Source organism: Lygodium microphyllum, chromosome 17, assembly GCF_053477565.2.
Source record: "Lygodium microphyllum isolate KBCC chromosome 17, Lygodium_microphyllum_v1.1.10, whole genome shotgun sequence".
Taxonomy (NCBI): domain Eukaryota; kingdom Viridiplantae; phylum Streptophyta; class Polypodiopsida; order Schizaeales; family Lygodiaceae; genus Lygodium; species Lygodium microphyllum.
Genome location: NC_141151.1, coordinates 132,780,520 through 132,852,608, shown reverse-complemented (window position 1 = coordinate 132,852,608; position 72,089 = coordinate 132,780,520). Strand labels below are relative to the sequence as shown.

General features: G+C 40.6%; 1 protein-coding gene, 1 long non-coding RNA gene and 1 pseudogene across 2 annotated transcripts; all 3 read left to right on the top strand.

Annotated features, from left to right (window-relative positions):
- The first annotated feature begins 47,747 nt into the window (after positions 1-47,747).
- On the top strand, positions 47,748-49,099 carry LOC148022373 (uncharacterized). Its single transcript, XR_015694325.1, has 3 exons — positions 47,748-48,115; positions 48,226-48,413; positions 48,994-49,099. It is a non-coding gene; the product is annotated as an uncharacterized LOC148022373 (long non-coding RNA).
- Positions 49,100-65,460: 16,361 nt separating this feature from the next.
- On the top strand, positions 65,461-65,951 carry LOC148022372 (uncharacterized; annotated as a pseudogene).
- Positions 65,952-66,490: 539 nt separating this feature from the next.
- LOC148022371 (potassium transporter 11-like) lies at positions 66,491-70,411 on the top strand. Its single transcript, XM_087696851.1, has 9 exons — positions 66,491-66,505; positions 67,035-67,260; positions 67,342-67,587; positions 68,072-68,122; positions 68,214-68,474; positions 68,552-68,604; positions 68,799-68,913; positions 69,044-69,298; positions 69,384-70,411. The coding sequence occupies exons 1-9, from the start codon at positions 66,491-66,493 to the stop codon at positions 70,409-70,411; spliced, it is 2,250 nt and encodes a 749-aa protein (XP_087552977.1).
- Positions 70,412-72,089: the final 1,678 nt, after the last annotated feature.

Genomic DNA, 72,089 nt, shown 5'->3' with positions numbered 1-72,089 from the left:
ACACACAATGCCTCCTATAGCTCAAATAAGTAAAACCCAAATTCGAGTAGAGCATCACTCAAACACTCATGAAGTTCAAAAAACACCAACACTTTGCACAAAGTTCAAAACAAACTTTGAAGACAAATCCAACATCATGGAAATTTCATACCTTAATAACCTTGGGCCGTCACTCGACGCTTCGACATTTGAATTCTCTGACTTCACAACTAGCACGACAAGAGTTCACACCCCTGCATGCGACTCTCCTCTCACCTCTCTCACAAAATACAATTGGAATTGAGGAAGAAGGCCCTTTGCTCTTCTCTTCCTCTCCTTGTATAGTTTTCACAAGTACTCTCACATAAGTTAGGCTTTTTGCTTTTCTAAAAAGCCTTAGGCTTTTTTATACTTTTGGCTTTCCATGGGAAGGCTTCTCAATGAGCTTAATTGTTTCTTCAAAAAAAACAAGACAACACACAATGCCTCCTATAGCTCAAATAAGTAAAACCCAAATTCGAGTAGAGCATCACTCAAACACTCATGAAGTTCAAAAAACACCAACACTTTGCACAAAGTTCAAAACAAACTTTGAAGACAAATCCAACATCATGGAAATTTCATACCTTAATAACCTTGGGCCGTCACTCGACGCTTCGACATTTGAATTCTCTGACTTCACAACTAGCACGACAAGAGTTCACACCCCTGCATGCGACTCTCCTCTCACCTCTCTCACAAAATACAATTGGAATTGAGGAAGAAGGCCCTTTGCTCTTCTCTTCCTCTCCTTGTATAGTTTTCACAAGTACTCTCACATAAGTTAGGCTTTTTGCTTTTCTAAAAAGCCTTAGGCTTTTTTATACTTTTGGCTTTCCATGGGAAGGCTTCTCAATGAGCTTAATTGTTTCTTCAAAAAAAACAAGACAACACACAATGCCTCCTATAGCTCAAATAAGTAAAACCCAAATTCGAGTAGAGCATCACTCAAACACTCATGAAGTTCAAAAAACACCAACACTTTGCACAAAGTTCAAAACAAACTTTGAAGACAAATCCAACATCATGGAAATTTCATACCTTAATAACCTTGGGCCGTCACTCGACGCTTCGACATTTGAATTCTCTGACTTCACAACTAGCACGACAAGAGTTCACACCCCTGCATGCGACTCTCCTCTCACCTCTCTCACAAAATACAATTGGAATTGAGGAAGAAGGCCCTTTGCTCTTCTCTTCCTCTCCTTGTATAGTTTTCACAAGTACTCTCACATAAGTTAGGCTTTTTGCTTTTCTAAAAAGCCTTAGGCTTTTTTATACTTTTGGCTTTCCATGGGAAGGCTTCTCAATGAGCTTAATTGTTTCTTCAAAAAAAACAAGACAACACACAATGCCTCCTATAGCTCAAATAAGTAAAACCCAAATTCGAGTAGAGCATCACTCAAACACTCATGAAGTTCAAAAAACACCAACACTTTGCACAAAGTTCAAAACAAACTTTGAAGACAAATCCAACATCATGGAAATTTCATACCTTAATAACCTTGGGCCGTCACTCGACGCTTCGACATTTGAATTCTCTGACTTCACAACTAGCACGACAAGAGTTCACACCCCTGCATGCGACTCTCCTCTCACCTCTCTCACAAAATACAATTGGAATTGAGGAAGAAGGCCCTTTGCTCTTCTCTTCCTCTCCTTGTATAGTTTTCACAAGTACTCTCACATAAGTTAGGCTTTTTGCTTTTCTAAAAAGCCTTAGGCTTTTTTATACTTTTGGCTTTCCATGGGAAGGCTTCTCAATGAGCTTAATTGTTTCTTCAAAAAAAACAAGACAACACACAATGCCTCCTATAGCTCAAATAAGTAAAACCCAAATTCGAGTAGAGCATCACTCAAACACTCATGAAGTTCAAAAAACACCAACACTTTGCACAAAGTTCAAAACAAACTTTGAAGACAAATCCAACATCATGGAAATTTCATACCTTAATAACCTTGGGCCGTCACTCGACGCTTCGACATTTGAATTCTCTGACTTCACAACTAGCACGACAAGAGTTCACACCCCTGCATGCGACTCTCCTCTCACCTCTCTCACAAAATACAATTGGAATTGAGGAAGAAGGCCCTTTGCTCTTCTCTTCCTCTCCTTGTATAGTTTTCACAAGTACTCTCACATAAGTTAGGCTTTTTGCTTTTCTAAAAAGCCTTAGGCTTTTTTATACTTTTGGCTTTCCATGGGAAGGCTTCTCAATGAGCTTAATTGTTTCTTCAAAAAAAACAAGACAACACACAATGCCTCCTATAGCTCAAATAAGTAAAACCCAAATTCGAGTAGAGCATCACTCAAACACTCATGAAGTTCAAAAAACACCAACACTTTGCACAAAGTTCAAAACAAACTTTGAAGACAAATCCAACATCATGGAAATTTCATACCTTAATAACCTTGGGCCGTCACTCGACGCTTCGACATTTGAATTCTCTGACTTCACAACTAGCACGACAAGAGTTCACACCCCTGCATGCGACTCTCCTCTCACCTCTCTCACAAAATACAATTGGAATTGAGGAAGAAGGCCCTTTGCTCTTCTCTTCCTCTCCTTGTATAGTTTTCACAAGTACTCTCACATAAGTTAGGCTTTTTGCTTTTCTAAAAAGCCTTAGGCTTTTTTATACTTTTGGCTTTCCATGGGAAGGCTTCTCAATGAGCTTAATTGTTTCTTCAAAAAAAACAAGACAACACACAATGCCTCCTATAGCTCAAATAAGTAAAACCCAAATTCGAGTAGAGCATCACTCAAACACTCATGAAGTTCAAAAAACACCAACACTTTGCACAAAGTTCAAAACAAACTTTGAAGACAAATCCAACATCATGGAAATTTCATACCTTAATAACCTTGGGCCGTCACTCGACGCTTCGACATTTGAATTCTCTGACTTCACAACTAGCACGACAAGAGTTCACACCCCTGCATGCGACTCTCCTCTCACCTCTCTCACAAAATACAATTGGAATTGAGGAAGAAGGCCCTTTGCTCTTCTCTTCCTCTCCTTGTATAGTTTTCACAAGTACTCTCACATAAGTTAGGCTTTTTGCTTTTCTAAAAAGCCTTAGGCTTTTTTATACTTTTGGCTTTCCATGGGAAGGCTTCTCAATGAGCTTAATTGTTTCTTCAAAAAAAACAAGACAACACACAATGCCTCCTATAGCTCAAATAAGTAAAACCCAAATTCGAGTAGAGCATCACTCAAACACTCATGAAGTTCAAAAAACACCAACACTTTGCACAAAGTTCAAAACAAACTTTGAAGACAAATCCAACATCATGGAAATTTCATACCTTAATAACCTTGGGCCGTCACTCGACGCTTCGACATTTGAATTCTCTGACTTCACAACTAGCACGACAAGAGTTCACACCCCTGCATGCGACTCTCCTCTCACCTCTCTCACAAAATACAATTGGAATTGAGGAAGAAGGCCCTTTGCTCTTCTCTTCCTCTCCTTGTATAGTTTTCACAAGTACTCTCACATAAGTTAGGCTTTTTGCTTTTCTAAAAAGCCTTAGGCTTTTTTATACTTTTGGCTTTCCATGGGAAGGCTTCTCAATGAGCTTAATTGTTTCTTCAAAAAAAACAAGACAACACACAATGCCTCCTATAGCTCAAATAAGTAAAACCCAAATTCGAGTAGAGCATCACTCAAACACTCATGAAGTTCAAAAAACACCAACACTTTGCACAAAGTTCAAAACAAACTTTGAAGACAAATCCAACATCATGGAAATTTCATACCTTAATAACCTTGGGCCGTCACTCGACGCTTCGACATTTGAATTCTCTGACTTCACAACTAGCACGACAAGAGTTCACACCCCTGCATGCGACTCTCCTCTCACCTCTCTCACAAAATACAATTGGAATTGAGGAAGAAGGCCCTTTGCTCTTCTCTTCCTCTCCTTGTATAGTTTTCACAAGTACTCTCACATAAGTTAGGCTTTTTGCTTTTCTAAAAAGCCTTAGGCTTTTTTATACTTTTGGCTTTCCATGGGAAGGCTTCTCAATGAGCTTAATTGTTTCTTCAAAAAAAACAAGACAACACACAATGCCTCCTATAGCTCAAATAAGTAAAACCCAAATTCGAGTAGAGCATCACTCAAACACTCATGAAGTTCAAAAAACACCAACACTTTGCACAAAGTTCAAAACAAACTTTGAAGACAAATCCAACATCATGGAAATTTCATACCTTAATAACCTTGGGCCGTCACTCGACGCTTCGACATTTGAATTCTCTGACTTCACAACTAGCACGACAAGAGTTCACACCCCTGCATGCGACTCTCCTCTCACCTCTCTCACAAAATACAATTGGAATTGAGGAAGAAGGCCCTTTGCTCTTCTCTTCCTCTCCTTGTATAGTTTTCACAAGTACTCTCACATAAGTTAGGCTTTTTGCTTTTCTAAAAAGCCTTAGGCTTTTTTATACTTTTGGCTTTCCATGGGAAGGCTTCTCAATGAGCTTAATTGTTTCTTCAAAAAAAACAAGACAACACACAATGCCTCCTATAGCTCAAATAAGTAAAACCCAAATTCGAGTAGAGCATCACTCAAACACTCATGAAGTTCAAAAAACACCAACACTTTGCACAAAGTTCAAAACAAACTTTGAAGACAAATCCAACATCATGGAAATTTCATACCTTAATAACCTTGGGCCGTCACTCGACGCTTCGACATTTGAATTCTCTGACTTCACAACTAGCACGACAAGAGTTCACACCCCTGCATGCGACTCTCCTCTCACCTCTCTCACAAAATACAATTGGAATTGAGGAAGAAGGCCCTTTGCTCTTCTCTTCCTCTCCTTGTATAGTTTTCACAAGTACTCTCACATAAGTTAGGCTTTTTGCTTTTCTAAAAAGCCTTAGGCTTTTTTATACTTTTGGCTTTCCATGGGAAGGCTTCTCAATGAGCTTAATTGTTTCTTCAAAAAAAACAAGACAACACACAATGCCTCCTATAGCTCAAATAAGTAAAACCCAAATTCGAGTAGAGCATCACTCAAACACTCATGAAGTTCAAAAAACACCAACACTTTGCACAAAGTTCAAAACAAACTTTGAAGACAAATCCAACATCATGGAAATTTCATACCTTAATAACCTTGGGCCGTCACTCGACGCTTCGACATTTGAATTCTCTGACTTCACAACTAGCACGACAAGAGTTCACACCCCTGCATGCGACTCTCCTCTCACCTCTCTCACAAAATACAATTGGAATTGAGGAAGAAGGCCCTTTGCTCTTCTCTTCCTCTCCTTGTATAGTTTTCACAAGTACTCTCACATAAGTTAGGCTTTTTGCTTTTCTAAAAAGCCTTAGGCTTTTTTATACTTTTGGCTTTCCATGGGAAGGCTTCTCAATGAGCTTAATTGTTTCTTCAAAAAAAACAAGACAACACACAATGCCTCCTATAGCTCAAATAAGTAAAACCCAAATTCGAGTAGAGCATCACTCAAACACTCATGAAGTTCAAAAAACACCAACACTTTGCACAAAGTTCAAAACAAACTTTGAAGACAAATCCAACATCATGGAAATTTCATACCTTAATAACCTTGGGCCGTCACTCGACGCTTCGACATTTGAATTCTCTGACTTCACAACTAGCACGACAAGAGTTCACACCCCTGCATGCGACTCTCCTCTCACCTCTCTCACAAAATACAATTGGAATTGAGGAAGAAGGCCCTTTGCTCTTCTCTTCCTCTCCTTGTATAGTTTTCACAAGTACTCTCACATAAGTTAGGCTTTTTGCTTTTCTAAAAAGCCTTAGGCTTTTTTATACTTTTGGCTTTCCATGGGAAGGCTTCTCAATGAGCTTAATTGTTTCTTCAAAAAAAACAAGACAACACACAATGCCTCCTATAGCTCAAATAAGTAAAACCCAAATTCGAGTAGAGCATCACTCAAACACTCATGAAGTTCAAAAAACACCAACACTTTGCACAAAGTTCAAAACAAACTTTGAAGACAAATCCAACATCATGGAAATTTCATACCTTAATAACCTTGGGCCGTCACTCGACGCTTCGACATTTGAATTCTCTGACTTCACAACTAGCACGACAAGAGTTCACACCCCTGCATGCGACTCTCCTCTCACCTCTCTCACAAAATACAATTGGAATTGAGGAAGAAGGCCCTTTGCTCTTCTCTTCCTCTCCTTGTATAGTTTTCACAAGTACTCTCACATAAGTTAGGCTTTTTGCTTTTCTAAAAAGCCTTAGGCTTTTTTATACTTTTGGCTTTCCATGGGAAGGCTTCTCAATGAGCTTAATTGTTTCTTCAAAAAAAACAAGACAACACACAATGCCTCCTATAGCTCAAATAAGTAAAACCCAAATTCGAGTAGAGCATCACTCAAACACTCATGAAGTTCAAAAAACACCAACACTTTGCACAAAGTTCAAAACAAACTTTGAAGACAAATCCAACATCATGGAAATTTCATACCTTAATAACCTTGGGCCGTCACTCGACGCTTCGACATTTGAATTCTCTGACTTCACAACTAGCACGACAAGAGTTCACACCCCTGCATGCGACTCTCCTCTCACCTCTCTCACAAAATACAATTGGAATTGAGGAAGAAGGCCCTTTGCTCTTCTCTTCCTCTCCTTGTATAGTTTTCACAAGTACTCTCACATAAGTTAGGCTTTTTGCTTTTCTAAAAAGCCTTAGGCTTTTTTATACTTTTGGCTTTCCATGGGAAGGCTTCTCAATGAGCTTAATTGTTTCTTCAAAAAAAACAAGACAACACACAATGCCTCCTATAGCTCAAATAAGTAAAACCCAAATTCGAGTAGAGCATCACTCAAACACTCATGAAGTTCAAAAAACACCAACACTTTGCACAAAGTTCAAAACAAACTTTGAAGACAAATCCAACATCATGGAAATTTCATACCTTAATAACCTTGGGCCGTCACTCGACGCTTCGACATTTGAATTCTCTGACTTCACAACTAGCACGACAAGAGTTCACACCCCTGCATGCGACTCTCCTCTCACCTCTCTCACAAAATACAATTGGAATTGAGGAAGAAGGCCCTTTGCTCTTCTCTTCCTCTCCTTGTATAGTTTTCACAAGTACTCTCACATAAGTTAGGCTTTTTGCTTTTCTAAAAAGCCTTAGGCTTTTTTATACTTTTGGCTTTCCATGGGAAGGCTTCTCAATGAGCTTAATTGTTTCTTCAAAAAAAACAAGACAACACACAATGCCTCCTATAGCTCAAATAAGTAAAACCCAAATTCGAGTAGAGCATCACTCAAACACTCATGAAGTTCAAAAAACACCAACACTTTGCACAAAGTTCAAAACAAACTTTGAAGACAAATCCAACATCATGGAAATTTCATACCTTAATAACCTTGGGCCGTCACTCGACGCTTCGACATTTGAATTCTCTGACTTCACAACTAGCACGACAAGAGTTCACACCCCTGCATGCGACTCTCCTCTCACCTCTCTCACAAAATACAATTGGAATTGAGGAAGAAGGCCCTTTGCTCTTCTCTTCCTCTCCTTGTATAGTTTTCACAAGTACTCTCACATAAGTTAGGCTTTTTGCTTTTCTAAAAAGCCTTAGGCTTTTTTATACTTTTGGCTTTCCATGGGAAGGCTTCTCAATGAGCTTAATTGTTTCTTCAAAAAAAACAAGACAACACACAATGCCTCCTATAGCTCAAATAAGTAAAACCCAAATTCGAGTAGAGCATCACTCAAACACTCATGAAGTTCAAAAAACACCAACACTTTGCACAAAGTTCAAAACAAACTTTGAAGACAAATCCAACATCATGGAAATTTCATACCTTAATAACCTTGGGCCGTCACTCGACGCTTCGACATTTGAATTCTCTGACTTCACAACTAGCACGACAAGAGTTCACACCCCTGCATGCGACTCTCCTCTCACCTCTCTCACAAAATACAATTGGAATTGAGGAAGAAGGCCCTTTGCTCTTCTCTTCCTCTCCTTGTATAGTTTTCACAAGTACTCTCACATAAGTTAGGCTTTTTGCTTTTCTAAAAAGCCTTAGGCTTTTTTATACTTTTGGCTTTCCATGGGAAGGCTTCTCAATGAGCTTAATTGTTTCTTCAAAAAAAACAAGACAACACACAATGCCTCCTATAGCTCAAATAAGTAAAACCCAAATTCGAGTAGAGCATCACTCAAACACTCATGAAGTTCAAAAAACACCAACACTTTGCACAAAGTTCAAAACAAACTTTGAAGACAAATCCAACATCATGGAAATTTCATACCTTAATAACCTTGGGCCGTCACTCGACGCTTCGACATTTGAATTCTCTGACTTCACAACTAGCACGACAAGAGTTCACACCCCTGCATGCGACTCTCCTCTCACCTCTCTCACAAAATACAATTGGAATTGAGGAAGAAGGCCCTTTGCTCTTCTCTTCCTCTCCTTGTATAGTTTTCACAAGTACTCTCACATAAGTTAGGCTTTTTGCTTTTCTAAAAAGCCTTAGGCTTTTTTATACTTTTGGCTTTCCATGGGAAGGCTTCTCAATGAGCTTAATTGTTTCTTCAAAAAAAACAAGACAACACACAATGCCTCCTATAGCTCAAATAAGTAAAACCCAAATTCGAGTAGAGCATCACTCAAACACTCATGAAGTTCAAAAAACACCAACACTTTGCACAAAGTTCAAAACAAACTTTGAAGACAAATCCAACATCATGGAAATTTCATACCTTAATAACCTTGGGCCGTCACTCGACGCTTCGACATTTGAATTCTCTGACTTCACAACTAGCACGACAAGAGTTCACACCCCTGCATGCGACTCTCCTCTCACCTCTCTCACAAAATACAATTGGAATTGAGGAAGAAGGCCCTTTGCTCTTCTCTTCCTCTCCTTGTATAGTTTTCACAAGTACTCTCACATAAGTTAGGCTTTTTGCTTTTCTAAAAAGCCTTAGGCTTTTTTATACTTTTGGCTTTCCATGGGAAGGCTTCTCAATGAGCTTAATTGTTTCTTCAAAAAAAACAAGACAACACACAATGCCTCCTATAGCTCAAATAAGTAAAACCCAAATTCGAGTAGAGCATCACTCAAACACTCATGAAGTTCAAAAAACACCAACACTTTGCACAAAGTTCAAAACAAACTTTGAAGACAAATCCAACATCATGGAAATTTCATACCTTAATAACCTTGGGCCGTCACTCGACGCTTCGACATTTGAATTCTCTGACTTCACAACTAGCACGACAAGAGTTCACACCCCTGCATGCGACTCTCCTCTCACCTCTCTCACAAAATACAATTGGAATTGAGGAAGAAGGCCCTTTGCTCTTCTCTTCCTCTCCTTGTATAGTTTTCACAAGTACTCTCACATAAGTTAGGCTTTTTGCTTTTCTAAAAAGCCTTAGGCTTTTTTATACTTTTGGCTTTCCATGGGAAGGCTTCTCAATGAGCTTAATTGTTTCTTCAAAAAAAACAAGACAACACACAATGCCTCCTATAGCTCAAATAAGTAAAACCCAAATTCGAGTAGAGCATCACTCAAACACTCATGAAGTTCAAAAAACACCAACACTTTGCACAAAGTTCAAAACAAACTTTGAAGACAAATCCAACATCATGGAAATTTCATACCTTAATAACCTTGGGCCGTCACTCGACGCTTCGACATTTGAATTCTCTGACTTCACAACTAGCACGACAAGAGTTCACACCCCTGCATGCGACTCTCCTCTCACCTCTCTCACAAAATACAATTGGAATTGAGGAAGAAGGCCCTTTGCTCTTCTCTTCCTCTCCTTGTATAGTTTTCACAAGTACTCTCACATAAGTTAGGCTTTTTGCTTTTCTAAAAAGCCTTAGGCTTTTTTATACTTTTGGCTTTCCATGGGAAGGCTTCTCAATGAGCTTAATTGTTTCTTCAAAAAAAACAAGACAACACACAATGCCTCCTATAGCTCAAATAAGTAAAACCCAAATTCGAGTAGAGCATCACTCAAACACTCATGAAGTTCAAAAAACACCAACACTTTGCACAAAGTTCAAAACAAACTTTGAAGACAAATCCAACATCATGGAAATTTCATACCTTAATAACCTTGGGCCGTCACTCGACGCTTCGACATTTGAATTCTCTGACTTCACAACTAGCACGACAAGAGTTCACACCCCTGCATGCGACTCTCCTCTCACCTCTCTCACAAAATACAATTGGAATTGAGGAAGAAGGCCCTTTGCTCTTCTCTTCCTCTCCTTGTATAGTTTTCACAAGTACTCTCACATAAGTTAGGCTTTTTGCTTTTCTAAAAAGCCTTAGGCTTTTTTATACTTTTGGCTTTCCATGGGAAGGCTTCTCAATGAGCTTAATTGTTTCTTCAAAAAAAACAAGACAACACACAATGCCTCCTATAGCTCAAATAAGTAAAACCCAAATTCGAGTAGAGCATCACTCAAACACTCATGAAGTTCAAAAAACACCAACACTTTGCACAAAGTTCAAAACAAACTTTGAAGACAAATCCAACATCATGGAAATTTCATACCTTAATAACCTTGGGCCGTCACTCGACGCTTCGACATTTGAATTCTCTGACTTCACAACTAGCACGACAAGAGTTCACACCCCTGCATGCGACTCTCCTCTCACCTCTCTCACAAAATACAATTGGAATTGAGGAAGAAGGCCCTTTGCTCTTCTCTTCCTCTCCTTGTATAGTTTTCACAAGTACTCTCACATAAGTTAGGCTTTTTGCTTTTCTAAAAAGCCTTAGGCTTTTTTATACTTTTGGCTTTCCATGGGAAGGCTTCTCAATGAGCTTAATTGTTTCTTCAAAAAAAACAAGACAACACACAATGCCTCCTATAGCTCAAATAAGTAAAACCCAAATTCGAGTAGAGCATCACTCAAACACTCATGAAGTTCAAAAAACACCAACACTTTGCACAAAGTTCAAAACAAACTTTGAAGACAAATCCAACATCATGGAAATTTCATACCTTAATAACCTTGGGCCGTCACTCGACGCTTCGACATTTGAATTCTCTGACTTCACAACTAGCACGACAAGAGTTCACACCCCTGCATGCGACTCTCCTCTCACCTCTCTCACAAAATACAATTGGAATTGAGGAAGAAGGCCCTTTGCTCTTCTCTTCCTCTCCTTGTATAGTTTTCACAAGTACTCTCACATAAGTTAGGCTTTTTGCTTTTCTAAAAAGCCTTAGGCTTTTTTATACTTTTGGCTTTCCATGGGAAGGCTTCTCAATGAGCTTAATTGTTTCTTCAAAAAAAACAAGACAACACACAATGCCTCCTATAGCTCAAATAAGTAAAACCCAAATTCGAGTAGAGCATCACTCAAACACTCATGAAGTTCAAAAAACACCAACACTTTGCACAAAGTTCAAAACAAACTTTGAAGACAAATCCAACATCATGGAAATTTCATACCTTAATAACCTTGGGCCGTCACTCGACGCTTCGACATTTGAATTCTCTGACTTCACAACTAGCACGACAAGAGTTCACACCCCTGCATGCGACTCTCCTCTCACCTCTCTCACAAAATACAATTGGAATTGAGGAAGAAGGCCCTTTGCTCTTCTCTTCCTCTCCTTGTATAGTTTTCACAAGTACTCTCACATAAGTTAGGCTTTTTGCTTTTCTAAAAAGCCTTAGGCTTTTTTATACTTTTGGCTTTCCATGGGAAGGCTTCTCAATGAGCTTAATTGTTTCTTCAAAAAAAACAAGACAACACACAATGCCTCCTATAGCTCAAATAAGTAAAACCCAAATTCGAGTAGAGCATCACTCAAACACTCATGAAGTTCAAAAAACACCAACACTTTGCACAAAGTTCAAAACAAACTTTGAAGACAAATCCAACATCATGGAAATTTCATACCTTAATAACCTTGGGCCGTCACTCGACGCTTCGACATTTGAATTCTCTGACTTCACAACTAGCACGACAAGAGTTCACACCCCTGCATGCGACTCTCCTCTCACCTCTCTCACAAAATACAATTGGAATTGAGGAAGAAGGCCCTTTGCTCTTCTCTTCCTCTCCTTGTATAGTTTTCACAAGTACTCTCACATAAGTTAGGCTTTTTGCTTTTCTAAAAAGCCTTAGGCTTTTTTATACTTTTGGCTTTCCATGGGAAGGCTTCTCAATGAGCTTAATTGTTTCTTCAAAAAAAACAAGACAACACACAATGCCTCCTATAGCTCAAATAAGTAAAACCCAAATTCGAGTAGAGCATCACTCAAACACTCATGAAGTTCAAAAAACACCAACACTTTGCACAAAGTTCAAAACAAACTTTGAAGACAAATCCAACATCATGGAAATTTCATACCTTAATAACCTTGGGCCGTCACTCGACGCTTCGACATTTGAATTCTCTGACTTCACAACTAGCACGACAAGAGTTCACACCCCTGCATGCGACTCTCCTCTCACCTCTCTCACAAAATACAATTGGAATTGAGGAAGAAGGCCCTTTGCTCTTCTCTTCCTCTCCTTGTATAGTTTTCACAAGTACTCTCACATAAGTTAGGCTTTTTGCTTTTCTAAAAAGCCTTAGGCTTTTTTATACTTTTGGCTTTCCATGGGAAGGCTTCTCAATGAGCTTAATTGTTTCTTCAAAAAAAACAAGACAACACACAATGCCTCCTATAGCTCAAATAAGTAAAACCCAAATTCGAGTAGAGCATCACTCAAACACTCATGAAGTTCAAAAAACACCAACACTTTGCACAAAGTTCAAAACAAACTTTGAAGACAAATCCAACATCATGGAAATTTCATACCTTAATAACCTTGGGCCGTCACTCGACGCTTCGACATTTGAATTCTCTGACTTCACAACTAGCACGACAAGAGTTCACACCCCTGCATGCGACTCTCCTCTCACCTCTCTCACAAAATACAATTGGAATTGAGGAAGAAGGCCCTTTGCTCTTCTCTTCCTCTCCTTGTATAGTTTTCACAAGTACTCTCACATAAGTTAGGCTTTTTGCTTTTCTAAAAAGCCTTAGGCTTTTTTATACTTTTGGCTTTCCATGGGAAGGCTTCTCAATGAGCTTAATTGTTTCTTCAAAAAAAACAAGACAACACACAATGCCTCCTATAGCTCAAATAAGTAAAACCCAAATTCGAGTAGAGCATCACTCAAACACTCATGAAGTTCAAAAAACACCAACACTTTGCACAAAGTTCAAAACAAACTTTGAAGACAAATCCAACATCATGGAAATTTCATACCTTAATAACCTTGGGCCGTCACTCGACGCTTCGACATTTGAATTCTCTGACTTCACAACTAGCACGACAAGAGTTCACACCCCTGCATGCGACTCTCCTCTCACCTCTCTCACAAAATACAATTGGAATTGAGGAAGAAGGCCCTTTGCTCTTCTCTTCCTCTCCTTGTATAGTTTTCACAAGTACTCTCACATAAGTTAGGCTTTTTGCTTTTCTAAAAAGCCTTAGGCTTTTTTATACTTTTGGCTTTCCATGGGAAGGCTTCTCAATGAGCTTAATTGTTTCTTCAAAAAAAACAAGACAACACACAATGCCTCCTATAGCTCAAATAAGTAAAACCCAAATTCGAGTAGAGCATCACTCAAACACTCATGAAGTTCAAAAAACACCAACACTTTGCACAAAGTTCAAAACAAACTTTGAAGACAAATCCAACATCATGGAAATTTCATACCTTAATAACCTTGGGCCGTCACTCGACGCTTCGACATTTGAATTCTCTGACTTCACAACTAGCACGACAAGAGTTCACACCCCTGCATGCGACTCTCCTCTCACCTCTCTCACAAAATACAATTGGAATTGAGGAAGAAGGCCCTTTGCTCTTCTCTTCCTCTCCTTGTATAGTTTTCACAAGTACTCTCACATAAGTTAGGCTTTTTGCTTTTCTAAAAAGCCTTAGGCTTTTTTATACTTTTGGCTTTCCATGGGAAGGCTTCTCAATGAGCTTAATTGTTTCTTCAAAAAAAACAAGACAACACACAATGCCTCCTATAGCTCAAATAAGTAAAACCCAAATTCGAGTAGAGCATCACTCAAACACTCATGAAGTTCAAAAAACACCAACACTTTGCACAAAGTTCAAAACAAACTTTGAAGACAAATCCAACATCATGGAAATTTCATACCTTAATAACCTTGGGCCGTCACTCGACGCTTCGACATTTGAATTCTCTGACTTCACAACTAGCACGACAAGAGTTCACACCCCTGCATGCGACTCTCCTCTCACCTCTCTCACAAAATACAATTGGAATTGAGGAAGAAGGCCCTTTGCTCTTCTCTTCCTCTCCTTGTATAGTTTTCACAAGTACTCTCACATAAGTTAGGCTTTTTGCTTTTCTAAAAAGCCTTAGGCTTTTTTATACTTTTGGCTTTCCATGGGAAGGCTTCTCAATGAGCTTAATTGTTTCTTCAAAAAAAACAAGACAACACACAATGCCTCCTATAGCTCAAATAAGTAAAACCCAAATTCGAGTAGAGCATCACTCAAACACTCATGAAGTTCAAAAAACACCAACACTTTGCACAAAGTTCAAAACAAACTTTGAAGACAAATCCAACATCATGGAAATTTCATACCTTAATAACCTTGGGCCGTCACTCGACGCTTCGACATTTGAATTCTCTGACTTCACAACTAGCACGACAAGAGTTCACACCCCTGCATGCGACTCTCCTCTCACCTCTCTCACAAAATACAATTGGAATTGAGGAAGAAGGCCCTTTGCTCTTCTCTTCCTCTCCTTGTATAGTTTTCACAAGTACTCTCACATAAGTTAGGCTTTTTGCTTTTCTAAAAAGCCTTAGGCTTTTTTATACTTTTGGCTTTCCATGGGAAGGCTTCTCAATGAGCTTAATTGTTTCTTCAAAAAAAACAAGACAACACACAATGCCTCCTATAGCTCAAATAAGTAAAACCCAAATTCGAGTAGAGCATCACTCAAACACTCATGAAGTTCAAAAAACACCAACACTTTGCACAAAGTTCAAAACAAACTTTGAAGACAAATCCAACATCATGGAAATTTCATACCTTAATAACCTTGGGCCGTCACTCGACGCTTCGACATTTGAATTCTCTGACTTCACAACTAGCACGACAAGAGTTCACACCCCTGCATGCGACTCTCCTCTCACCTCTCTCACAAAATACAATTGGAATTGAGGAAGAAGGCCCTTTGCTCTTCTCTTCCTCTCCTTGTATAGTTTTCACAAGTACTCTCACATAAGTTAGGCTTTTTGCTTTTCTAAAAAGCCTTAGGCTTTTTTATACTTTTGGCTTTCCATGGGAAGGCTTCTCAATGAGCTTAATTGTTTCTTCAAAAAAAACAAGACAACACACAATGCCTCCTATAGCTCAAATAAGTAAAACCCAAATTCGAGTAGAGCATCACTCAAACACTCATGAAGTTCAAAAAACACCAACACTTTGCACAAAGTTCAAAACAAACTTTGAAGACAAATCCAACATCATGGAAATTTCATACCTTAATAACCTTGGGCCGTCACTCGACGCTTCGACATTTGAATTCTCTGACTTCACAACTAGCACGACAAGAGTTCACACCCCTGCATGCGACTCTCCTCTCACCTCTCTCACAAAATACAATTGGAATTGAGGAAGAAGGCCCTTTGCTCTTCTCTTCCTCTCCTTGTATAGTTTTCACAAGTACTCTCACATAAGTTAGGCTTTTTGCTTTTCTAAAAAGCCTTAGGCTTTTTTATACTTTTGGCTTTCCATGGGAAGGCTTCTCAATGAGCTTAATTGTTTCTTCAAAAAAAACAAGACAACACACAATGCCTCCTATAGCTCAAATAAGTAAAACCCAAATTCGAGTAGAGCATCACTCAAACACTCATGAAGTTCAAAAAACACCAACACTTTGCACAAAGTTCAAAACAAACTTTGAAGACAAATCCAACATCATGGAAATTTCATACCTTAATAACCTTGGGCCGTCACTCGACGCTTCGACATTTGAATTCTCTGACTTCACAACTAGCACGACAAGAGTTCACACCCCTGCATGCGACTCTCCTCTCACCTCTCTCACAAAATACAATTGGAATTGAGGAAGAAGGCCCTTTGCTCTTCTCTTCCTCTCCTTGTATAGTTTTCACAAGTACTCTCACATAAGTTAGGCTTTTTGCTTTTCTAAAAAGCCTTAGGCTTTTTTATACTTTTGGCTTTCCATGGGAAGGCTTCTCAATGAGCTTAATTGTTTCTTCAAAAAAAACAAGACAACACACAATGCCTCCTATAGCTCAAATAAGTAAAACCCAAATTCGAGTAGAGCATCACTCAAACACTCATGAAGTTCAAAAAACACCAACACTTTGCACAAAGTTCAAAACAAACTTTGAAGACAAATCCAACATCATGGAAATTTCATACCTTAATAACCTTGGGCCGTCACTCGACGCTTCGACATTTGAATTCTCTGACTTCACAACTAGCACGACAAGAGTTCACACCCCTGCATGCGACTCTCCTCTCACCTCTCTCACAAAATACAATTGGAATTGAGGAAGAAGGCCCTTTGCTCTTCTCTTCCTCTCCTTGTATAGTTTTCACAAGTACTCTCACATAAGTTAGGCTTTTTGCTTTTCTAAAAAGCCTTAGGCTTTTTTATACTTTTGGCTTTCCATGGGAAGGCTTCTCAATGAGCTTAATTGTTTCTTCAAAAAAAACAAGACAACACACAATGCCTCCTATAGCTCAAATAAGTAAAACCCAAATTCGAGTAGAGCATCACTCAAACACTCATGAAGTTCAAAAAACACCAACACTTTGCACAAAGTTCAAAACAAACTTTGAAGACAAATCCAACATCATGGAAATTTCATACCTTAATAACCTTGGGCCGTCACTCGACGCTTCGACATTTGAATTCTCTGACTTCACAACTAGCACGACAAGAGTTCACACCCCTGCATGCGACTCTCCTCTCACCTCTCTCACAAAATACAATTGGAATTGAGGAAGAAGGCCCTTTGCTCTTCTCTTCCTCTCCTTGTATAGTTTTCACAAGTACTCTCACATAAGTTAGGCTTTTTGCTTTTCTAAAAAGCCTTAGGCTTTTTTATACTTTTGGCTTTCCATGGGAAGGCTTCTCAATGAGCTTAATTGTTTCTTCAAAAAAAACAAGACAACACACAATGCCTCCTATAGCTCAAATAAGTAAAACCCAAATTCGAGTAGAGCATCACTCAAACACTCATGAAGTTCAAAAAACACCAACACTTTGCACAAAGTTCAAAACAAACTTTGAAGACAAATCCAACATCATGGAAATTTCATACCTTAATAACCTTGGGCCGTCACTCGACGCTTCGACATTTGAATTCTCTGACTTCACAACTAGCACGACAAGAGTTCACACCCCTGCATGCGACTCTCCTCTCACCTCTCTCACAAAATACAATTGGAATTGAGGAAGAAGGCCCTTTGCTCTTCTCTTCCTCTCCTTGTATAGTTTTCACAAGTACTCTCACATAAGTTAGGCTTTTTGCTTTTCTAAAAAGCCTTAGGCTTTTTTATACTTTTGGCTTTCCATGGGAAGGCTTCTCAATGAGCTTAATTGTTTCTTCAAAAAAAACAAGACAACACACAATGCCTCCTATAGCTCAAATAAGTAAAACCCAAATTCGAGTAGAGCATCACTCAAACACTCATGAAGTTCAAAAAACACCAACACTTTGCACAAAGTTCAAAACAAACTTTGAAGACAAATCCAACATCATGGAAATTTCATACCTTAATAACCTTGGGCCGTCACTCGACGCTTCGACATTTGAATTCTCTGACTTCACAACTAGCACGACAAGAGTTCACACCCCTGCATGCGACTCTCCTCTCACCTCTCTCACAAAATACAATTGGAATTGAGGAAGAAGGCCCTTTGCTCTTCTCTTCCTCTCCTTGTATAGTTTTCACAAGTACTCTCACATAAGTTAGGCTTTTTGCTTTTCTAAAAAGCCTTAGGCTTTTTTATACTTTTGGCTTTCCATGGGAAGGCTTCTCAATGAGCTTAATTGTTTCTTCAAAAAAAACAAGACAACACACAATGCCTCCTATAGCTCAAATAAGTAAAACCCAAATTCGAGTAGAGCATCACTCAAACACTCATGAAGTTCAAAAAACACCAACACTTTGCACAAAGTTCAAAACAAACTTTGAAGACAAATCCAACATCATGGAAATTTCATACCTTAATAACCTTGGGCCGTCACTCGACGCTTCGACATTTGAATTCTCTGACTTCACAACTAGCACGACAAGAGTTCACACCCCTGCATGCGACTCTCCTCTCACCTCTCTCACAAAATACAATTGGAATTGAGGAAGAAGGCCCTTTGCTCTTCTCTTCCTCTCCTTGTATAGTTTTCACAAGTACTCTCACATAAGTTAGGCTTTTTGCTTTTCTAAAAAGCCTTAGGCTTTTTTATACTTTTGGCTTTCCATGGGAAGGCTTCTCAATGAGCTTAATTGTTTCTTCAAAAAAAACAAGACAACACACAATGCCTCCTATAGCTCAAATAAGTAAAACCCAAATTCGAGTAGAGCATCACTCAAACACTCATGAAGTTCAAAAAACACCAACACTTTGCACAAAGTTCAAAACAAACTTTGAAGACAAATCCAACATCATGGAAATTTCATACCTTAATAACCTTGGGCCGTCACTCGACGCTTCGACATTTGAATTCTCTGACTTCACAACTAGCACGACAAGAGTTCACACCCCTGCATGCGACTCTCCTCTCACCTCTCTCACAAAATACAATTGGAATTGAGGAAGAAGGCCCTTTGCTCTTCTCTTCCTCTCCTTGTATAGTTTTCACAAGTACTCTCACATAAGTTAGGCTTTTTGCTTTTCTAAAAAGCCTTAGGCTTTTTTATACTTTTGGCTTTCCATGGGAAGGCTTCTCAATGAGCTTAATTGTTTCTTCAAAAAAAACAAGACAACACACAATGCCTCCTATAGCTCAAATAAGTAAAACCCAAATTCGAGTAGAGCATCACTCAAACACTCATGAAGTTCAAAAAACACCAACACTTTGCACAAAGTTCAAAACAAACTTTGAAGACAAATCCAACATCATGGAAATTTCATACCTTAATAACCTTGGGCCGTCACTCGACGCTTCGACATTTGAATTCTCTGACTTCACAACTAGCACGACAAGAGTTCACACCCCTGCATGCGACTCTCCTCTCACCTCTCTCACAAAATACAATTGGAATTGAGGAAGAAGGCCCTTTGCTCTTCTCTTCCTCTCCTTGTATAGTTTTCACAAGTACTCTCACATAAGTTAGGCTTTTTGCTTTTCTAAAAAGCCTTAGGCTTTTTTATACTTTTGGCTTTCCATGGGAAGGCTTCTCAATGAGCTTAATTGTTTCTTCAAAAAAAACAAGACAACACACAATGCCTCCTATAGCTCAAATAAGTAAAACCCAAATTCGAGTAGAGCATCACTCAAACACTCATGAAGTTCAAAAAACACCAACACTTTGCACAAAGTTCAAAACAAACTTTGAAGACAAATCCAACATCATGGAAATTTCATACCTTAATAACCTTGGGCCGTCACTCGACGCTTCGACATTTGAATTCTCTGACTTCACAACTAGCACGACAAGAGTTCACACTCCTGCATGCGACTCTCCTCTCACCTCTCTCACAAAATACAATTGGAATTGAGGAAGAAGGCCCTTTGCTCTTCTCTTCCTCTCCTTGTATAGTTTTCACAAGTACTCTCACATAAGTTAGGCTTTTTGCTTTTCTAAAAAGCCTTAGGCTTTTTTATACTTTTGGCTTTCCATGGGAAGGCTTCTCAATGAGCTTAATTGTTTCTTCAAAAAAAACAAGACAACACACAATGCCTCCTATAGCTCAAATAAGTAAAACCCAAATTCGAGTAGAGCATCACTCAAACACTCATGAAGTTCAAAAAACACCAACACTTTGCACAAAGTTCAAAACAAACTTTGAAGACAAATCCAACATCATGGAAATTTCATACCTTAATAACCTTGGGCCGTCACTCGACGCTTCGACATTTGAATTCTCTGACTTCACAACTAGCACGACAAGAGTTCACACTCCTGCATGCGACTCTCCTCTCACCTCTCTCACAAAATACAATTGGAATTGAGGAAGAAGGCCCTTTGCTCTTCTCTTCCTCTCCTTGTATAGTTTTCACAAGTACTCTCACATAAGTTAGGCTTTTTGCTTTTCTAAAAAGCCTTAGGCTTTTTTATACTTTTGGCTTTCCATGGGAAGGCTTCTCAATGAGCTTAATTGTTTCTTCAAAAAAAACAAGACAACACACAATGCCTCCTATAGCTCAAATAAGTAAAACCCAAATTCGAGTAGAGCATCACTCAAACACTCATGAAGTTCAAAAAACACCAACACTTTGCACAAAGTTCAAAACAAACTTTGAAGACAAATCCAACATCATGGAAATTTCATACCTTAATAACCTTGGGCCGTCACTCGACGCTTCGACATTTGAATTCTCTGACTTCACAACTAGCACGACAAGAGTTCACACCCCTGCATGCGACTCTCCTCTCACCTCTCTCACAAAATACAATTGGAATTGAGGAAGAAGGCCCTTTGCTCTTCTCTTCCTCTCCTTGTATAGTTTTCACAAGTACTCTCACATAAGTTAGGCTTTTTGCTTTTCTAAAAAGCCTTAGGCTTTTTTATACTTTTGGCTTTCCATGGGAAGGCTTCTCAATGAGCTTAATTGTTTCTTCAAAAAAAACAAGACAACACACAATGCCTCCTATAGCTCAAATAAGTAAAACCCAAATTCGAGTAGAGCATCACTCAAACACTCATGAAGTTCAAAAAACACCAACACTTTGCACAAAGTTCAAAACAAACTTTGAAGACAAATCCAACATCATGGAAATTTCATACCTTAATAACCTTGGGCCGTCACTCGACGCTTCGACATTTGAATTCTCTGACTTCACAACTAGCACGACAAGAGTTCACACCCCTGCATGCGACTCTCCTCTCACCTCTCTCACAAAATACAATTGGAATTGAGGAAGAAGGCCCTTTGCTCTTCTCTTCCTCTCCTTGTATAGTTTTCACAAGTACTCTCACATAAGTTAGGCTTTTTGCTTTTCTAAAAAGCCTTAGGCTTTTTTATACTTTTGGCTTTCCATGGGAAGGCTTCTCAATGAGCTTAATTGTTTCTTCAAAAAAAACAAGACAACACACAATGCCTCCTATAGCTCAAATAAGTAAAACCCAAATTCGAGTAGAGCATCACTCAAACACTCATGAAGTTCAAAAAACACCAACACTTTGCACAAAGTTCAAAACAAACTTTGAAGACAAATCCAACATCATGGAAATTTCATACCTTAATAACCTTGGGCCGTCACTCGACGCTTCGACATTTGAATTCTCTGACTTCACAACTAGCACGACAAGAGTTCACACTCCTGCATGCGACTCTCCTCTCACCTCTCTCACAAAATACAATTGGAATTGAGGAAGAAGGCCCTTTGCTCTTCTCTTCCTCTCCTTGTATAGTTTTCACAAGTACTCTCACATAAGTTAGGCTTTTTGCTTTTCTAAAAAGCCTTAGGCTTTTTTATACTTTTGGCTTTCCATGGGAAGGCTTCTCAATGAGCTTAATTGTTTCTTCAAAAAAAACAAGACAACACACAATGCCTCCTATAGCTCAAATAAGTAAAACCCAAATTCGAGTAGAGCATCACTCAAACACTCATGAAGTTCAAAAAACACCAACACTTTGCACAAAGTTCAAAACAAACTTTGAAGACAAATCCAACATCATGGAAATTTCATACCTTAATAACCTTGGGCCGTCACTCGACGCTTCGACATTTGAATTCTCTGACTTCACAACTAGCACGACAAGAGTTCACACTCCTGCATGCGACTCTCCTCTCACCTCTCTCACAAAATACAATTGGAATTGAGGAAGAAGGCCCTTTGCTCTTCTCTTCCTCTCCTTGTATAGTTTTCACAAGTACTCTCACATAAGTTAGGCTTTTTGCTTTTCTAAAAAGCCTTAGGCTTTTTTATACTTTTGGCTTTCCATGGGAAGGCTTCTCAATGAGCTTAATTGTTTCTTCAAAAAAAACAAGACAACACACAATGCCTCCTATAGCTCAAATAAGTAAAACCCAAATTCGAGTAGAGCATCACTCAAACACTCATGAAGTTCAAAAAACACCAACACTTTGCACAAAGTTCAAAACAAACTTTGAAGACAAATCCAACATCATGGAAATTTCATACCTTAATAACCTTGGGCCGTCACTCGACGCTTCGACATTTGAATTCTCTGACTTCACAACTAGCACGACAAGAGTTCACACTCCTGCATGCGACTCTCCTCTCACCTCTCTCACAAAATACAATTGGAATTGAGGAAGAAGGCCCTTTGCTCTTCTCTTCCTCTCCTTGTATAGTTTTCACAAGTACTCTCACATAAGTTAGGCTTTTTGCTTTTCTAAAAAGCCTTAGGCTTTTTTATACTTTTGGCTTTCCATGGGAAGGCTTCTCAATGAGCTTAATTGTTTCTTCAAAAAAAACAAGACAACACACAATGCCTCCTATAGCTCAAATAAGTAAAACCCAAATTCGAGTAGAGCATCACTCAAACACTCATGAAGTTCAAAAAACACCAACACTTTGCACAAAGTTCAAAACAAACTTTGAAGACAAATCCAACATCATGGAAATTTCATACCTTAATAACCTTGGGCCGTCACTCGACGCTTCGACATTTGAATTCTCTGACTTCACAACTAGCACGACAAGAGTTCACACTCCTGCATGCGACTCTCCTCTCACCTCTCTCACAAAATACAATTGGAATTGAGGAAGAAGGCCCTTTGCTCTTCTCTTCCTCTCCTTGTATAGTTTTCACAAGTACTCTCACATAAGTTAGGCTTTTTGCTTTTCTAAAAAGCCTTAGGCTTTTTTATACTTTTGGCTTTCCATGGGAAGGCTTCTCAATGAGCTTAATTGTTTCTTCAAAAAAAACAAGACAACACACAATGCCTCCTATAGCTCAAATAAGTAAAACCCAAATTCGAGTAGAGCATCACTCAAACACTCATGAAGTTCAAAAAACACCAACACTTTGCACAAAGTTCAAAACAAACTTTGAAGACAAATCCAACATCATGGAAATTTCATACCTTAATAACCTTGGGCCGTCACTCGACGCTTCGACATTTGAATTCTCTGACTTCACAACTAGCACGACAAGAGTTCACACTCCTGCATGCGACTCTCCTCTCACCTCTCTCACAAAATACAATTGGAATTGAGGAAGAAGGCCCTTTGCTCTTCTCTTCCTCTCCTTGTATAGTTTTCACAAGTACTCTCACATAAGTTAGGCTTTTTGCTTTTCTAAAAAGCCTTAGGCTTTTTTATACTTTTGGCTTTCCATGGGAAGGCTTCTCAATGAGCTTAATTGTTTCTTCAAAAAAAACAAGACAACACACAATGCCTCCTATAGCTCAAATAAGTAAAACCCAAATTCGAGTAGAGCATCACTCAAACACTCATGAAGTTCAAAAAACACCAACACTTTGCACAAAGTTCAAAACAAACTTTGAAGACAAATCCAACATCATGGAAATTTCATACCTTAATAACCTTGGGCCGTCACTCGACGCTTCGACATTTGAATTCTCTGACTTCACAACTAGCACGACAAGAGTTCACACTCCTGCATGCGACTCTCCTCTCACCTCTCTCACAAAATACAATTGGAATTGAGGAAGAAGGCCCTTTGCTCTTCTCTTCCTCTCCTTGTATAGTTTTCACAAGTACTCTCACATAAGTTAGGCTTTTTGCTTTTCTAAAAAGCCTTAGGCTTTTTTATACTTTTGGCTTTCCATGGGAAGGCTTCTCAATGAGCTTAATTGTTTCTTCAAAAAAAACAAGACAACACACAATGCCTCCTATAGATCAAATAAGTAAAACCCAAATTCGAGTAGAGCATCACTCAAACACTCATGAAGTTCATAAAACACCAACACTTTGCACAAAGTTCAAAACAAACTTTGAAGACAAATCCAACATCATGGAAATTTCATACCTTAATAACCTTGGGCCGTCACTCGACGCTTCGACATTTGAATTCTCTGACTTCACAACTAGCACGACAAGAGTTCACACTCCTGCATGCGACTCTCCTCTCACCTCTCTCACAAAATACAATTGGAATTGAGGAAGAAGGCCCTTTGCTCTTCTCTTCCTCTCCTTGTATAGTTTTCACAAGTACTCTCACATAAGTTAGGCTTTTTGCTTTTCTAAAAAGCCTTAGGCTTTTTTATACTTTTGGCTTTCCATGGGAAGGCTTCTCAATGAGCTTAATTGTTTCTTCAAAAAAAACAAGACAACACACAATGCCTCCTATAGCTCAAATAAGTAAAACCCAAATTCGAGTAGAGCATCACTCAAACACTCATGAAGTTCAAAAAACACCAACACTTTGCACAAAGTTCAAAACAAACTTTGAAGACAAATCCAACATCATGGAAATTTCATACCTTAATAACCTTGGGCCGTCACTCGACGCTTCGACATTTGAATTCTCTGACTTCACAACTAGCACGACAAGAGTTCACACTCCTGCATGCGACTCTCCTCTCACCTCTCTCACAAAATACAATTGGAATTGAGGAAGAAGGCCCTTTGCTCTTCTCTTCCTCTCCTTGTATAGTTTTCACAAGTACTCTCACATAAGTTAGGCTTTTTGCTTTTCTAAAAAGCCTTAGGCTTTTTTATACTTTTGGCTTTCCATGGGAAGGCTTCTCAATGAGCTTAATTGTTTCTTCAAAAAAAACAAGACAACACACAATGCCTCCTATAGCTCAAATAAGTAAAACCCAAATTCGAGTAGAGCATCACTCAAACACTCATGAAGTTCAAAAAACACCAACACTTTGCACAAAGTTCAAAACAAACTTTGAAGACAAATCCAACATCATGGAAATTTCATACCTTAATAACCTTGGGCCGTCACTCGACGCTTCGACATTTGAATTCTCTGACTTCACAACTAGCACGACAAGAGTTCACACTCCTGCATGCGACTCTCCTCTCACCTCTCTCACAAAATACAATTGGAATTGAGGAAGAAGGCCCTTTGCTCTTCTCTTCCTCTCCTTGTATAGTTTTCACAAGTACTCTCACATAAGTTAGGCTTTTTGCTTTTCTAAAAAGCCTTAGGCTTTTTTATACTTTTGGCTTTCCATGGGAAGGCTTCTCAATGAGCTTAATTGTTTCTTCAAAAAAAACAAGACAACACACAATGCCTCCTATAGCTCAAATAAGTAAAACCCAAATTCGAGTAGAGCATCACTCAAACACTCATGAAGTTCAAAAAACACCAACACTTTGCACAAAGTTCAAAACAAACTTTGAAGACAAATCCAACATCATGGAAATTTCATACCTTAATAACCTTGGGCCGTCACTCGACGCTTCGACATTTGAATTCTCTGACTTCACAACTAGCACGACAAGAGTTCACACTCCTGCATGCGACTCTCCTCTCACCTCTCTCACAAAATACAATTGGAATTGAGGAAGAAGGCCCTTTGCTCTTCTCTTCCTCTCCTTGTATAGTTTTCACAAGTACTCTCACATAAGTTAGGCTTTTTGCTTTTCTAAAAAGCCTTAGGCTTTTTTATACTTTTGGCTTTCCATGGGAAGGCTTCTCAATGAGCTTAATTGTTTCTTCAAAAAAAACAAGACAACACACAATGCCTCCTATAGCTCAAATAAGTAAAACCCAAATTCGAGTAGAGCATCACTCAAACACTCATGAAGTTCAAAAAACACCAACACTTTGCACAAAGTTCAAAACAAACTTTGAAGACAAATCCAACATCATGGAAATTTCATACCTTAATAACCTTGGGCCGTCACTCGACGCTTCGACATTTGAATTCTCTGACTTCACAACTAGCACGACAAGAGTTCACACCCCTGCATGCGACTCTCCTCTCACCTCTCTCACAAAATACAATTGGAATTGAGGAAGAAGGCCCTTTGCTCTTCTCTTCCTCTCCTTGTATAGTTTTCACAAGTACTCTCACATAAGTTAGGCTTTTTGCTTTTCTAAAAAGCCTTAGGCTTTTTTATACTTTTGGCTTTCCATGGGAAGGCTTCTCAATGAGCTTAATTGTTTCTTCAAAAAAAACAAGACAACACACAATGCCTCCTATAGCTCAAATAAGTAAAACCCAAATTCGAGTAGAGCATCACTCAAACACTCATGAAGTTCAAAAAACACCAACACTTTGCACAAAGTTCAAAACAAACTTTGAAGACAAATCCAACATCATGGAAATTTCATACCTTAATAACCTTGGGCCGTCACTCGACGCTTCGACATTTGAATTCTCTGACTTCACAACTAGCACGACAAGAGTTCACACCCCTGCATGCGACTCTCCTCTCACCTCTCTCACAAAATACAATTGGAATTGAGGAAGAAGGCCCTTTGCTCTTCTCTTCCTCTCCTTGTATAGTTTTCACAAGTACTCTCACATAAGTTAGGCTTTTTGCTTTTCTAAAAAGCCTTAGGCTTTTTTATACTTTTGGCTTTCCATGGGAAGGCTTCTCAATGAGCTTAATTGTTTCTTCAAAAAAACCTTAAAGGCTTTGTATGGCCTTTTGATCAATTGGAAGGCTTTTCAATAAGCTTAATTGTTTCTTAAAAAAACCTTAAAGGCTTTGTACTATGTATGGCCTTTTTGATTAAGCGTCCTCTCCTTTTCGAAAACGCAGGAGCCTGCCTGCCATCAATCCGTCGTCCTGGATATCTAAAATGCCGTTTTGCCTGCGATCAACACTTGAAGCCGCCGCCAGTGTTGGAACTTGGCCCTCGAATTTCCAAGTTGCCATAGGCCTTTTTATAAACGGCATCCGAATATGCAGAATATGCCGCTTTGCTTTGACCGTGTTATTACTGAACCATGAAGTTACCAATATTGTTGATGAGATAAAATACTAGTCGCTCTGTCAACCTTTCTCGTTCGCTTCGTCATTGCAGTGCCAAGCGTGCCGGACAGACAGAACTCGTAGAAATACTTGGCATGTTGACTGACCTCCATCTCCTTGATCTGCTTCCGCAGACTCGCGCCATAGTGAGTTCTCACACCTCCTGATCAGCAAGTAGCAAGAGGCTGTGGATTGATAGTGCAAGTAGCAAGAGGCTGTGGATTGATAGTGGCTATCAGGCCTTCAGGAGCCTTACCCATATATATAAAGGATGGTCTCAATATGTCAGGACTCTCTAAATATCGACAAGACTCAGATAATAGCTCCTCAGCTTGCTCTGATGATTTTCTTGTTGGCATGCATGGAGTGGGAGAAATCACTTGCGCAAGCTGTTTCTCTGATGCATGCAAGAGTACAGTCGTAGATGCTTTAGAGCTTCTAAATGTTTGTTTTCTATTGTCCAAATCAATGAATTCCCCATCATGTCCACGAACTTCCTCCTAAGAGCTTTGTCCGACCTTCTTAGCCTTCGACCCATATGGACAACAAATACCACTTTTTTCCAACACTTGTGACACTTGAAACCAACAACGTCTTCTTGAATATTGTTTTCAGTAACCCCAATTGCATCCCCATGAAACCACAAAGAACAAAATCCACACTTGGCGTAGAGAAGATCATTTCCATTCGTCTGTAGGCACAAAGAGCATTTAGGAGCATCCATTAACTATCCCTTAAATTGACTAGGTAATAGAATTTTATCTTTGTCCAGCATCCTTGCATCCATTCCATTTTTCCTAAGAGAAACCCCTTCTTTAGCTTGTCATTCTTTTAACTCTTTTTTCCTTCTTAGCACCCATCTCCTTTGATAGTAATCACCGGTTGTATTCCTGCTATGCAATGTGACTCTAAAGACAATGCTTGAAATAGAACTTCGTGCTTATCCACTCTTGATTTGAGAAATCATTCATTTGGTCGAGAATCCATGATATGCTTCTATTCAAACAATGCTCACACGAAAAAATATGGATGCATTGAAGAACTGTGCCTAGCCTATCTAGATGTGCTCGTGTGTCATGCATGATATAAACAGAGTTCCTTATTAAAGTTAAGTTTCCTTATCCTCACCTCTCAACACTTAGCAAGAAAATATGTCATACTCTGCTCCACCCATCCAAGATCTCACAATCTCTTTGGAAATGATGGTCCTCAAGATGTTGACCAAATAAGAACAACCCATCTCACAATTGGCGGCGTCAATCACGACCCTCTGACTCACCCAACCATCTTGCACACTCAACTAGTGGTTCCTAACTTTGTGATGAGCATCCCAAATATCATGCGTGCAAAAAATGTACATGCTCAAAGGCAGGTGCTCTCTCATGTGCGCGTGTAACTAGGATTTATTGCATATAGCTGCAGCGGACCTCATGTCGTACTAGTGCTCAACGATGGTGCAAAATGTGCATGATCCCGACCCATGGCATGGAAGTATTTAATAAGAATAGGAGACAGCCCTCGCGTGTAGTGTATCAAACAAGTGTAACGTGAAGTGCTCGTAAACCCATAATCCTCATGATGTGTAAGAGTCTCGACAAGAAAATATACCTTGTTCCACAATGTTCTACAGCTACTAGGAAACTCCAGCTTCAACCTATCCCAAAAATTACCAAGCTTGACCAAGGCTATCAAGTTTCACACGCAACAAATCAAACAAAATGACAGAAACAAATCCTAAGCTAGACAAACACAAGAAATCCGATTACGAAACGACAAAACAAATAGTCACACAAACAACTAAGTTAACAAAAATCAAACCTAACTATAATTTGACTACGGGTTTTCAGTTTTCAGAAAAATGCTTGATAATGTATTTCCCGTAGTTGCGGTCCCTTGGTTCGCGGTCCCATTGGTTATTAATGCCAGGAGGCATATTTCACGGTGGATTCCGTGCCACAGTAGATTCCGTGAGGTTTTACGGTGGATTCCGTAATATTTTATTACCGGGGATCATACACAAAGTGGATTCTTTGTGTGAGAAGTCGATGGGGACGCCTATCCTTTTCGGGCGTTTTGTTAATTTTATGTGTACATGGGTGATTCCATAGCCCGGGGGGTCCACCTTATAGGCCCGTAGGTGTAGCACGTGCACTCAACAGGAGGGGGTTTAATATCAGTTTCACCTACAGATTTAAAATGAAAGAAGGGGGTTAAATATTGTATACTGAGAAATTAAAATAAGGGGTATTTTTATCCATAAATCTTCAGAACTAGGTTGTTAGTACACACACACACACACACACACACACACACACACACACACACACACACACACACACACACACACACACACACACACACACACTACAAGGTATTATGGATATACCGACACGGCCTATCGACGCAAAAATCGGTATATGCCTCGGTATAAGTCTTTCTATACGTCTCGGTATGTGCGTCGGTATACAAAAATACTGAGGCGTATAGGGAGAGAGAGAGAGAGAGAGAGAGAGAGAGAGAGAGAGAGAGAGAGAGAGAACCTCTCTTGACTTTCACATCCATGCACGAGACGATATATATATAAATTAAAATAATATATATTAATAATATTCACCATCTCTTTATGTGTGTCTGTGTGTATGTATGTGTACACACACACACACACACACACACACACACATTTATATATTCATATATATAGTCACAGGGGGAGGGGTATATTAATATTAATATATATTGCACATACGCAAAAGTTGGGGGGTATATTAATATTCATTTATATTATATTGCATGAATGCAAAAGTCAAGGGGCATGCTCAAGAAAGTTAGTAGAAGAGTCGGTCAAGGGTGTATATTAATATTAATATATATTATATTACATAAACACAAAAGTTAGGGGATATATTAATATTAATTTATATTATATTGCACAGATGCAAAAGTCAAGGGGCGCACCGTGCACCATGTGGTGACTTGGATGGGTAGTGTGGGAAGGGCTCCGCGTGCGGCACGTGCCTCCCCTAGGTTAATATTAGTATAGATGCATTATTAATATCTATACATGTCAAGTTTGCTATCTCAAAAAAGTTTCTTAGACTTGAATATATAATTTCAAATTTCTAGTAGACTTTTAAATCTTCAAAGCTTTATTATATTCGATATCTATATAACGGATATCATATTTACTATTAATATCTATCTTTTCTTCATAATATGTTATGCTTTGCATTATAACATGTTGTGACATTCAAGACTTTGCAACACAAACTATCATTACAAACCATGAAAAATACACATGAATTTCTAAGATTGAATATCAAAAGATTGGTTTGATATACATATCATTATTCTAGATAGCGAAAGTTTTCAAGAATACACTTGCAAAAACTTAGTAAAAATAGTAGCGCAAAGTATTTTATTTTTTTGTTGTTGTAAAGAAAATAATTTTATCTACAAAAATCCTAAAAACGCAATGGCAGGGACCATATTCATCAGAAGATGAACTTGTTATAAACCAGGAAATGTTCTTTACCTTCGAATCGGGGGCCTGCAGCTTATCATGGCTCACCATGCGTGGCTGGACGGTGGCAACACTTCCGTGCAAGAGCAGGTAAGAAATCTGCGCGCGGTTCTCTCTTTTATCAAGCCAGACCTGCAACAGTCTTGGCTTACCTTTGTTGCTTGCCACACAGGTGAGAAGAGATGCAGTGCTCGCTAGGACCTTGCAAGATGAAGAACAAATCATCTCGATGATGACTTCTCGGGACTCTAAGGGTCAGATATGATGTTGGTGCTTGTAGATTCTATGCGATGGCATAATCGAAATTCTAAGCGGGATTTTCACCATTGAATTCTGCAGCGGCGGAGGAGCACCAGGGAGGAAGCAGCTCTAGACTGGTATGTGGTAGAATGCTTCCAGATATTTACATACTTGGGGGGGGAATCGAAAGCGTAACCTCTCATTGATTGATGTAGTAACCGAAGCTTAAGCATGCACCTGTTTTCACAGAAGGTCACACCCTCATCTTAAAGATTGATAGACTTGCCTTTATTAGTCGAACCTTGATTCTCCTGAGGCATGGCTGCTAACAGCTGATTTATTGTGCGTTCAAACTCTCTAAGAGTTGCTTTTTATTTCGATTCTTCTTAGCCATGGCTGCTTAGGAGCCGATTTATTGTATGTTGAATTTACCTAAGTGTTGCTTTCCGTGGTGCCTTCTTCACTCTGCAATTCTATGTGATATGAAACACACGCTACGATTCATTTCCACCCGGCCTGTGAGTAAATTCCTGTCTAGCCTGTGGCATATGAATCTTATGTACCAGTATGGCAATTTTATCCACGTTACATCTGTATGGAGTCTACCGTGGTATGCTTGTGACATAGGTAGCATGGGGATGCGACACAGTCCATGGGACCTGAAGACTAGTAGAAAATCCCTGAGTTCAATGGTGCATATAGAATAGGGTGATTTGCAAGTTATTGCCATGCTTTCCTCTCCAAGGTTTTGCTCTTGGATGCAGGCTTGATGTGAGGGCTTTGAACATCCTTGCCTCTAGGGCCAGGGTGGAGGTGGCTGAAGGATTGGGTGTTGAAGTCTGTCAGACTCAAATGGATCCTGAAATGCAGCAACAATATGAATTTGTTTGATGAAGAAGGTGGCAGTAGTGTAGTCCACCCAGAAGGCTGAAAATGCAGATTAGGCTGGAGGGATGGTGATGTCAGATGTTTGCCAGCTTTGAAGGACTGTGCGGCACCAAGGTGGCCTGCCTGGCAGCAAAACACATGTATGGAGATAGTTGAAGACCTCCAATCGGGAAAACACAGGCTGGAACAGGTCACAAAGTGAGATGATCATGTGGGCAGCTGAGTAGAGTCCTAAACCAGTAGGATGGTAGCTGAAAACTGAAAACACGAATGCTGTTCACCATGGAGTGGTACCACTTGAGCGATGCCCTCGTGGGGGATTTACTCACTTGCCCAAATGTCCTTTTCTAAGAATGATCGTTAAGATGCAAATGCATGATGATACAAAGGTATGAGTAAGTCAACAAAATGACCAAGATCTTGTAAGTAGTAAGAGAATGATACCAACCCCTCTCACCATTAGATGATGGAAAGGAGAAGTAAGCACCTCCTCTTGCTCGGACATATTGATGCTTGGTTTTGGGGGGGGGGGGGAGGGGAAGGGGGAGAAGCACCTAAAGAAGATTAAAGGAGTTGTCATGGGGATGTAAAACTTTGATGTTTTGCTTAGCATTTGATTTCTCACCATTGGACAATTGAAGGAGAAGCACGCATCTCCTTTTATCCACAAGGGGGAAAGGGAGAGAGGCACCCAAAAAAGATTAGTGAAGTCATCACAAGGATGTGAAATTTGATGCTTTGCTAGCATTTGATTAAGTTGTTAATCAAATGTGCAAATGTGAGCTGCATATGTGATGTGCAAGTTAGTCATTTCAAAATGTTTGGCCAAGGACCCTTAGATATCGGTTTGTGCCAAAGGTAAAAGCTGTATTAGGTTGTACGGGTTAGGTACTAGGTAGCATTAATTGATTAATTAATGCTAGTTCAAGGGCTAATAAATGCTTAGGATTGTTTGGATGATAATTTGCCTAGTCAATTTAATTGTTGGAACTTGATTGATACATTAAATTTTTTGAACTAGAAATAATAATTACATTAATTTTCAGAATTAAATTTTTGAAAAGTAATTTAATTTGGCTGAAAGTAGTTGGAAATGCAATTAGAAGACTGTTGCTTGGCAGAACTTGCCCATGCAAGTGAGAGGAGGCTGGTGGAGGAGAAAGAGTCATTGTGGTTGGTTCTAGTTGGAGAATAGACTGTTGAAGCACATTGCCAACTGATTTGAGGCTTTTTTAGCTAGTAGGAGCAGCAACCTTGGCGATAGTGGTTCCAAGTGCTCGTGCAGTAGACGACAACTTGGGCAAGGAGAATTTTGCTTGGCAACAGCTTCTGGTTGGCTGTAGGTGAACGATCTTCAGACTGTTTTTACCAGTCAACAACAATATTCAGCTATTTGTTGCAATAAAAGTGTTAAGAGGACGTGGAATTCCATTGCTTTGCTTAGCATTTCATTTCAAGTTAATCAAATATGCAAATGTGACTTGCACATGTGAGGCACACGTCAATTATTTCACAGTGTGGGACCTAGGATCTCGAGATATCACTCGGAGAAAGGTACAAGCTCCCATGTGTTATTTGCATACAGAGACTTCATCTCTTCTTGCATAGCAAGCTTCCACTTGCTCTTGTTTTCACATGATTGTGTCTCTCTAGATGTCAGAGGCTCACCTTCATCAGTTAATAAAATGCAATCCAAAGATGGCTAAAACCTCTGTGGCTGCCTTCTGACACATGTAGACCTTCTTATCCAATGATCTGTATTGTTAGGCAATGGGCCTACATCCTTAGGTATGTGCACACCATCACCTGGTGGCTGATTTTCAGCATTTTCTTGCTGCTGTAACCTATTTTCAGCATGTTTTTCTTGATGTCCTATTCCATCCCGTGCATCTATTTGCTGTCCATTATCTTTTGGCTGTAGCACAATAGGTTGCTACTCATTTTGAGGATCAAAAGAAACAAAATCTTCAGCTAATGGCTGGTTGTTCATGCTGAAATTTGACCTCCTTTTTGTCAAGGTCACCTTCTTGTGTAGCATGTTTCAACAACTTTGTCTCGTTAAATACTACGTTTTGGTTGCATACTATCTTGCTACCCTGAAGAAGCCTGTTACAAGATATGTCACGGACATCGACCATGTAGCAAAAAAGAAGCAGAGGAAGACCAAGGAAGCCCAAGTCAAAAAGTGAATGAAGAAGCTCATTCTACCAAGGCAGGAAAAGTGGAGGAGAAGGCAAGCTAAAAAAAAAACGTGAGAGAGTATCGAATATTCTAGCAAGGCTCTCTTAAGGATGAAGGAGGTCCTCTCAAGGATCAAGGGCTCTCTCAAGGATCAAGGAGAACCTCGGAGGGTTCTCACAAGGATAGTGCGGAGCGCAATGTAATTCATTTTATAAGAGCGGTAGACTCCCTCCTTTGCAAGTTGTAAAGTCTAAAGGGACATAGGTGAAGGTAGAAGGGAATATGGAAAGAGGACCTTTGCAAGGTGCTCGGTCATGTAAAAAAGGGGACGGGTGTCGAAGGGATATAGGGTTTGTATATAAACCTGAAAAGTGAATGAGGAGCTCATTCTTTGGTGTGTGGCAAAAGTGGTCTCTTCTTCTCTTCTTCTCTTTTTCTCTTCTTCTCTTCTTCTTGCTTGCTTATGTATACTTGAGAGAAAGTGTGAGTAAGTGAGTGAGTATGTGAGGGTGAGGGATCTTGGAGAAGAAGTTGTCCATCATCTCCTCTCTTCTTTTTCTGTATTTATCCTTGGGTTCTGGAGCTCCTTGCATGTTTGTCTGACCAAAATCGTTGCCACGAATCGAATTTTTGTCATCGTTCTCTGCGTGTCGCCGGAATCAGACATGTTCCACAGGGTCCAACTCCCAGAATCGGACATTTGGACGGCCGATTTTGTCCATTTGCACAATTGGACGCATCATAATGACGGTTCGATTTTGGGAAATCCGATCACTTGGACATCACCTAACTTGTCCAATCGGACACATGAACACGTGACCCGTCCGATTCGGAGATCGGACTCACGCAACTCGGACTCCCCGAAATCGGATTACCTGGGAATCGGACACAAAGAATTGAATCAGTCTAAATCGGACTCCGGTGAAAATCGAACTTGGTAGAATCGAACCATCCTCACTCGGACGTTCGATTCTGAGAATCGGACATTGTCAAGTTGGACCAAAGTTCTGATAGCAGAAATTGACAAACCTAGCGCATCGCGGGCGAAGCAAAACACCTCCCGCAATTGGGGAAGGCTTCGAAAGCCTTACGGACGAAATTAACCCTAGAAATCGCAGTCGGACGGCTAGACACGACTGTGACAGTCATGTCAGCTTTTAGTTCGTATTAGAGCCGTGAAATTGACCCCTATACTTCCATTTGACCCTGATTGAGCTGAGTAGCATAGCACAAACCCTAGAGACCAGAGAGAGTGGCCGGTGATTGAGTATAAAGTCCTATTTGGGCTAGAACTTAGACCGGAGTGCGGAAGTTGCATTCATTATCTCGTGTTCGCATCCACATTGTTTTCAACACTTGAAGTGCACTTGGAAAAACCGAAAGTCTGATTTTGCACAATGCATGGAAAAGAGCACCACGTACACCACTAGTATCTGAGTGCGCGTAACATTTAGGATTGCCTTAAATAACAAGACTCTTGTGCCCAAAATAAGATAAGTTGATCGAACCTACTAATAGGAGATGACCCTCAAATCAGATGGGGAATCAAGCAATCCCAATTGGTAAGACCAAGTTACAGACAACACGGAAGGCCAGACGCATCGAGGGAGCAATACCATTGGGAGCGGGACACTGCCCGACTTGATCAACCTCATGTGACAATTTAATGGATCAGGAGACAGCAGACAATTTAAGCTTCAATATGATCATGCTCATGGGAGTACAAAGCTCAAAGGTAGCTTCTTCTGTTGATTTGCATTGATAGCTTTCCACTAGACGAAAGTTGTGTAGCTGAACATATTTCTTTTTATACCTGTTACAGCACCATGATCATTCTTTTCTTTGTCGACTTTTCGTTGCTGTAAACTTGGGCTGATTCATGATGAACATAGACTTGATATTTTTTACACTGTTGAGCAGGAGCAATCTTCTCAATGTATTAGACTTTCTGAAGCGGCCAAATTCTGCTCAACTGGTATCAGGCACAAGAGACCGTGTAAATTTGCATGACAAGTTCAAGAGCTTGTATGTCCAGATGTTTCCTGGTTCTATTGAAGAACTGGAGAGTAAAGCTGCAGCAAAAGCTAAGCAAAGAAATGCTGGCTCATTTTGGGACACAGTGATGGATGCCAAAGTTGGCAGCTTCAAATTTGGTTTCTGAAATGCAGTTTTTTAGTGACCGCTATGTTTAGGCAGGTAATACTCTCTACAATCTTCCTGGTGCATGGTGAGAAAACTAACATATTTGCCTTGAGTTGTATCATGTGATACCTTATTAGGTTCGTTGGCATGCAAAGTCAACTTTGTACCGATTATCCCATTTGCCTGCTGGTGGCATAAAAAAGTTCTCTTTGGTGCTCAAATCATATGCAAGGAAATATATTGAAGTCAAAAATTTATATTTAGCAGCCTCATTGTCTTCATGTCTTTGCCATGTAGTAGCGTATTATTTTTGTAGCTTCATACCCTAAATGCTGAGGGTGGTTGAGATGTGACCAAAATGTCAGTGTTGATACACTCGTCATTTTCTTAATGTTGGCCTCTACTTTGTGTCTCATAAGAACAGGAAGAACTTTTTGCAATCTGAGTAGGGACTCCTGCTTTTTCGAGCTCTTGGCATCAAGGGTTGAACTATGGAGTGATCTCACAAGGACACACTTGCCTCTCTTCTCTATATGGAATGCTGCGCTTTCTTTATTATTATTTTTTTACTCCATGGCATGCCCAATGCAAAGGGCTGATGTGTTTCACCGCACTACGTTTTACAAGATGGACAGTTGCTTCTTATTGTTGTATTGGCCCTAATAGCATGGATTTCAACCTGCATAGGTGTTTTTCTTTGTCCTAATGAAGGTTCTCAGTCAAGGTTGGAAAGCCACTCTCTAGTTGCAGTATCAAATACATTTGACAAAGATCTGCAATCAGACGAGCCAGTTTTTTAGATTACTTTTGAACCGAGTGCTTTCAAGTGCCACATACGATGTTAAGGAAACTTTTCACATAAAATGTCTTCTCCATCCAGTGCCTCAAGTGAATGGGCCTGGACGATTCAGCAAAAGCCTCGACACATGTCCCATGGACAAGAATGGTCTTTCTCTGAATACCTAGCTAAGTGTCGTTGGAGGGTCCTTCGCTAGAAAATGTCTCTATGGGTTGCATTTAAAGGCTGTGTTAGCTTGGAACTAAGTGCTAGAAGTGGGCCTGAATGATTATTGCAGCTCTGACAATGTCTATCTTAGTACCCAAATGTGCTAGATTGTCACACCTAGCATAGTTCTGTTTTAAGAATTTATCAAAGCAAGGTCTTAGTGCCCAAGTGTGCCAGATTGTCACCTAGAATACGTCTATTTTAAGACTTTATTAAAGCAAAGTCTAGACTCATGCAAGCCCTATGCAGTCTGGCATTATGAAGTTGTGTAGCAGAAATGTTGAGAGTAGACCTGTTTTTCTGTTACTAAGCTATCAAAATTTTTTTTGGCGTCTTCCATCTTTCTACTAATGGACAGTTTTGTGGATAGAAACATTTGTGTAGCCGAATAGCATAATATTTAATTGTGGAAGGAGTGGTTGCACACATGGTCATAAGCCATAGTTGCCATGGTTTGAAAGCCTATGAGCCATGCGAATATGTGCGAAATAGAGTCATAAAATGATACTCTTACAAGGTTATCACACCAAATCAATATGGTGAAGCATGCAATACTGTCATTCTTTATTTATCTCTTCAAGTAAGCCTATTTGTGACTTCTGAGGGGTGTACCTATGGTTGAAGCTTGGCTCACCCAATGGTTCATGAAAGATTGGGTGGTTCAAGCAGTTAGGGTGTTCTTTTGTAATCCTCTCAAAGTCATGCCAATTTTGTCTTTTATGGATTGGAGAATATACTAGAAATAAAAAGATCGGATGGGTCTAGCAGACCTATTCTCAAGGAAATATTCTCTCCTTAAGTGCAGCTACTATTGTCCATCTATTCTTTGTCCCATTCTATTAGATGGGATGGCTATAATATACCTCTGCATGTGGTTCCAATTTTGACAACTACGCTCTTTTCTTTTTGTTTTCAGTTGTTTCCCACTTCAAAAGGGCATATGGTAGTGGTGGATCCTCATAGACATCTCTCAATTTTGTAGGTCTTACAAAGGCTGGTGCAATTGAGGCTATTAATACTTTTTTAACCCTTTATTCTTCCCAACTCCACCATCTAGTTGTATTTTGATACTCGTCGTTGATTCTTCAAGCAAGAGTTCAATTGCATATCTAACACGTGTACCGAGCTGATTTTGGGGCTGAATTGCATCTGCTACAGGCCCCACAATGTCAACAACCCGTGGTAAATTTGTGGCTGCACTTCTTCCCTCCTGGGGCAGGAGCAATTCGAAGACATGATGACTGTAAATTTCTGGTTGCCTACGGAGCGTAGACCAATCAAAATTCTGCTCCTCTGCAAATGTAACATCTCTGCTGGTTAGAATCTTCTGTGTACCAGGATGGTACAGCCGATAGCCCTTGCTTTCACTGCTATAACCAACAAAAATGCATCTTACAGCCTTGTCATCCAACTTACCCCTCTGATGCTGTGGCACTAAGGCATAACTCAAGCATCCAAAAACCTTGAAGCCTTTGACAGAAGGCTTCCTGCCGGTCCACATCTCAAATGGAGTCCTCTCATACTTCTGCAAAGCTTTCTTTGGGCACCTATTCAGCACATAATTGCTGCACTGCAGTGCTTCCATCCAAAATTTGTTAGGGAGGCCCTTCCCCTTAAGCATGCATCTGGCCATTTCCATCACAGTACGGTTGAACCTTTCAGCTTTACCATTCTGCTGGGGTGTGTATGGCACAGTGCACTGATGGGCAATACCCTTGCTTGCCAAGAAAGCATGAAAAGTATGAGACATGTATTCCCCCCCTCGATCGGTACGAAGGGTGGCAACCTTTTCCTGTGTAAGATTCTCCTGCAACAAAATAAAGTCTTTGAACCGTGCTTCCACCTCCGATTTATGCCTCAGTCCATAAACCCAAGAGTAGCATGTAAAATCATCAATGAATGTAACGAAGTATGCACAGCCACCTATGGACTTGGTCCTCATAGGACCGCAAACATCTGAATGAACGAGCTGCAATTTCCTGGCAGCCCCATATGTGGACAACTTAGGCATTGGGGTCCTGTGCATTTTGCCCAATATGCATCCCTCGCACACATGACGAGAGGGTAACTGTATGGGTAAATAAAGTCTTTGAACCGTGCTTCCACCTCCGATTTATGCCTCAGTCCATAAACCCAAGAGTAGCATGTAAAATCATCAATGAATGTAACGAAGTATGCACAGCCACCTATGGACTTGGTCCTCATAGGACCGCAAACATCTGAATGAACGAGCTGCAATTTCCTGGCAGCCCCATATGTGGACAACTTAGGCACTAGGGTCCTGTGCATTTTGCCCAATATGCATCCCTCGCACACATGACGAGAGGGTAACTGTATGGGTGGCATGTCCTCCACCATAGAATGTGCCTGCAATCTCTGTAAACCCCTGAAGTGTAGGTGGCCCATCCTGGCATGCCACAGCTCAGCAATGGCCAACTGATCACTAGTAATCACAGCACAAGCATCATGTACTCCAGCCCTGTAGTGATCCAATCTATACAACCCACGACATAAAGTACCTGTTGCAACAATGCAACCCTCATCAGAAAGGTCATGCACTGTGCATTTCCTTCCAGAAAATGTCACCTCAAGTCCTCCCATGGCAATAGCAGGGACGGAAAGGAGATTCTTCTGGATTCCTGGAACATAAAGTACATCTGTGAGTGTAAAAGATCCACCTTGTGTGGCTGTAAGTACAATCTTGCCAACTCCTTGTATAGCATAAGCGGAGTTATTGGCACATGTAACTGTACCTCTCTTGGAGGTAGCATCAAAAACTGAAAATAAATTCCTCTGTGAGGTAATGTGCTTACTAGCACCTGAGTCAAAATACCAATCCTCCTGAGAGGTCACAGAGAGGCATGATTCATCTGTAGTGTGCATAGAAGGGTTGTACGAGCATGATACTGTACAAGCCCACTCATCATCAAAGTCCTCGTCTCCATGCGAGACAATGGACAGATTGGCTGTCTCCTTCTTCTCTGCACTAGATGCATCTGCCTGTGCTACATTTGCTTCCTTCTTTGTGCCCTTTTCCTTCTCTTTTGCAATTCTTTTCCGGCATTCACCAATATAGTGACCCGGTTTCCTGCAATAATGACATTTCCCCTTTTTCTTGGGCTGATTTTCATCTTTTTCCCCACTGACAGTTGGCTGGTTGGCTGCTGTTTTTGGTTTATATGCAGCCCCAGACACAGCTTTACCCTTGCCCTTTTGACTTGCCATGAAGGCCTGATCACCCTGCTGAAGTATGCTCCTGTTTTCTCTTGACTGTTCCTCCTGCAATAGTATCTGCACTAGGTTGTCAAAGCGAAAGGAATCAGGATTCCCTTGCATGATTAACCTCAATGTAGAAGCAAGAGCCTGATAAGACTCAGGAATACCATTCAGCATTACAGTGACCATAGACCCATCTGTCATGTCTTCCCCTAAGGAAATCAACTGCTCACGCAAGTCCTTAAGCTTGGTAATGAAGCTATCCATAGTCTCTCCTTCATGCATCACTAAATGATCAAGCTGCCTTTTAAGATAGGCTACCCTGGCTTCATTGCGTACCTGATAAAGGTTAGCCAGGGTGTCCCATGCCTCCTTAGCGGACTTACAAGACCGTATGTGAGGTATAAGCGCAACTTTGACCGACAATGCTATCATAGCATGTGCTTTAGCATCCCTCTCATCCCACTTCTGCTGTGCATCTGTGGTGGGAGCTGGGGGTGGAGCTGGAATACCTCTTCTGCCAGTGGTACTAGTGGAGTCCTCATCCATGTCTGAGGTCACACGAGAGCCAGGACGAGGTTCTGAACCCTCCACAATCTTGCTAAACCCGTGTGCCACTAGTATGTGATTCATCATATATGACCACAGTGGGTAGTTGGAGCTCCCATCAAGCTTGTTCTCAACAGAGAGCAAATCCAACACACCATCCTTGCCCATTGCGTAGGGTGTATTGCACAAGAATCACCTGAAAGAAAAATAAAAGGAAAATCCCAAAACAAAATATCTCTTCCGAGATTTAGACACAATCACTTGCTTTACTCTGTCCCACTGCATAAGGGCAATGTCAATGCATACAAATCTGTCCCAAAACTGTAATCCCTTCTCAGTGTTCAAATTGAGAGCATAGCATCCACACACACTGTCACACAGTGTTCCTGTTCTGCTGCACCACAATAAAGCATAAAATCCCCCAATTTCTCACTCAATTCCTGAGTGGATATGCACAATCTTGTTGTACCAAGTGTAAACAAGGCATACACACAAGAAATGTCGAAAAGCCCCTTGATTGGAAGGGTAAATCTGATCACAATTGTTGCGTACACGCTGCCCAATGCATAAAATCAGCTACAGCAACACCCTGGTGGCAAAAGCCCCAATTTTTCACACTTGTATCGGTCCTCGGGAGAACCCACAAGTCACGGGAGAGCTGGTAACAGCAAATACAGTCGTTTTCACAAACCCACAGGTTGTTAATCACTGCTGCGCTGCAAATACAAGCTGGAGCAGATCAAAATTGAACTGTTTATTGCTTCTGGAAGCTGTTTTCAGCAGTGCGCTCAATCGAAAGTGATACTGGGTTGATTTAATGACTGAATCAAGTGTCGACACAGCATGTACAGGTCTGTACAGCCCTGTTAATGAGGCGCGATGTGGCGAAACAGCTCCTGGAGCTATTTTCCCTGTCGATTTGACCTGAACAGGCTGAGAATGACCTCGAAACTGTTCTAAAACTGTGCGCGCCTGAGCTTATCAGCTTGTAGGCTGTCTTGAGCATGTGTATGAGGCTGTAGAAGCTTTCAAAGACCCTCGACAGGGGGCGACTGCAGGTCTAGAACTGAGCGCGACCACACGTGTGAGAGTCTGGTGCTGATTCCCGCGACCAAATCGAAGGTACAACCTCCCATATGCTGAAAAGAGTGGCGGCGGCCTGTTTTGCAGCAGTTCCTGTCAATTCCAGAATGTCTTGAGTCGATATGAAGCTCACGAGCTGAGGGTACGCGATGGGATGCTCACGGGAGTGATGGGATGGCTCTGATACCAAATGAAGAAGCAAGAAAGTACACACAGAGTGAGGGAAGCAAGGGTGAGCTAAAGTTACGTGACGGGAAAAAAGTATATCATCAAAAAGATACACCTCAATCATAAGCACACAACCCTAGATTAGGGATTTGTGCATAATAGGCACTAGTGCTAAGCACTGTGCTTGCTAAGCATAAAAAGCCTAGAACTAGCCTAATAATACTGCCCCTAGCCTCCTGATGAGGTCACATGGGCTATTATTAGCCTGGGGGAAAAAACCTCCCTTAGGGGGAGTAAAAAGTGCCCCGAGCCACCTACAACCACCAATACTCCTATAGGGATACACATATATAGTGGAGAGTGCACTAACAGGTGCTGGGCCAGGGATTGCAAAACTGAAGGCCGAAGCAGTGAAGAGTTCTGACGAAGATGTCCCATCTAGTTGTATTTTGATACTCGTCGTTGATTCTTCAAGCAAGAGTTCAATTGCATATCTAACACGTGTATAACAGGAGGTATATATTAAATAGGGCAAAAAAGGTTACAGAGGGGTTTTAAAATATGCCTTTGCACGCACGTGATATCCATGATTTTGTAAGGTGGACCCCCCGGGTTCCATAGCGGGTGATTCCGCAAAATACATATTTAAATTAATAAACGTTTATGAGTTTAGAGTGCGCACTCGTGATAAATTAAGGTTAGGATTGATTTCTAACCAATTTATTTATATAGCTGAAGATTGCTAGGTATTCACTTTTGTCGATTTAATTGTATTATTTTACTAACAATTGTGAATGCTTCAATTGATGTGTAGAGCAAGCAGCGGTGGCAGTGGAAAGCATTGGAGGATAGCGTATATTCAAGTTATTGTCAATTTTTTATGGGCGCGTATCTTAGGCATGGCGCATATATTTTGTTACGCTTATTTATCAAAGCACTTGATATTTATTTATTATTTTTGTATGCGCATGGGCGCACGATATTTTAGATATTTGTATTGAACATTGTATTTGGGTACGCCTGACTTCTTGGGCGTCCACTAGCTTTAATTCTATTTGGCACAAAAGCAAACTCAAAAGATAAAGCGTGCTATTTTGTAATTTGGGCTATTATTTGAGCTTGAAGATGATTAATATATGAAATACATGCTTTGTGGAGCGCTCACACAAGACATGGGGGGAGATTGCACCCAATTGGTCTCTTGTTCATGTCGTGCAAGCTTTCTACATTGATTTGTGTGTAAAAAGTAGAGTTCTTTTGTTCCTAGGGGCCTTCTGACGCTTACTATGCAAGCTTACGACATCTGATCTATGCACCAGTTATGGTGGGATTTTTAGTGTTTGGAGAGATCTTTCACTTGGGGGCCATCATTCGCAAGTTGATTCAAGAGATAAAGAATGATGAATGGATTTGAGATGGGAGAGCATAAGAGAAGATAGCTTAGTCAAAGACTGAGATAGAGGGAATAGAGCTAACTCTCTCCCTCGCAACCTCTCGGGGTAACTCCTCTCTCTCTCTCTCAAGCTCGTTCTCGCAATCTCTTGGAGGGGTATCATTCTATCTCCCTCTCTCTACATCTCTCTTGTAGCCTCTTGGGGTCTCCTTGTGCTTTTTTTAACTACTCCCCATGCCTCATATTTATAGCTAAACAAGAAAAGAAGGGTTGTGACTAAGAAGAAGAGCTCTTTGTGGAGGGGATCTTGGAAAAATTAGCAATTTGATACTCAAATCACAATTCTGACAGTCCCGTTGGCTCCAAAGGGAGATAAAACTCCAAGACACTTGATTAGAAATCTTTTAGATCACTCCTTTTACCTCTCCCTATTCGAAGTGTTGTTTATTGCATGTAAACTGTGATCGCGACATGTGGGATTTCGCCAATCCTTTTTTTTGTATTAAATCTCCAAAACAAGCTGAAAAAAACCACTTACTTTTTTTGCATGACATCTTGTTCTAGAAATCTCCATAGCCTTTTAAGATATTTACAATAAGTAATATGTAGAATATCTAAAATATACTAATTTTGTCTAAAAGTCTAATATTTTTGGACCATCCATATTATACAGTATATGAACACTAATGATTAATATAGCTCATAACTCTCGTTCACATTGTAACTTCCGTGAAGGGTGGCTACAGTCCTTGTCAATCCAGGAAAAATGTCCGATTACGACTCTCTTTTTTTAAAAATATTTTTAATTAAATAAAAATTATTAGTTATTAATGTTAGTTAGTTTTTACTGTAGTTAGTAACCTTACTAACTTATTTATTGACTAACTAATATTCGAATTAACCAACTAATTTTTAATTGTACGGAAGTATTACACCTCTAGTGGCTACTCCATCACTTCCTTCAATCCCATGATTATCAAGGCTTACAATCTAGAGACAAGGGTTTTCATGAGAGGTAGAAAAAAGAGTCACAAGTACAAAAAGTACAACTACAAGCCTTGTGAATGAAGTTACAATTGGAAATGAGTGGGTATGTGGTTTTTCTTATAGCCATAGATAGTGATGGGCTATATAAGGTGCATTTTAAACTAGAGCCTTCATGTATGTACATTGATTTTCACAAACTAGAGAGTGTTGGGAAGCCTTACCTAGCTTTTAAATATATGTTCTTTGTATTTAAGAGGATTTTGGGCTTGTATGAAAAAGAAGATATACTCGTGCACTAACCCAAGCTTGCGAGTGGGAATGTCTCAAACGCTAACCATTGTTTGTCAACCTAGATTGCATGCATGCTAGGTCCGCATTTCAAAATCATTTTTCTTGGTCTTGGGCTCAGCTCACCAATTAGTTGATTCCCATGTTTTATTTTGTGATGTTCCACTCCCAAATTTTGTATCCTCAAATTGCAATTATATAGACCAAGTTATAGTGTAAGTTCTCTTTTGTAATTATTATTGTGTAGTCATATATTTGTGGGTAATCATGTGTAATAAACCATGATGTTATGGATATAAACATTGGTACAAAAGCTCAGCTAATATTCAATTAGTCCAAAGAAGCTCGCCCAAGAAAGCTTGCTAAAAAATTTCCCCCACAGTGTAATAGCAAGTCCGGCATTGATATAAATCCCCTCTTCCACTACTAGATGCAAGTTAAAAAGGTCACCAAGTTCCTCTAAAGAATGACCTGCATTCAAGAGGACAACAACAATAGTGAGTTGCTAGTATACTCACTCAAGCTATTTGCTTACTCAATCAACACCTCCTCTGCTTTCATATTAGTATTCTCAAGTAGATGGTCTAACTTCTGAAGCAAATCACACTTAAAACTATCATTTTTTAATGCGTAGGAACTGAACTTAACTTAGATTTCGAATCGTTTTCTAACGAGGAAAAACCAATCTTATTCAATATTCCGATGATGATGCAAGCAATTATAGTCTATGTACTGCAAATGAATAGTTGCAGGCTGCTGCATCTGTGTAATCGTGTTCGAAGAAGGTGCGAGCAGTTGCAGTACGTTGCTGCAAGCAAGTTTTGTGATCGTTCGCAAAGGCACAAGCAGTTGCAGTCCATTGCTCATTAGAAAACGATCACGCAGGTACAAGCAATTGCAGTCCCTTGCAGCTGCACAAGACGATAAAACCCAAAACTCAGGAACACAGAGGTCGGAGCCGCCCGCAGGAACACAAAAACGTAGAGGCCGCAACCACCAGCAAGAACGCAACCGTAACAGCGTGGTGGAATGATAGACTTGAAACACAGGAATATGGCAGATCAGGTAGGAGCGAGCCACCAACAGGAATGCAGCACCAACAACGACGTGGTGGCTCGTAGCACCAACGGCGTCAGATCCACCAGCAGAAATGACGCTGAGCAACCGGCAGGAACGCTGTAGCAACAGCGTGGTGGATCAACAACGTCTGAGCCCCCAGCAACAGCAACAGCAACAGCATCGAGGTGGCAGCAACAGCGCTGGAGCTGCTAACACGAACGCAACTTCGGAGCCACTAGCAGCAGGAATAGCATCGGAGCTACAACAGAAGCACCTTCCTATACAAGGACGCAGCAAGAAGTCACAAACATGCAAGCAGGACGGTACAGTCCTTTGCTGTTATAGATGGAGATCACGTAGAGAGAGAGAGCGCCGTATCAAACATGGAGAGAGGGAATTCTTTGGTAACCGATAAAAAACCTGTAACTTAAAATTTTGGAGGGATTTTAAGTCAAATTATATATATTTTTCATTTTAAAAAATAATTTTTTTCTAAAGTTAAAAAGTATAAAAATTTTACTTTAAAATGTGAAGGTAGTTTTTAAAATTTTACAATTCATTTTACATTAAACCTCAATTTTTAATGAACATTAATTTGGAGACTGAAAACTCTTTCTCTCTCTCTCTCTCTCTACACACACACACACATTTAATAATTAAAAAACAAAACAAATTTAAAAATTTATTTTAGATATTGTCCACGTTGGCAGTTTTGCTCAGCCTGATGTACCCATTGAATCATTAATAGTATCTAATACCCATTAACACATATTAAACTAAATTATGTTTTAACTAGAGTCCCGCACCAAATATTATTTCAATCTAAGCAAACTCGTTGAATCGTACCCATTGCTAAGCTTTCCTCATCTATCATTAATCTACCAAGTCTAAATTGTTGCCACTTATGTGGGGGGACCCGCAACCTCAATGCTAAGCTATGGTTTCAAAACCATCAAGCCTAGGGAGATTATCCGATACGAGGAGCACCTATCAGAATATGGATTATGACACTTGCAAGAAAGGTCAATGTGATCGGGACTTTCTTAGCCTCAACGACAATATCCATGGCCTCTTTGTTTGTTTTCAATAATGTATCATGGGCCTGCATAGAAAAGGCTTTTAGGCACCTCTTATGGGGCAAAGATAGCTCTAGTAGGATGCCCCAAATAGGATGGGATATGACTACCATGGACAAGGTTGAAGGAGGTGCAAGGCTTGAGCCACTAGATCTAAAAGCTAAGTGACTCTGCTTTCACGTCATTCACCATATGGAAGAGCAACAACCTTGGGCAACTATCCTTTGGTCCTGAGCCTTACTACACTCCTAAATACAACACCTTACTTCAATCAATATAGTAGTATCACATCGCAAAAAAAAGATTATTTCAATCTTTTTTGCATCACACTCTTAGTAGCACTCTGAACCGTTATGATTGATGAGTCATGACTCTTTAATACTTGCTTACAAATATAAATTTATATATTATATGGTTATTATATTACATTAAAATTAATTAAAATTCTACTTCATATAATTCATATATCTTTTGCATAGATCTTATTATTCCTAAAATCTTATATCCGATCAGTATTATCATTTATTTATTGACTTAACTCTTATCTTACATGCATATAATTTTTATCTTCTTTTCTAAAAAATTCACCAAACGTTCTATCAATAGGTTTTAAAGATAATACTTCAAAGTTTGCAAATCATTCTACATTAAACCTAGGTTTTTAGTGGATACTCTAGTGCAAAATAGCATTGTATAAAATAAAATTGATTTTGCTTATAATAGCTGGCTTGGATTCTTTGAATGTGTGCCATGTAAGCAATGAAAATAGGTTAAAGTTTCTCCCGAAACAGAATAAACAGTAGTACAAAATATTCATGGCTGATTGATGATAATGCGGCCAGCAGGTGATGACAAGAAGGCTCCCGGGGCAAAAAGCAGCACGAGGCTCTTAAAAAGCATGCAAGCAACCTCATGAAAGCGGACGGCGCTGGACGTAGTCGACGACACGACACAGCCAAGCCCACTGGACCGAGGCATGCCAGAAGAAGAATATGCGTGCAACAATCACCATAACAATATTATCGTGTATGCACGTGACTCCGAAGAATCATCCGAGCTATCTCAGAATTGTGCGAGAAGGGAAGGCACCCAGCTTGTTCTTTGACATTTGCCCACAAAACAAATTACACAAGCTGGCGCTGGCGCCGTGAACTGGCGGACGTAATTATAATTCCGCTTCCCAAAAGCTTGGTGAGTTCAATGTGACTGAAGTTGCTTATAAATAGTAGTCGCTGTTTTTTTTGTTCCTGTGGTTTCAGTAGACTGCATTAAAGTAATCTCATGAGTGGGCTGCATTGTAGTAAGCTCGTGAACTGTGAATGGCGAGTGTAACCACAAGAAGTTTGTGACATTTCAATCCCATGCGGGAGAGGGGGTCTTTTCCCTTGCTTTTCCCTATAGAGTTCAACATCATGAGCTTATGTCATGGCGCCATCGCATACCTAGCTAGGTATCAGGAGGGAGAATCGCATACCTAGCTATGTATCAGGTGCCTCCCTCCCTCGCATAAGCTGTATCATGTTGTCATAATTCACAATGTGGGAACTACAGAGGAAATTTGTCTAAAATCTCTTGTCCTTGAGACTGAATGGTACATTGTCAAGTTCAATAGATTAACATAAGACTAACAACTAGCTCACACTCACATGCCTCTCTCTCTCTCTCTCTCTCTCTCTCTCTCTCTCTCTCTCATTCCATCTTATTTACATTTGATCTTCCTTGCCCTTTATGTGGTTTAGTTCAATAATAAGACAAGGGTATTGGCAAGCTATACACTCCGGAACTCTATGCTACACAAAGATGTCATTGTTGAATTGGGGGACACTAAAATCATGAAATTACTGTACTTAGTTGGCAATCTAAGTAGTTGATTTAATACGAAGCTTAAGGATAGATATGTTGAAACTAATGGGCAAGATATACATTTATAGTAAGAAAGACATCATGATCATCAATGCCATTTTAGCTATACCTGTCACTAGATTCCTTCTCAAGTTTTGTTACTTGTGTTTTGGGTATCCTATGAGCGGTTATATGTATATCTAATGGAGCTACACTGTCTTGTTTAGATTTCTAGTTGGCTATGGATAGTTTCATGCTTGGCCAATCAAGCAATAGTACAAGTCATGATAATGCTGAGAGGATTATACAGCTTGACCATCAACTCGACCCTCCTATTGATGGTGATGTCGAACTTGTTCGTGGTTTACCTCAGGGACCAAAGGTCAGTTTAATTCACAACACACCCACAGAGAGAGAGAGAGAGAGAGAGAGAGAGAGAGAGAGAGAGAGAGAGAGAGAGAGAGAGAGAGAGAGAGAGAGAGAGAGAGAGAGAGAGAGAGAGAGAGAGAGAGAGAGAGAGAGAGACTCAAATCATGTGAGATTCCTAGGCATCTCTTCTTGTGAGCGCACTAGAGTCTAGGTGATAATTAGAATCCCTTGGGCTTAGAGTTTCTTGTTCTAGCCTGCCAGTTTGACAGTCTTGGGGACATCACAGTGCCTTGGTGTTAGGCTTGTTAGTTTGGGGTACTTGATTAGAATATTGTTTTGGTGTTAGGCTTGTTAGTTTGGGGTACTTGATTAGAATATGTGTCAGATTCCTCCTTCCTAGCCTCCTTTAATCTTTATTGTCTTCATCTGCATCTGCATCTGATCCAGAATACTGAATATATGTTTGGAAGACAGTTTGATACTGCCATTTGGATCTATGTTGGCTAAATCTAAATGTCATGATAATCCCTGTCATCAAGTCGTCCTTTTCAATAGTGCCTACCTGAAGAATGAGGCAAGGAGATTGATATAGATCTCTGCTGTCTATAGATAAACCTGACAGAAGATGGCAGCAAAGCATGTGCAGTTAATGTGAAGGCTAAGACAAGCTGATTATTATGCCTAAACCATTTATCCTGGATGACAAGCTGCATATCCAGTGTCAAGCTGTTTTAGGTAGACATTGTGGCAAGCGGAGAAGGTTGTTGCAGTGAGGCTGCTTTGAGATCGTGACAAGTTAATGCTCTAACATGCTTGAGCTATGACATAGTTAGAGGGTGGTGATTAGCGTGCACCTTTGTATCAATATTGGCCTTGCTAAATTGATCCATTGCCAGGTTGGTCAGACAATCTTCTCTTATTGCTGTGATTCTGTGACAGCCAGAGGATTTCACATGCCTGTCTTTGTTATCAAAGCAAGGTGTTTGTCACCACCCATGACTTTGAACATGAATGTAGTCCTGAAAAGCTAGCTTAGTAAAAGGTGCTACACCAGAGGTATTTGACCTAATATTGATAGTTTACCAATTTAATGAATAAGATACATCAGTTACTTGATAAACATGGATGGATTGCCTATGTACAGTTCATTAGATGAGATTATGTAAGAGGATTTTTAATTGTTCCTGAATACAACACGTCTAGTTATGGGATTGGATGTGGTATCCTCGATTGGTCATGAATCATGAGACAATTCTCAACATTCATTATGCAGTCATGCATTGAGACATGCTTCACACAGTTTTCTTTTGTGTGTTTTCTTTGAGAATGAAGATTGCTTGCACTTTTCCTTGCTTGTGAAAAGATTACAGTATTTCGTTAAAACAAAGTAAAAATGGATGTATAAGCTTGAATTTGGGAGTTTGTTTGTCTATGTTGGATTATAGCTGAGTGTCCACTTTTATGGATGTAGAGATAATGCAACAGAAATAGTCAACAAGAATGTACTTGTGCAGAATTGTAGTGCATAGGGGAAAGAATTGAAATGCAAATGACACACTTGGCTTGACAAGGCTTTGTGCATGTGAGCTTGTACTTCACTTTGTATTTAAGGAGTAGACATTGTCTTTCAAGAAGTACAAGGCCTGGTCCTTTTCTGGTGTGTCCAACATGCTTTTATGAAAGCCAGACTTGGGCACCATAGAAGATGTGGCAAGTCTCCTCATCATGATTATGGAGAGCCTTTCATGTTATCCTAGGAGTGATGGAGAGGGCATCATCATCCAAGTTGCTCATGTCCTTTATGAATTGGATGCTCTCAAATTGTTCTTGAGAGGTATTGTCAAGGTAAGGCTGCCATGTTTCAGTTGTCACACTAGGATGCAATCAAGGATGCTTGCCATTTTCTAGGAGGGGATATGTCATGGGGACATGATTTAATATTTGGAACTTTCTTTGATGGGTCCAAGACATTGCATGAGTTGTAGTGAACAATAAAAAAAAAAATCAATTAATGTATAAGTTTATGCAAACATTGTTTTCCAAGAAATTATGACTTCAAACACTCATGCAACTTTCAAGTGATGATTAATCTCGTAGCAATCGACCTTTGAAATTCACGCAGTGAGCTCTTCCCCTAGGGCATCTGGATTTTGGGGTCTCTAACCTCTCAGTTTAAGGTTTATAATGACATTCTTATAACCAAGTTTCTTGGCCTTAAGGCTGTTTCTTCAACTTAGAGATATTTCCGGTCTTAAAATCTTCTATCAAAGCTTCTAGATTAAACTATATCCTTGACTAATTTTTCGGGGTTAGTTCTTAATAAGTCCGTGTTAAAAAATTCCTCATGATTTCTCTCAAGTTTTAGAATTTCATAGTTTCCCTAAGAGTTTCTAGCGCAGACTCCAAACCAAGCAAGAGAAACATTTTTAGGATCAAGAAAGGAGTCATACACATGGATAGTTGGAGCACATAGGAGTGATAGATTACGAACAAGCAAGCCTAGTCCAACCAAGTGCCGCACCATTATTCAGGACGGATTCACCCTCTAAGGTGCGACCTCCAGGAGAGACTCCCTCTTCTAGTGAAGATAGAGAGTTCTATTCTGAGTCGAAAGTAAGCTTAGATAGTGATCCCGAAATACCTCAATCTCGTGAGACTAGATGTACTAGGGGAACCTACCCGTTCACCTAAGACACCGAAGGCTAAAGGAGGATAGAAGGAAGTAGCCCAAGGAGCCACAAGCTGATGAGCAAAGAATGTTGCAAGACCTACCAAAGTGATTCACAAAGTTCAAACAAGGTGACAGGGTAGTGATCTTGCTGGGAGCCATATGCCAGGGGCAAGCCAATGAACCAATAGAAGGGCCCACCAAGGTCAAGGAGGTCAATTTGGCCAAGGAAGGGGAGAAAGAGAAAATCCACTTGAGATATACTACGAAGTACAAAGATCTTTGTGTAGCTAAGTACATCACAAATATAATGACTATGTAAATAACAAATCTAGTTGGCTATAATGCCATACCATTTGAGAGGCAGCATGGAAAAGGTGCCGGACTCCCAGGTCTGTAGAAAGGCCTCTCTCCTCCTCCTAATCCTCTAGGTCACCTTGCATCTTCTCTCTGCCATGGAAAATGTGGATGATCTCTACCTAGATCCTGGAAAGAGTCTCTGCTCTGGATATATCCTAAAGGTCTGCAGCATGGCTGCACCTTGCAATTCAAATGTACCAAGCTATAATACTATCAATCAACTCCATCTATGACAATATGCCCACATCCATTGTGCATGCTAGTGACTTGGAGTGAGAATCTTGCTCAAATGTTGCCCAATGATGAGAAAAGAAATGCTCCCCTGAACATCCTCACAACCACATGCAAGGCCCCTCTCTATGGCCCAAGCTATAGCCCCCCCGGTTGCAACCATGGTCTTTGCTATGCCATGGAATGAGCATGGAGTATAGCCATTGGGTCTCTACCATATCCAAGCCAAGTGTGAAATTCTGAGCTCCTATAGGCTAATAGCCACGGAAAGAGGGATATCTTCCTAGGCCTAAAGTTGACATCTACCCTCCAAAAATATGATAAGAAATGATCCAAGTTGCCTCGTCTATGCTAATGGGAGGTGATTGCTAGCTATGCTTTGATCTTGCTCATCTAAATCCTCCTCCCCTAGCCTAGTACAATAACCAAAGAAGGCTATGTCACATGGCCTATCAAGAAATGGATCCCTACACACACACTCTCTTGGATCCAATTGTAATCTCTGGAGAGGCCTTCTTTGATAAGCCCAGATGTCTCTATCCATTTAACATGCAAGTGGCTAGGTCTGGGTCAATGTACCACTTCATCTCATAGTGTGCCACTACTCTGATCCTTTGTCTAGAGCATCTTGTGGATTCTGTGCGGTTCAAGTCCTCTTGCTGGAGGCGGCCATTCTCCTCAACCATAAAAGTAAGTGTCATGCCTCTGCTGCTAGTAGCAATGACTACTAGAAGAATGTCCTCTCTAGAGAAGAGACAACCCAGGTCTGAGAAGTGTTTCTATCTGTCCTCCAATCAAGAGGTACTCCTTCTATCATAGCCTCCATTAGATCTTTGGCTCCCTTGAGACCTTGACACTGGTGTCTTCTCTAACATGCCCATGCCTAGAGGACTGCATTTCACTCCCTTGACAAAGCATTCTCATCCATCCTCTAGTGTGTCATTGATTATGGCTGTTGTTGACGTGTTTGCTGGTTGTTCCCTTGCTTTGCTATTTGAATCAATTGAGAATAACACAATATGCATCCATTATTGATTTATGTCCAATTTTAGTCTTTAGACAAGCTATAATATGATTCAGACTTGAGACATAACGATTCATAATACATATCACACAAAATTGAAATAGAGATGTTACATAGCCCATGTGCAATGTGGAGTGGGTTAACTTGCAACATCATGATTCTCATTCCAAAACAAAATGACAAAATGTCAAGATCCAAAATTAATCAATATACATCTTACATAACTCATAAATGAGACTAGAGTCATATAATCTATTCTTGAGACAAGAATAGATACTACAATGACAAAGTCCGATAACTGAACAAAATGCTAGAAAACTAAGTCTCTCATCCAAAATCAACTCTGGTGGGCTGAGAAGTCATTGTTATCCACACACAACAAAGCAATGTGTGATAGTAGGAGCATAGAAGAAGGGTTAAAAAAGGCCCCAATTAAGGTCCCATAGCAACGTATGACATTTCCTAAAGTCAGGCTTCATAGTTGTCTTTCAAAAAACCTAATGTTTTTTACTCATAGAAACATTTTCTACTTGTAGAAACGTTTTGGAAGTCTCAAAATGCGTTTCTTTACTGCTATGTTTGTCATCGTGCTTAGTTTCATGGTTTGCTCCAATGAAAGATAGATGCTTTTAAATACCACCTTTGGCTCCACAATCAACTCCATTGTGAGACAGAGGCTATCGTCCACCCATGACTCTGCAAGAGTTGCACATTCCCACTCTTTTGTATGACTCCACGGACACTGACTTCAATAGGGGCATTGAGTAGGTCATCTGTGGCACCCCTTTCTCCTAGACTCCCTATTTCTTCTAGAGGAGCCTTCAAAGGGGAATATTCTTTCTCCAGTTTCATAGGGGGTCACTCTTCATTGTGCAGTCCTTTTGCACACTTATTGATTACCCAGGATCTACAAGATTTACCTCCATTGGAGCCTCGGATGTCTGAGCCATGACAGTGGCTGTGCTTTTGCATCTTGTCCAGCATAGAGATGGGGATAGTTGTCCTCTGTCTCAATGCCTAGGATCAGGCACGCCTTCGCATTCTTTATGAAGCTACTGGCTTCTCTTTTGAGATCAATTTTTCAAGCACTCTCAACTTTCACCCTTGTCTATTGTTCTTCCTCATAGGTTTCCTCCTAGGTGGAGCTTTGGATTACAGGTGCTTCTATTTCAGTTTTGTATAGGTAGGGTGGGCTGCATTTTGCTTCCATCTCAACTCCTGATTACCCTTGTCATTGAGACTCTTGCCACATGACGATCCTTACTTGGGAATCCTCTTGTGCTTATATTAGCCATACATTTAAATGTTGTATGGAGGTGGATAATGTCTCTTGCTCCTCTTAGGGCACCTTTTTGGGCCTAAGAAGGTCACATACATTAACAATTAATTGTAGCACGTTAAGACTTATTTTAGGTCTTCATCAACAGCCCCAAAAAGGCTTATTTGTATTTACTGGTACTTATTTCACATGGCAGGACAAATGCACTGAAATCCCTATGTTGTGGGCATTCATTCATCCTTCATTCATTCCTCTTTAGGTCAGTTCACCCCTCAGCAATCTCCACTATTGTCCACACTAGTTCGTGGAGTCTACCCAAGTGCTGCCACAACTTTGTTCAAGGTCTCTACATGCAAGCAACCTGATTTGGAGTGTTTCCTCAGCCTGACCATCATCATAAACATCTCGCCCTGCTGGCCATGACCTCTCTCCACCCCAGCAACTTGCTTTAGCACACATTCCTACTGTGTTTCATCTCCTATCTTGCCTCCCAGGTGATCTATTCCATCAACAACAGGTCTGACCCTGCATTTGCAGCCTACTAAGGCCACCCAGGAGCTCCCTCAGCTGTTGCCTACATGGTCAACAACTGGCTCTCTTGCGGGTACCTACTGCTGCATGACAAACCTTACCACAAGTAAATAACTTGGGGTAACAGTTGTCATTTTCTGTAGGATACTGACATGTATCTGTCCTTGCCACTCGCACGCACCAAAAACACTCAACCGGAGAAATGATGTATAAAAGACAAAGAGAAATTGAGATCTGCAAAATACAATTACTTAATAATATTCAAAAGGTTTGAACCCAAGTTCTCCAAATTATGAGGCAATGTCTGAAACACTAGGACAGGGATAAAAGACAAAGAGAAATTGATGTATAAAAGACAAAGAGAAATTGAGATCTGCAAAATACAATTACTTAATAATATTCAAAAGGTTTGAACCCAAGTTCTCCAAATTATGAGGCAATGTCTGAAACACTAGGACAGGGATGATTGGATGCTATGCAGCCTTCTTCAATACGTTGGAAATTTACTTTTTATTTCATATATTATGAATAAATAAATGTGCGCATGACAGGAATAAATCAACCCCGCTAACCAACACAATGCCCCCCCGCCCCCCAACACACACACACACACACACACACACACACACACACACACACAAATCCGCAATTGTTGCTGCACGGCAAACCTTCCCACAAGTTATTTGCCTACACCAACACCATCTGTGTTTGATGCCAGCAGGCCTAATTGTCCATCAACACCTACGTTTTTGGCTACCACTCTTGTTCCATCCAATCTCCCACCTCTTGGCAGCTGCCTCTACATCTGTGTTTTCTGTACATGATTCATTGCACATGATTCATTATTTCATTCATTTTTTTTGTTTTCTAAGTGTTTGCTATCATTGCACATGATTCATTATTTTGTTCATTTTTTGTGTTTTCTAAGTGTTTGCTATGCAGATTAGCCGGTGATTTGGAACCCCCAGGTCAGAGATCAGGAGGGGGTATAGATTGGCAAACACCCCCACATCCAGTGGGGTGGTTGGAAGGCCGGCCCGGCTCGCACCATTAGGACCTGGCGGGAGGTATACAGGATGGTGGACGAGGAGGTGTTGCAACGGGCATCAGGTTGCCAGAGAGGGGTTGAGTTGAGGAGAAGAGAGATTGACGCAGCAATATCTCAGGAGTGGCTTGGCCCCCCGATACGAGAGCTGATAGAGCCCGGGGAGGTATGGGCCACTAAGTTCTCACCAACTGGTATCCCCCTACAGGTGGCAAGTAGAGTGGGCGGCACCCCACATGGAACCTTCTTCACCGTACAGGAGGAGGGGCGTCTGGCCCTTGATAGAGGGCAGCAAGATGAGGGGATAGCTGTCCTTTCGTGGAGGAGGATTCGGGTGGTTGGCCTTCAAGGAAAAACATGGCGGCTGGACCCCTATGTTTTTTGGGAGGAGCTCCGAGAGTGGTGCCTCTGGATTTGGGAGGGCAAGCCACTTGACGAGTTGGAGTGGGACCCATGAGAGTGGCTATGGCCGGCCATTGCGGTCACCAAGAAGCCACCGAGGTTCCTAGAGTACACATCCAGGATTGGTAGATACGTACTGATGTAGGAGGACATGGACTGGGCGCCATTGTGTAGTAGGTACTGGGCGGAGCACAACATCACGAATGCCTTCAGACGGACTTTCTAGTGCCGCCTATGAGATAAATGGAGGCCGAGGAGGGTATCGTATTTCTTATGGCTGGTGGCACATGGAGGCCTAGCGGTGGGGAGTTGGTTAGCCCAGATGCAGAAGAATGGAGGGTGTAAATGCTGCACACAGCAGTTTCTGGAAACTCCAAAGCACTACCTTTGATCGTGTGAGGCGCCGTAGCTTGTGTGGAGAGGAGCATGCCGCATCCTTCTCCGTATAGCACCCAGCCTTGGATATATCTCATGGGGAGCTTTTTGCTACTAGCAGGCAGTCAGCCAGGGCCGTCACCTGTTGTATGAGGCTGGGATGCAGGACATGATATTCTTTATTGAGGCTGGGTCATGCACAGTGGTCAACTTGGAAGCCCTACCCATCCTCCAGGTACTGGAGCCCATAGCAGACCGCTCTGAGGTATGGGAGATCGTAGGGAGCCTCACTGGATGGCATATCTGGAAGACCCGGTGCTAGGAGGTTCTTGGCGGGGAGAGACTTTCTGTGCATGCGACTTTAGCAGAGCTCTAGACCTCCATCATCCACTTCCTTCACGACCGATGGGACCAGGTGCAGGGAAAATCTCGAGCTCGTCAGGAGCTCTGTTTTCACTTTATGCGCACTTGGGGCAGCCAGGACCTAATTTTCTTGATGTAGGCAGGCAACCCCAGATGGCGATACACCCCCCCTCCATGGCTTCTTGCCCCCCCTAGACCGCGCCATGAGGAGAGGCTTGTATACTTGATATATCTGTGACTTTGCATCAGCTCCAACTAGTCTGTTGAGCATGATCACTTCTTTGTATTCAGGTTTTTTCTGAAGTAATATAATCAGCCACACTTTATTTGCCAAAAAAATAAAGTTGCATTTCATCAAAGAGATGGTGGAAGGCCAAAGACATTGCAATAACATTCTCCAAAGGGCCAATTACTTCATGTGATCAAGTTCTCCACGTAACATTTGCAATTTCTACAACCTATATAGGTCATACCCATTTATTTCAAAAGCAAAAAAATAACATTTTTCAAGCAAACCATGTTCATTATACTCAAAGCTGCAGTAAGTATCCATATGAAGGGTTATAACCATAGTTGCCAAGGGTTTTTGAAATGAGATGTATGAAATGGTTTCATAGGTTTCATATGAGTTTTGTAAAATGCTAGAAACGGGTTTCATTCAAGATATAAAAAAGTATGGAAGTTTTATATACATGCACTATATGACTTAAGTGACATAGGAAACTGTCATGAGGACGTGTATTTTTAAAACCTCACTTAACATGTGGATTAATTTTTAATCACATGATTAAGTAAATGTTGCACATGTAAGGTGTAACTGGAGTTAGAGTAAATTTACGAGCCCGGGATCCGAAGAAATCACGACATGTCAAGGCAAACGTTGCTATAAGTTATGCCGCACAGGTACTGGTGGTATCTGGTGCCAGTTATTGGCCCAGGTTATTCATTTAGCCATAAGTGTCAGTTGGTCAAAGATGGCGCAGAGACACTCGGGAATGGAAGTTGCCTAGTCACTTTAATTATTGGCTAGTCATATCATTTTTCAGGGCACTGAAATAATTATTAGATTAATTTTTAGTATTTAAAGATTGAAAATTAATATTTAATTATGGCTAATGCTGGAAAAACCATTTGGGAAGGCTGCCACTTGTCAAAAATGCCCATACAAGACAAAAAAACGTCTTTAGAGGCTAGAGAGATGCATTTTTTAGTGTCTTCAGCTTGCAAGAGAGAGGGAGGAGATGCTGCTGGTTTGATTTGCAGCCGTTGGAGGACCTTCTGAGGTAGCCAGGGGCAGGAGAAGACCAATCAACAGCAAGTGATAGCATCTACAAGTTGTTGAGACAGGGCAGCGGCAGTAAATGACTAATTTTCTTCAATTCTTTGCATCTACAAGCTGTTGTGGCAAGGCAGTAGCTGCATTTGACTGATTTTTAGTCATTCTTTATGACAAAACTCTTTCTCTCTACAGCTTTCTCTCTCATTTCCCAGCCATTTCATAGCCTTGCTCTGAAGATCTCAGCATTTGGACCCTTGGAGGTTGAGAAATTGCAAATTTTTCTGCTGTAAACCCTAATTTACAGCAGAAATTAGGGTTTAGCAGCAGCCTTGGGAAGCATGCTAGATGAATTTAAGCTAAATTCAAGTGGAGGACTAGCCAACCATTGAATTTGGGGCATTTCCACTGTCTATGAAGTGGGTGAAGGCTAATCGAGTGCCCGAATCAAGGGGCAAATTAAATTGAAGACTTGCTGGTCACTTTGGACAATAAGAGGATTTTGGATTGCAAAGGGGATAGGGAGAATCCCATTTTAAATCAACTTTTTCTTCAATAAAGCTAAAGAAATACTAAAAGGGGCACCAATTTTTGGGCCAATCGAGTGTGTGTATTGTCCAAGATTAGTAGGTAAATTTGGATTTTCAGATTTGCATTTATTTGGGAGGTAAACTTGCCACCAGAATCACTCCTCATAGTACCCACTCGATGACCAATCTAGTCATGAACGAGCAATATCCAAGCACTGAAATAAGTGAAAGCATCGGGCATGTACTCTAGGAAGTACACCCACATCTATCTATAGAAATCATCCACTATCAAAAAGAAGTACAATGCACCCTTTAAGGTGGTAGTGAAATGCTTTTTATCTAGCTGACATGCTTTACAAACCTCTCGAGATAGTTTTAGGTGTGAAAGGCCCTCAATCATCCCCTGACACGACAGCTCGTAAAGAGAGTTGTAGCTAAGATGCCCTAAGCGAAAATGCCAAAGACGCTCAAAGTCCGTGGACTCACATGTGGTGACCATAGTCTGGAAGCAATGGAACTCCGAATCATTGGTAGTCGACTAGGTAAGAAAGTGTGTCATGTGGTAAAGACCATTAGGCTATGCCTTGTCTTAAGCAATCATTAAGCCAGTTTGAGAGTCTAGGACTTGGACTATGGTCGTAGTGAAGAAAATTACTCGCTCCAGCTGGCAAAGTTGCTGAACGGACAACAAGTTTACCCCAAGCTAGGAGACATGATAGAAACATCATCCAGCGAAGTGAGATCTGGAACTAGGTCAGTGAAAAATGTCCACTCTAGGAGTCATGTGATGGGTAGCTCCACTGTCCACAAGCCAAACAGGTACTGACATGCACAGCTGTGACGGTTGGGCCTCTACCAGGCACCTCATCAGGAGGCAACTCCTAGATGTGAACAAGACTCGCATCCGATGTCTCTAAGGAGACGATGTGGGCCTTTGTAGATCAGTCACACAAACCCTCTAGAGGTGAGTAGTTTGCCGATGGTGAAAACTGACCAGTGGTAGTGTGGGTTTGGGTTCACCACTGCTCCTATTGAGGGTTGCCACCGCCCTACTTTCCTTGTTGGGGGTTACCCAACTAGGGTGCAGGGTCTAATTCTTGGATTTTGGTTGTGTGCCTCTTACCTTAGATCAACACTCCTTGTCATAATGGCCAACCTTTTGACAATGTTGACAATACCTATTCTTTTTAGGTACATTTTGCTATCTAGGTTTGAGAGAAGATTGAGGGGTGTTAAGAAGACTGCTAGGGTTTGCATTGAGGACACACAGAGTATACGACCACGATAGAAACACAAAGACACAGACACAGACACAGAGGGAAAAACTCAAATCCTAAACGCAAAACTCAAAACTCACACCCTAAACGCAAAACTTAAAACTCAAACACAAACAGAAGAAGGGAGAGAGGGAATACAACTCTGAAGTGAATGAATGCTGTAAATGAATGTAAGAGTGTACAGTGTGCTCAAGGGCAGAGCAATGTCGGAGTGTGACGTCCACCGAAGACGGATCCCAAATCTATGACCACCAGTCGGAGTGTAGGAGTGCTGAATAGTGAATGGCAGCAGGCTGGTCACCAAAATGCAGCAGTTTGGAGGCTGTAAACTGGTAAACGCAGCAGCGTACCACCGATCGGGGGCTGGAAACTGTGCACAGTCTGCTGTAAACAGCAAGCTGAAATAGTGTCTGAGAGTGTCAGGGCCTGCAATGCTGGAAATGCAGGCTGGCTGACCCTGGAGATGATGGACAGCAGGCTGAACAGCAGTTTGGGACAATTTGGAGCAGTTGCTAGCAGCTGAGAGCTGTCGCCTACAGCAATGGACAGGCTGAAGATGATGTGGCTGCTGCAGTCGATGATGGCTGGACAACAGATGGAGGCGGGCAGTAGGCTGGAAACTGGGCGCCAACAACAGCAGAGGGTGTGTGGGCTAGTATAACCTACAAAACAAGGATGATTGCTGAATGGGAGCAGTCTGTCTATTTATAGATGTGGAAGGGCGCCCCAAAAATTAGGGTTTTCACTAAACTTTCTCGTACTACTCCCCATTTTAGGGTTTCCATTGAACTCTTTCGAACCGCTCCCCATTTTAGGGTTTTACTCTAAAAGAGCATTTTCAGTGTGTTTTTGGGTTGTTTAAGAGGCTAATCAGCAAGTAATGCATATTTTAGCTCAACAAGGGGTTCCTTGGGATTCACTAATCCTATTTTGATTTTGATTTTGATTTGAGTTTTGTTTGCTCTTGCCCTATTTCCCCCTCTAACAAGATGCAACTAGAGCCCCCTCTATCGAGGGCATGCTATGAAATTGATCAAATAACCGTGCATAACACAATAGGTGACACTCAAACTCATAAAATGTGGGCATTTGAGGCTATGAATTCACTTGCTACACAAAATGGAAATATTTTCTTCGTAGCTTGTTGAGAAATAAGGTAACTTGATTGTCCGAGAACTTAGGAGCCCCAATGGTTGAGAACTCGATGAGGAGATAGCAACACTCAGCTAACTTGACTTTCAAGTCATCCTTGTCTGTGATTTTGAAAATTTGAAGCTTATGATCCAAATTGATGCCATAGCGAGCCACGTAGTGGTTCATCAAGTGTACCCAACACTCGGATGCTAAGTCGAAATGTTGAAGCTGAGAGTGAAACTCAGGCAATAAGCCCAGCATAAGCTCAGCACTAGTTGAGATGTTACGAGCCTTCCATGAGCGGACGACCTCATATGGAACAAGGGCGGGGCTTCCAGCCCTTATACTAAATCTCATAGGTTCTAAGAGTCTAAGATATGTCGCATCAAAATTGACCAAATGATGTAGTTTGACCCATTGAAATGAGTCTTGTCATTAAATGCATGCTTGGCAAATCAAGAACTAGAACTATGAGGTGTTTGTGAATATGGATAGATGGGATAAGATGGAGGAAAAGATGGTGATGGTGGTGGTGGTGGACAAGGAGTAGGGGGTAAAGATGGATAGACAGAAATAGGCTACTGATGTCTAGTGAGTGCCGATTGCTGCGGAGGTACCAAAATGGACATAGATCCTTATGATACTGTAGGTGTAGATGGAGGCATTGAAACACGATACCCTTGTTCAAATGTTGGTTGGAGCACAATATAATGATTGGATGGTCCACTAGGTAATGCCATAGCAGCAAACTGCGATACTAAATGATCCACACTCGAGTATGTTTGGGACGAAAGTGTGTGTGTGGGAGGATGAGCCTCTGTCGCTAGTACTCCATTCAGAAATGGGTATGTAGGGGTCCTAAAGGCTGTGCTTAAATGTGCAGAACCCCCCGGTGTGGTGTGTGGTGATAAGGTGGTGCACTTAATGGAAGTGGAAAGGAAGGTGGAGCAAAAGATAAGGGAGGGATGGGTGACAACCCAAATGGATTTGTGAGGGATGTTGTTGTGGGAAACATGGTTGGTTCCTTTTGTCCATTAAATGCACTAGATGAAGATGCACCTACTCCATATTGACCATGAGAAATAAAACCATTTGAAGAAAAAGGAAGGGACGGAGTACCTACAAGTTCTTCTTTTAGCTTCTTACCTAGTTTTAAGCTCGTAAAGAAATACGTGTCTTCCTCATTACTCACAAACCAAAGCTTGTTTTGAAGAGTCCCTTCTTGATGAGCATCCCCCAATCCAACAAAAAATAAAGAATCAATTGGCATAGAATCTGAAATAGTAGGGTTCTCAACTGGCATTGGAGAAAAGAAGTACTGTTGAAGTGATGTGTAATCCGAGCCAGGTTCCACTTGTAGATGGCTAGTCCATAATGTAGATTCCAAAGTTCTTGCAAGATCATTAGTTCAGTACACTGAATTCAAAGGAGAAAACTCAAGCTTACCTTCAACCTCCTACCTGAGCTCTATGCATAAGGATGACATTAGCGGCAGAAATTCGATATGGTTTGTGGACTCCATGGTACTTCGATGGTTCTCTGCCCATATCAAATCGAGTAGTAGCAGGCTGAGAGGCCCACTATTGATCATTTCTATCCATCCTTGGCTGTGGAGACTGGAGCGGTGTTGTGAATGTGTTCAAAGTTATCTGACCCTTTTGTTATTTTTGCTTTTGCGAATGAGCTTTCCAATCAAAGACCAAGGTTTCTCAGAGAGTACCTAGTTCTGATACCATGTGAAGAAATGCTCTAAACACAAAAATACGAAACTAAACATACCATAGCACAAACTAATAAACACAAAACATAGTCAGGGTTAGGGTTAGGGTTAGGGTTAGGGTAACTCAGAGACAATCAATACAATGAATAATGAATATATAGTGCTCATGCAGCAAACACACTATGCAATGAATACTGAATCTTGAACTCTCATATCTCTGGGATCAAGGCAGAGGTTATGAGCTATAGAGTTTGTCGTACTCCAAACGGATCTCGAATTGCAGCAAAGATATCCTTGGAGTGTCGAACACCAAGAAATGCATCCAAGGAAGGCTAAATCTGATGAAAATGGTAGTTCCAAGAGAGAGAAAGACTAAAAACGTAGGTACCTAAGGAGAGAGAAAAATTGGGTGACAGCTGTAACATGCAAACGTAGCTTGTGGAGGAGAGAGAAGATCAAGGCGGCAGCCAAAAATTGTAAATGCAGCCCATTGAGGAGAGAGAAGATCAGGGCAACAACTCCAATTTGCTGGCAATAGCACCAGATGCTAATATCTGCATCAAACACAGCACTCAAATAGTAAACAACAGCTCCAAGGTACTAGGCAACAGCCGGAGATAGTTGGTGAAGGCTGTAATCGGACACTAGGTGGTAGCAAATGACTGGGGGAGATTTGACTACGATGTCCTCCACAAATAGGGTGTGGGCAGTAGAGATACGGCTCTTGAAACCTACAAAAATGAGATTGGGGAGAGTGGTGGGCTGCATGCCTATTTATAGAAAGTTTGGGGCTCCTAAATTAGGGTTTTGCATGTGGGACACGGTAACTCGCTAGGATCACGTTTCTTTTTATAATACAAGGTTTTCTTCATTAATTAAGCATGTTTTGGGGTTGTTTAAGTCAAGCTAGTACATTGTTAGCTCAACATACAAATCACAAGAATCTGAAATATTTTATAACTTCTCGTATCTTCAATCATGGCCAAGTAAGATGGAGTAGTTTCCTATCCAAAATTGACTTCATCATTATCTATAGGCCTAGCTACTAACAAGAGAAGCTAGATGCTTTGTCTTGAAGATCCTACTTGGCACACAAGAAAAGTGATGAAGCCCATGACCAACAAAATTTCATAATCTTGAAACCTGAGCAACTGAAGTTAAGGGCAATTATTAGCAAAGCCCCAGAAGACTTTGGATTCTTATCAAAGGTTAAGAAGGAAATTACCAAAGACTCAATCACCAAGGACATAAGGAGGCAATTACATCAAGGCCAAGAACAAACTCAAAGGGATTTCTAAGACATTGATGGGCTGCTCTATTATAAAGGACTCCTCTATATTCATCTTAGTCCTTTGCAAGTGTATATGCTCAAAAAGAGACACGATCTCCCCTTAGTAGGGCATTTTGGGGTTAACAAGACAATCAAGCTAGTTTCAAGGGATTATTGGTGGTTGCAAACGTGGAAACCTCATGGTCTTCCTCAATCATTACCTATTCCAAGTAAGCCATGTTCATTTTTATCCATGGACTTCATTACCGAACTACCTTCTTCCAGAGGGTATGATTCCATATTGGTGGTGGTTGATCGATTCACAAAAATGGCATATTTCATCCCAACAGCCAAGAGTATTAATGGGGAAGGGACAATAAGGCTCTTCTTGGAATAGGTACCAGGTTACTTGATGATATTGTTTGTGATCGTGGCTCCGAGTTTATGTCTGGTTTTTGGAGAAGCCTCTATAAACTTCTAGGAGTACAAGTAAATCTTTCTTCAGCCAATCACCCACAGAGTGATGGATAAGCAAAAAGAGTGAATCAAGTTTTGGAGCGATACCTTAGATGCACAATCAACTATCATCAAGACAATTGGGTGGATCTATTACCCCTTGTTGAGTTTGCATGTAGTAATCCCTCCCATGCTTCCACTCAATTCACACCATTCTTTGCTAATTATGATCAACACCCAAGGATAGACAATCATGTAAGATCATAGGAAAAGAATCCAACTGCTACAAAGTTAGCTCAATACCTCTTTGATATTCATAAAGAGTTGCAAGCGCAGATTAAACAAGCTTGAGAGGAATATAAGAGAAATGCAGATAAGCTTCGCATGCAACATGCATCATACAAAATTGGGGATCAAGTTTGGCTTCTTCTACGTGATCTATGCTCTTCTCACCCCTCCCACAGATTGGATTATCAACGACTTGGGCCCTTCAAGATTCTCGGCCAAGTAAATCCAGTCTCCCATCATCTCCAAATTCCTTGGTCCATGAAAATCCATCTTGTATTCCATGTTTTACTTTTGGAGCCATGTCATACATTCAATATCCTTGGAAGAATACCAAAGCCATTGCCTTTAATCATAATTGAAGATCACCAAGAATATGAAGTAGAAAAAATCTTGATTTGAGAATTTCAAGAGGTAGACTATAGTATTTTGTCTATTGGAAGGGCTATGATGCAAGTGAACAAACTTGGAAACCACACTTACATCTTCAAAGAGCTCTTGTTAAGGTTTGCTAATTTCATCTTCATCACCCAACCAAGCCAAGGCCTAGTCAAAAGGACACCACCACCCCTCGTGGAACTCGGTTCTAGAAGGGGGTAATGTAACGAACGCTCAAGCAAGAATGGCCCTTGGTTTATATGCAAGCTGGTAGAATCTCGTTTTCTAGAAGATTCTAGAACATTCTAGGACATTCCAAGACACTCTAGATGTCAGCATCATCGCTTATGTTATCATTGATGTTAGCGTGTCATGTGTCAACATACATGTCATGCCATGTATCAACATGCATGTCATGCCATGCGGCATCCTCTTGTAATGACATGTGTTCCCCTTAACCTTCCTAGGCTATAGTGTAAATAGGTCATGGGCTATAAGCCCTTTAGTCTTGCCAACACCAGTTGTGAGGTTCCTACAAGGTAAGTCCTCTTCCGGTTCTTGTCTTGTTCTAGTCTTGTCATGTATGGAGTCTTGTCTTGTAATCAAGCCACACTGTTGTGAGCATTCTCTCGTAATCGAGTTATCTTGCAATCAAGTTCTAATTCGATTTCTCTTTCAAATTCTTCTCTTGTAAGTTGTGAGAGCAATCTCCTCGCTCTCGAAGAGCACTTTTTGTGCTCATAACACAACCATGTCTGGCCCAACAGTAAATGCAATATTTTCTTGCTGACTAGGGAAGGTTTATAATATGGTAGGTCAAATAGGCTGATCTAACCGGTTTCAGTGGCTATAAAAGGGAGACCCCTCTAGAGACATTATTATCTATCCATCACCTAGCTTGAGTTCTTTTAGCTAGTCTTAAGCTCTTCATGTATTATCTATAGATCGCCATCTAAGCTTTAGAGTGAAAGTGCACGGGTGGACAAAGCCATCTGGTATCAATTTGTTTGAAGTTAAAGAAAGTTTTGTTCTTCTCTTATTTGCTGTGTACTCTCTATTCCTTGTTAGATTTTGTATGCTGTGATTGTAATTTTTACACCTCCTTACCTTAGTGGCCTTGTTCTTGTGCCTCTTTTGTCTAGATATTTCTTTCAGTATTATCTTTCATACGGTTCATTGTGTTATTGATTAAATGTAATGAAGAGTACCAAACTTTGTCACCAACTTACAATGTTAAACTTTATTCCACTTTAGTGGATGTTCAATTTGTTGACTTTTAAACCCTTTGTTTTCAGGCCTTATCTTCACTAGTTTTCTTGCGGTTTGCCTTTCAAAGTCTTGGAGTGGTATATGGTGATCTCGGTACCTCTCCTTTGTATGTATTCAACAGCACATTTCCAAAAGGCATTGAAAAGAAGGAAGATCTTATTGGGGTTCTTTCGCTAATTATATACACCTTGACACTTATACCATTGATCAAATATACTTGTATAGTGATGAGAGCAAATGACAATGGGGAAGGTACTTGCAAAGACTCTACATACTTTGTTTGGAGTTCAATTTTGCAGTTTTATTTGCCTTAGTATTTGTCCTGTATTGCAGGAGGCACATTTGCACTCTATTCTTTGATTTGTCGCCATGCGAAGGTCAAGACAATTCCTAATCTACATCCTACAGACCAGAATTTAACAACATATAGTAGCAGAGATTTAGATAAGAAGTCATTAGCAGGAAAGGCTAAAGAGCATCTAGAAACGAAGCCATATATACAAAATTTTCTTGTTTTGCTGGTGCTTCTTGGCACTAGTATGCTTATAGGAGATGGTATTTTGACACCTGCAATCTCAGGTATCATTCATGGCTCATCAAGCCTTCTTCGCAATGTAAATACTGTCAATTAAATTCATCAAGCTTGAGATTTTTAAACCAAAGTCTATATTAGACTGTTGTATCTGCAAATTTCTGCTTACATCTTTATCCCCTTATGTTGATGCTATCTAGGTGAACTTTGCTTGTTAATCTGATACCGTAAAAACGTGTTGATAGATGATAGGAACTTGGGTCTCCATATTGAACAATAGATTTTCAGTGCCTCTTGTTGATTGGAACTGCTGTAGAAGTTGAGGCTGGTTTCATGTAGCTGGAAGCTCTTGTAGTTTCTTAGAATATGATGCACACTTGTGCACAGCCTTTGCCACATCTTCTCAGAGCTTACAAGGCCTTTCCTCCACTTGTCTTGTAGTACAAGATTTGGCTATGCGCATTTTTGTTTATCCTCAGATTTTTCTTTATCCATGGATGTGTACTAACTGGCCTATGATTCCTTTTGCAGTCCTTTCTTCTGTAACTGGGATCAAAGTTGAGTATCCACAGATGAAAAATGGTGAGGGTTTTAAAATATTAACTTCTTGAATCACTATGCATTCAATATTCAGAAATCACTGATAGTTTTGATACAAACCTTGTTGATGCAGATCATGTCATAGCAATAGCATGTGCCATCTTAGTGGTTCTATTTAGTGTGCAACGTTTTGGCACAGACAGAGTTGGTTGGTTCTTCGCCCCAGCCCTTCTAATTTGGTTTCTGGCAATTGGTTCCATTGGACTGTACAATATAATCAAGCACGACTTTTCAGTGTTGAGAGCATTTTCACCTGTTTATCTGGTCCGATACTTCACAACACACACAGTGCAAAGCTGGCTGTCATTAGGAGGCATACTTCTCAGCATAACTGGTGGGATATTTAGGATGTCAAATATACCTCACAATCTTAATCATGATGTTCTCGATCTTAATATTGAAAATTTGCAGGGACTGAAGCATTATATGCAGATCTCGGACATTTCTCACCATTGCCTGTTCAGGTATTAAAGGGACTCCAAATGAGAAGTCAATGAAAGAACACTCAGATTGGAAAGGGTTTGTCTGTCAGCTGGATTATTGTGAGCTGAACTGCGTCTGCTCATTATCGAGTTTAAATGATTTAGAATATGCCACTGCTAAATACTCAGAATAGGATCTGCAGTTCTCTCAGTTGGTTTTGCTTTTGATTTATAAGGTTGCATTCGCATTTTTGGTGTTTCCGTGCTTGCTTGCCTCGTATATTGGACAAGCTGCCTTCCTATCCGAAAATCTTGATGGTGTGGAACAGGCATTTTACAACTGTATTCCATGTAAAGTTCAATCACTCAAATCCAACATTATCATGATGTTGCACAAAGTTCAAACTCAAGATAGTAGTGATTACACTTAATTACTTTTGCTGCAGGGCTTTCTGAAGTCTTTTGTGTTGCATGTTTACAGCTCCACTTTACTGGCCCATGTTTGTGATCGCAACAATTGCTGCTATCATTGCTAGCCAAGCAACTATTTCTGCCACATTCTCTATCATCAAGCAATCAGTTGCACTTGGTTGTTTCCCGAGGGTGAAGGTGGTTCACACATCTAATAACTTTCCAGGTCAGGTTTATATTCCAGAAATCAACTGGATACTGATGGTACTGTGCATAATCGTGACAGCAGGTTTTCAGACAACTGTTCAACTTGGAAATGCTTACGGTTAGTTTTCTATCCGTAAATGTTTCACAATGCGGCCTAGTTTGCAGAAGACTCAGACACTTGCATCTTTGTCTTCCTTGTGCAGGAATTGCTGTTGTGGTTGTGATGCTTGTGACAACCATACTTATGGCTCTCGTCATGCTCCTAGTATGGCGGACGAATGTCATATTGATACTCATTTTCGTTTCGGTCTGCTTGATCATTGAACTAGTCTTCTTCTCATCTGTGCTTCTCAAGTTTGACCAGGGTGGCTGGGCACCTTTGGCTATTGCTGCTCTCTTTTTACTTGTCATGTATGCATGGCATTACGGGACCCTTAAAAAGTACGAGTTTGATGTACAGAATAAGGTGTCAATGGTTTATATTCTGGGCATGGGTCCTAGCCTTGGTCTTGTGAGGGTCCCTGGAATTGGGCTAATATACACAGAACTAGCCCATGGGGTTCCATCAATCTTCTCCCATTTTATGACTCATTTACCAGCAATGCATTCAATAGTGGTCTTTACCTGCATCAAATACCTCCCAGTAAATACTGTTCCCCATGCTGAAAGATTCCTCATCCGGCGAATAGGACCAAAGGACCTCTGTCTATATCGGTGTGTTGCGAGGTATGGATACAAGGATCTGCACAAGCGGGATGATGGCTTTGAAGAGAACCTTTTGAGGCATTTGGCTGCTTTCATACAAGAGGATGCCTTATCAGAAGTCAATCCCGTGTCCGAAGAAGGAACTGATGGCATCAATTCTCCAGAAGACTCGGAGGCGTCTCTTACACTGGAGAGTTCAGCTGACTCCATAGTTTCTGAGATGGCAATCGACATGAACAACACAAGTCAGAGACGACCCATTCGGCGGGTTCGATTTGCTGTTCCTGTGGAAGATTCGGATTCAGAGGTGGATCATCTTGCTTTCTTGCATGAAGCTAGAGAGGCTGGTGTTGTGCACATCCTTGGAGATGTGATTGTGAGGGCCAGGAGAGACTCAAGTTTTCTGAAGAAGCTTGCACTTGACTATGTTTATGCTCTCCTGCGCCGTGTATGCCGCGAGAACAGCGCAGCACTGAATATCCCCCATGAAAGCCTGTTCAATGTTGGTCAAGTGTATTATGTATAATCTATCATTGCATGGAAGTCTATATAGGACTCCATTTGCAAGAATTTCAGCTGTCAAATGTGTGGAAGGGAGCTTAGGTGGATAGAATCCGAGGTCTATCTTAAAATGAATTGCAAAAATTTCATAACAACCTTCAAAATTTAAAGTAGAAGGTTTAAAAATCTTAAATTTAGAAAAGCATCAGGTTTAAGAATAGCAAATACATAGAATTTGACTCCAATATGCCTCTAAAATTTTGAGTTAAAGGTTTTTGCATGTGTCGTCGAAAATGCTTTTTTGTAAAGACTATGTTGCCCTCAAAAATATGTTATATCATTGCCTCAAGGGCAAGTAACTAAGACCCCATGTCATATTTTTGCAAAGGTAGCAAGGTTCTTTTAATCTTGAAGGGTTCAATGTCAAAGGGCAAGGTAGGATGTCAAAAATGAACCTCGCAGTTTGGAACGTTCCTTTAGCGCAAAGAAAGAGCCTTTTCGTCTTTGAGGCCGGCTATCAAGATTGAAAATCAAAGATCCAATCGGGAAACTAAAAAAGCTTTAGACTTTAGAGTGCTTTATTTCTCTACAATTTACTATTATCAACAGAAGCATGCGCACAAGGCAAGCGGCGGGAAGGGTCATGTGGCACACACGGAGCCCCTCCCACAAAAGCTTCTGTAGGGCCACATAACGCCAACGTTTGCAACAAACTCTCATACACCTGTTACGCGTGTGCCCTAACCCTTGGCCCCCCACATGCTTACGTGATATCGACCATATGTGCCGTCCTCGAACCCTTGATGTGTAGCACACACCCAATATATTATACATACATACATTTATATGTATGTATACAATATATACATACACACACACATGTCTATATGTATAACGTATATGACTGTGTATACACACGTATACATACATGCATGTGCACACACACATGTATGTATGTATATATGTATTAGGAAAAATATGAACTCAAAAATGGGCCTTTTAGCCCTCTCTCTCTCTCTCTCTCTCTCTCTCTCTCTCTCTCTCTCTCTCTCTCTTAAACAAGGAAAAGATGTGAGGAATAATAAAATAATCCTCTTTTCTTTTCACTTTTGCAATCTCATTTTGCTTGTTTTCACAAAGGATTTGCTTAGATTTATTCTCTCCCATTCAGGAATCTTTCTTAAACTAAATTTTATATTAAAAAGGAGTTAGTTTTTTAGGAGTGGTGTACTTAGTTTTCAATACAAAATGATTAGTAGATATAAAGTAATTGATATTTCAATTAAAAATAAGATTTCGAGAATTTCTCTTAAAGTATTTTGGGGTTTTTAATATTCTAGCTTTTTGTCATTTTTTTTCTTTTTGGAAGATGTTTATAAAGGTAAAATTAAAATTTCTAAAATATGAAAACTCTTGGATACTCCTCTTTGAAGCCATTTTTCTTTATTTTTTTATCCTCTCATGGCTCTAGAGTGACCTCTTCTTTGTGATTATACAGTCTTCATTAACACAGAGAACTACTTATACCTCTCTTGCTCACAATCACTTATCTATAATCATTGTATGCAATCTATCTATATCTGTCCATTTATCCTCCTTCATTTCCCAAGCTATCTCCTTTCCTTTGATACCTTTGTGTGTGTCTTTGTGCATCTCCACTCTATCTCCTAAGACAACCAAGTAGGCTTCCTAGTTCTATTAAC

What these genes read in the sequence shown, in the direction of transcription:
- LOC148022371 (XM_087696851.1), top strand. An exon ending in TTTGACACCTGCAATCTCAG is followed by an intron (nt 67,588 to 68,071) that starts GTATCATTCATG and finishes TTCCTTTTGCAG; the next exon opens with TCCTTTCTTCTGTAACTGGG. An exon ending in GTATCCACAGATGAAAAATG is followed by an intron (nt 68,123 to 68,213) that starts GTGAGGGTTTTA and finishes TTGTTGATGCAG; the next exon opens with ATCATGTCATAGCAATAGCA.